General features: G+C 35.0%; 2 protein-coding genes across 2 annotated transcripts; one reads left to right on the top strand and one right to left on the bottom strand.

Moving 5' to 3' along the window:
* Positions 1 to 6484: 6484 nt before the first annotated feature.
* LOC121245785 (MYB-like transcription factor EOBI) lies at positions 6485 to 8016 on the top strand. Its single transcript, XM_041143649.1, has 3 exons — positions 6485 to 6742; positions 7118 to 7247; positions 7355 to 8016. Exons 1-3 carry the CDS (start codon positions 6601 to 6603, stop codon positions 7854 to 7856), a joined length of 774 nt encoding a protein of 257 aa, XP_040999583.1. The 5' UTR covers positions 6485 to 6600; the 3' UTR covers positions 7857 to 8016.
* A 20287-nt stretch (positions 8017 to 28303) lies between these two features.
* Positions 28304 to 28801, bottom strand: LOC121247414 (TIR-only protein-like). The gene is made up of 2 exons (XM_041145768.1): positions 28504 to 28801; positions 28304 to 28368 (listed from the first exon to the last, which is right to left on the bottom strand). Exons 1-2 carry the CDS (start codon positions 28799 to 28801, stop codon positions 28304 to 28306), a joined length of 363 nt encoding a protein of 120 aa, XP_041001702.1.
* Between the last annotated feature and the right edge of the window lie 24812 nt (positions 28802 to 53613).

The raw sequence follows: 53613 nt of genomic DNA, 5'->3' as shown, positions 1-53613 counted from the left end.
GAAGGTTTCTTGTGTTTATTTTAGAGGGCTTCGTGGGATTTTATCGACGATGGGGAAAAGGGAGGAGTTAATGATAGAATTTTAGAGTTGGTTTCCCATTAGGATTTGGATTTACCAATTAGGAGATAAGGATTAGTATGAGATTAGAGCTATAAAATCAAGAGATGAGGTTAACGGGTGGAGATAGGAAGAAATAAGATGTAAATTCAAACCAAAACTCTAAAATCTGATATAGAATATTTATAGTTATATGAAAAATACATAAAACTTATCTTAGATCCTAATCTTAAGATCGGGTTGTTACTCTCTCTCTCTCATCGCACGCAACGGCAGGGCCATCTCCGTCGCCATCAAAGACGTCGACGAACTGATCATGGTTATGTCGAGACTGATGTCAATAGTTTTCTCCCCCTTCATCGGCTGGTTTTAGTTGAGATTGACATCATTTTAAAGAATCGGTGCGGTTTCAGTTTTGGACCAAAACCACACCGATACCTTCGATTTTCACCCCTAGTTTTTATCTCTCTTAATATAATAAAAAAAAATTAGGTTAAAAGATTGGAAGAAATCTCATTCCCTTCAATCAACATATGGAAAGAATTTCTAATTCAAGAAAGACCATAACATAATTGGAAAACTAAATAGACAAGTTCTATGTAGGCCCTTTATAAAAAGATGTGTTCCTCTAAAAAAGAATAATTTTTTTCACACTTTTTTAAAATGAAGTCTACTTTTTAAAAAAACCTACACGAGACTTGTTAATTTAGAATTTATACAAATCATTTTTCTTAAAATAAATAGTAACCTACACACATTAATTGACTAACACGAAAGGGAGGGTGGTATATAGGTGAGAAAAACTCTACTCAGCCTCCGGTTCTTGGATCGCACTCCACACTCCTAATGTGGAGAACCTAGTTCCTTACCGGTTTATTGATTTCTTTAGGATTTTGACTTCTCTCCCTCTACTCACACTTCTCCCCTTCTCCCCCTCTCCATCACTCCGAAAATGAGCACCCCAGCCACTTCTCCCTACTATTCTCCCATTCTCCATCACCCCGAAAACGAGCCCTACCTTCACCCCAGCCAGCGATGCCCCTTAGCATGCCAACGCCACTCACCCCAGCCAACGAAGTTCCTCAGCAGGCTGACGCCCCTCACCCTAGCTACAGTTGTCTCTCCCTCAACCCAGATCTACCTCCAAAAGTTGCGGGCCAAGATAGATCTCTCGCATGGACACCAAGTCACCAACCCAGATCGCATGGTAATACCATTTTTTTGAAAATGTTGATTTTTGGTAGATCTCGTGTAATTTTTTTGCATGTACGAAGGTGCAAAAGCTGTAAGGAAGCCTTGGAGGTGTTCATGTAAGGAAGCCTCCTTTTTTTTTAGGTGGGGGCCAAAAGCAAGAGGAAGTCATTCTTGAAGTAGAGTCCTGATGGTGGTCTTGGAAAAAAAGATGATTTCTGATTGAGGATTTACAAAGGAGGCGACAATGGATCCACATCTTAGGGGGTTTTTGGGTTCCACTGATGCAATCCAATTGGGCAATCAACTTTTTAGGTTCTTTCTAATCTAAACCCTGTTTCTGGACCCAGATTCATCCGCAACAATTTCTAGTATTAAATTGTTCCACAAACTGAAGAACAAAGGATTTATCTGTTTATAAGCCAGCAATTAGAAAGAACAAAGGATTACAATTTCTAGAAATTGCGACTGGTTGTGTTGATTTATCTAGTTGATTTTTTTTTGTGATTTCTTGTATACAATTGATTTGCAAAAAGAATTACACGAGACCAAAAAAAATCTGCACGTCCCAATCCAACGGGAGCTGGCTAAATCCCATCCAAATTCAATTTACCTACCTATTTTTCTTCTACTTATTTGCTTTCGTTGGTAGTTGTCAAATCTTGAGTTTTTCAGTATTTTCTCTCTAAGATTTCTAAAGAAGTGAAGAAGAACATGCCGTCCGCCCGGCGCTAGGAGGGGGGGAGGGGGGATGAACCTTCTAGACCAAGGACCAAAACGTATGTTTACTTTTTTTTTTTAAAAAAAGAAGAAAGAAAATCACGTAGGCTAGAGTGTGGATGTTGTGTGAATAGTAGGCAGTTGTGTAACAAAACTCTGTTTGTGGTTGAGTCCTAATGCATGCTGCATGCAAGTTTGAATTTCGATATGGATATGGGTATATTTCCGATCGAGACCATCGTCAACTTTTGCACTCCTGGCCTCAACAATCAATTTTCTAACAAAATTAGGTCCCAACAATAAGCACCATTAACCGGAATTTTTTGTGGCATCGGGAAAAAAATTACAATTACAGGTACGGTAAAAAAAAACTGACCCATTATGGCTAAAAAGTCTTATTTAAATTCAGGATATTTTCTATATATATATATATATATATATATATCTTTAATGATTGAGAATAGTATTTTGTGCTTTTAGCCAGCCGTGATAGCTATGATCAACGCCAAAAGAATTTCGAGTCAAAGTTGCAGTTCAAAAGGGAATTGACCATGATCACGAGATCACTAATCCAAATCCAGCTTACCTACCTTCAACAATATCTCAGTTCTATAGTTTGCTGTTTAAATGCCAGGTTGTAGTTTCTGTCGTATCGTGTATAACTGCTGTGCTCAGTAATAATCTCACCTTTGTGACTGGTTATATAGAATTAGGATTAACCTTATGCGGTGTGATCCTTTTACCTACGTTTAGATATTGAGATAAGTTATGAATAATAATATTATATGAATCTCATTAAGATGTCTTTAACTTTTTCAGATTGAAATGAATTTAACTTTTTAAATTAAAATGTATGAAATAGATTGAAATGAATCTAATTTTTTATGCGAAGTTAAAAAAATAGTAGATTCTATCAATGATTAGTTTGAAATGAGTTGAGATGCGTCGAGTTTAATTCATCAACCAAACACAACTTATCTTATTGGCGTAATTCATTTTAAGTGATTTTATATATCAATCAAGTACTTAAATGACATATTTAAAATGTATATATATCAAGTGTGATTGAAGATGAAAAAAATTAATATGAAGAAAACACTATTTCCCTTTATTTCCTGCAAAAGTTGTAGAGATTGGGATTATTATACCCTCTTTTGGAGTCAAAGGTTCCCTAGATGATCAGCTTAGTGTATAGTTGTTGGTATGGTTAGGAATGACGAGAAAAAAAAGTAAATTTACGTGATTCGGTAACGGGTCTAGTTCTACATAACTGTAAAATATTTTATTTCAAATGATAGTCGAATAAAGAGTGCGGTCATTTATAAATAGTGCATATATATGGCAAATCGCAATTGGCGGCCATATAATACAATATATAATAAACTCTAATTAGTAGGCTGGGTCAGGTTAAGGCCTAGTTTGGGTATATTATCATAATACCCCTATATTATTTATTATTTTATTATTATTTTTATCTATTTTTTCTTACTATTTACTATTATTTAATATTTTATCATTATTTTTTCATTATTTTTTATTACTATTCGCTGAATATCTAAAAATACCTCACTATCCAAAGACAACCTAAGAAAAAAAAATAAGTCCAAAAAATCACAAATAAACAATAACGAATTCTTGCCGGATCATCAAATCGGGCCACTGCAAAACAAAACCAAAACTATACGCAAAAAGCCTAATAGGTATTATATTAAATATAGATTTGGATCCCTTACTCTTAAGATGGAGAGTGCAATAAAAATAGATATATAAAGTGAATCACATAATATATATTAGAGAAATGATATTGTCAGTCGTAGAGTGCGCAATACCGCATGAGAAAAATGAGTATGAGATTCACATAAAAAAATTAATTTTTTTAATGATAGATCCCATTCTTTTTCAAAAAGAGTGCGCGTGCTTGTACAACCAATAACTGTATCTATCATTACTCTTATTACTAATCTTTTGAATACCCTAAACAACATTAATGATCAATAAATGTTTTGAGATTCATTTTATATGTATATATCTCTAACCACAAAATCTCTAAAAAAGCATGGATCCATCATATTATATACTACACACACAGACAAACACACTGATTCACACCAAAAGCTCTCCAAATCTTTGTTGAATCGTATATAATCAGGAAAGATAAGGTTATTAATTAGATCAAATCTCACTCAAATAAATCCGGGTACGATCAAAAATTAAAAGTAGAAACAAAAAACTTTCATGGATTCCATATCGATTATTAATCTTGTTACAAGGATCCAAATTCACCATTTTCCAATAAAACAGATCTTAAATGTGGATCTAATCCGATAACTAAGATCCTGCAAATCATGCTCATTCTAGCAAAATTTCTAAATTTCATCCCTATAAACAACAAAAAGTAGAACGCAAGCAATTGGCTTTTCACCCAAGTGACAATCTGACTCAACATATATATCTAAGAAAAAAACATATCTTTATTTTCCAAGTCCTGAGCTGATCGAGCTTCTAGAAACCAGAGGCAAGAAACAACACTTAGAATATCCGATTGCAGTTAATATAAAAATAAAAGAGAAATTAATTAATTAGTTAACAAGTAAATACCGATTCTAACCCCACAACAATCCCACAAACACCTTCCAAAATCTACCCTGAAAAGACTCCCATACATAAGAAAACAAAATAAAGTTGTTGGAGCAAGGAATATGAAAATCTTATGGCGTGTGTGCCTTTAAGCGCACACATGGTAGCTGTTAGACAGATTTGCTTTGCACAAGTATTTTATTACCTATATAGGGTTTTGATTTTTTTGATAATCCCTATTAAACACGGATCATGAGTAGTGTCTAGAGCACTAACTAATAATAACTAGAGAGATTTCCAGATGATGCAGTAGTGACTTGAGAGCACAACACATATCTTCTTTGCAGTATTTGCAGTAATGCTAATACTCATCAGAATATATACGTTAAGTAGGTTTTCAGGTGACAGAACATTTGCAAGTGTATATATATATAGAGAGAGAAATGGACAAATGGCCCCAGAATCAATACCTCTTCCTGATTTTATGGTTTTTTTCCTAATTAATTACTATTTAAAATCGAAAACATGGCTGTTCATGTGGCAATGCTATATACAGTCCTAATTGGAATGTGTAGTCTCCGTACTTCATTTGATAAAAAAAGTGAACGCCATCGTTAAAAAAATTAATATTTTATGTGAATTTTAAATTTATTTATAAAAAAAGAGTATATAGAGACTATACACTTCAGGATTGTAAATATTATTTATTCTCTTCAAGTTACTTAGATATCTCGACTCTCGAGGCATCATATTATTTCAAGTTACAAGAATTTGAAAATTTTAAGAGTACTGTTATGGGTCCCGAATTCGGGACTCAAAAAGTATTCCGAATAGTATAATTTTTTTTTTCTTTTTTTCATATATTTTTTAATCATTATAAATATTTTTTTAAAAAAATAAAAAATTTACAATATTATTAAAAAATATTTTCTTAATCATTCAGTAAAAAAAAAAAATCTCATTCGAAATATTTTTTGGGTCCCGAATTCGGACCAAAGCATTTCTCAAATTTTAATGTTGATCATCTGATAGAGTACATCTTTTAGCATGAACCCAAAAAGCCACCAAGTTTTCAGTCTGAGTTTGCTTGGCTCTTCACATTATCTCCGTCTTATTCCCTAATCAGTTCAATAGATTAACAATATGTTTATCGATTTCTGACAGAGCATGTGGCGTGGCTCCTCAATCTCAAGATCAGCAAGGAAAATCCAGACACCTGTGGCAGCAGAAACAGTACCTCTCATTTCCAGAACTGTTACCCAAAAACACCACCTGTCCCATGGTGACCTGCCAAAGCCAGCAATACCCTCAATATTTAATAAGTAATCCAACAGATGGTAAAAACCCATTGGTCTTCTTATTTTTTTTAAGTTAAGAAAATTACACCCAGCATGCTTGTAGCTAATGTCACATCTCTTAGCTTGTAGCCTTGTATATGCTAACAGCTATTAATTTTTATATTGTCTAGATGCATAAGGACTACTAACACGTGTCCTCGGGCCATGAGAGTCCAATTTCTCTTTTATATCACTTCAGCATTAACCTATTTAATTCTATGGTATTGATTTTGGACCCTTATCATATCATAGTATTCCACCCAATCCCTGAGCAGATCTTTAGATTCCTCAAATGACCTTGTATTCACGAAATAATTGACATCAATATGCCCACTTCTAACCGCTTGATCAAAGCATTATAGCTGCTTGATTGTTATGATAACTTTGGATTACTACTCATAGAGTTAGGACCACACATAAACAGTGAGGATTTGTTCATAACTTCGAACTATTCAGTTTTAAATCCAAGCCCATGACACCAAAGAAAGGAGGGGTAATTTGGTAATTTTAGTAGGAGATGGGATTCCTTGAGATCATCCGTACCCTAAAACGGTAGTTGAAAAGGACTTCCAATTGATTAATGAAATGAAGCAAGGGGCTTTGGGGGCATATATAAACATGTCACAAGCACAAACTCAAGGTACCATAGAATTTTGCAGACCAAAATCACCTGAGAAGTCATTCAGAGCTTTTGCTTTTTGCACGAGTTGGGTTGGTCATGGCAGACCATTTGGGTTGGGGTATAATAGAAGAAGAGGGCTGGAGGAAGGGACCTTGGACTGCTGAGGAAGATAGATTGCTTGTTGAGTATGTCAGGCTGCATGGTGAAGGACGATGGAACTCTGTTGCTAATATTGTAGGTAACAACTCAGCTCCATTGATATAGTTAAAATTATAACATTATCATTTCTATCTAGCTGCATAATGCATGGGAATGGGAAAATGGTGGAGGGATCTGAACTTTGGAGCCTGTGAATTTTGTTTGTCAAAAATTCTTTCAAGGTCAGTAATCAGCTTAATTATAGCAGACTTGCAGTGCAATGAGAGGAACACTCTTCCTTTTATACCTTTATGCAGGTGGCTACTCTTGCATACAAGTGCTTTTCTTGAGTTGGCAGATTATAGTTTCATTCCTTCTTGTTTTTTTGTTGGTGTCATCCTGATGCCTAATTGTTGCCTATTTTCCTCGTTTTTGGCTTTAGGGATGACATTTTTCTCTGTTTTTGCCTGATTAGGGTTGAAAAGGAATGGGAAGAGCTGCAGATTGAGGTGGGTGAATTATTTGAGGCCAGACCTCAAGAGGGGGCAGATAACCCCTCATGAAGAGAGCATAATTCTAGAGCTGCATGCTAGGTGGGGGAACAGGTCAGTTTTTTTTTTTTTTTTTGAACTAATTAAGATTTCATGGTCTTGAAATTAGTGAGCTTACAAAGTTTGATACTGAGAGTTCTACTACTGGATCAAAAACTTAGATGGTCAGCAATTGCTCGAAGCTTGCCAGGAAGAACAGACAATGAGATCAAGAACTACTGGAGGACCCATTTCAAGAAAAAAGCTAAAGTCCCTTCTGATGCTTCTAAAAAGGCAAAAACTCGACTCCTAAGGAGGCAGCAATTTCATCAGCAGCAGCAGCAGCAGCAGCAACAACAACAATGTCAACAAATACAGCAACAACAGTTGCAGCTGAATCAAGTGGACATGGAAAGGATCATGGCCCTGCTCGATGAAAACGAGCATAGAGCAACATCTCAACCTCAGGTGAAGAATGAAATGACCACCATTCACCCAAACACCACCGAGGAGCAGAACTATTTTTCTTCCTTGTTCCATAGCAACTTGCCTGTGCCTGAGGCCTCAAACGAGGATATAATATGGGATGGATTGTGGATGGATGATGTCCATGGCAACTTCAATATTGCAGCAAGTGTGACAAGCAGAGCTTCTCTGCATAATCTAGTCACTCCCTTTTGTTAAAGTTTGACAAGTCTCTGTTTTCTTAGCTTACTAGTGGCTTCAAACTGCTGCACATATTCAGAACATTTGGGCTTTTCATGATGCAATCTGGGCAAACTACCATGTATTTTGACAATAAAGTGGTCCAAAAAATGACGTGTGTGGCACGTAACATGAAAAAGGTTATTTTAGTTGGAAAAAAGATATTTGTGAATTGTACAATTATTACGTAATCGTTTTAAAAAAATGAATAATACATAAGATTTATATAAAAAAATTAATTTTTTAATAATAGATTCTACTCTTTTTTTAAATAATTAGGTGACGTTTACGCACTTCATGATTGTATATAAAATTACTCTTTTAATTGTTGTACTCAAATTATTAAACCAGCCATTGGGGAGGTTTTTATATCATGTTTCAGGCTTTCAGCTAGCAGTATCGTGCTGCAATTATTCATAGGGGCCTTGTGTTGATTCCCGGAAAGTACAAAGATCAATATAAAGAAAAGAAAAGGGGCTTACACTTTTTGAGAACCAGATGGAAGTAGAAGTATGACTCAAAAGGGAAACGAATTTTACAATATAAAGCACCAAAGGAATCAAGGAATCGGTGCCCTTTGATGAAAGTCATTTCTTTAACACAACAAGCCGCGCACCATTTGCTTTAAAATTATTTCCCCAAATGATTACTGTGTACTAACAACTAGTACAACTCTCATCATCGTCTTCGTCTTCATGGAGAAGGAATTGATAGCAATGGTAACGTCCTTCCATTCTGACGACAATTCTCCAGTCCATTGTAGCGTGACGTTGCTGGGTCGCAATGATGATGTTGAAAGAGTCTCCTCCAAATATATATGATATATATTATCCATGTCATGGGCTTGGGCTTCTATAATAATGAGTCGGAGGCTTATTCCATCTGGTTCACATTTTGCAGTCCATTCGTGCATAGGAATTCTAACAGAATTATGATTTACGATGAAGAAAAATTACACTATCATCTCTACATCATTTATTATATATGATTTTTTTTATTAAATATGTGATGTTTAGAGGATAAGTAGAAGAATTCATTTAATTTAGTGAGAATAAAATAAAAATCAAAATCAAAATCAAAATCAACATAAAAAATTAAAAATTAAATGTAGTGTATAGTATAAAGATGATAAGTAGAAGAGCTCTACGAGAAATGACTAATGTCATATAAAGTTGGCATGCGTGATTAGTACAAACTCTCATTAGAACATTAATAAAGAAAGGGAGAAAATAAAGCAATAGGGATGACTCCGACTCAGGGCCGGCTCAATGGCAAGGCCATTTAGGTCATTGCCTAAGGCCCCCACTCTATGTAAGGCTTCCAAAAATTAAAAATGAAGTATTTTTTTTAAATGTTTAAGAAAAATAAAATAAAAACCATTTTATTAAATAAACTTTTAAATAATTTTTCTATTTTTTAATGTGCAAGACCTCATAATACTAAATCTAATATTTAATACAATGAATTATTTATATTTTAAATATTTTTTTTAAGATCTTGCTAAATTGAGGTATAAAATTTGCATTGAGACCTCATTTTATGTTGTTGTATTAAATATAAATTCAAAAAATAATTTATTTAAAGATTTTAAATAAAATCTTATTTTATTGAGAATTTTGAAAATTATTCCATATAATAATTTATATTTTTATGAATGGGTTACTTAAATTTCCCCTTAGGCCTCAATTTGTATTCAGCCGCCCTTGCTCTGACTTTGACTTTATCGGAGCTTGAATCCGATCTCCGACTCTAACTCCAACTCCGATTTGCATAGCTTCCGATCCGACTCCGACTCTGACTTGTCGGAGCGAAGTCGGATTTAGGCTTTTTTATTAGGCTTTCTTTCTTAACCCATTTGAAATTTTAATTTAACAATCTTGGGCTTTTATTAATCGGATTTGGGCTTTTAGATTTCAATTTTTTTAAAAAGATTTTTTCAATTTCAATTTTATTAAAACCTAATCAAAATTGAAAAAATAAATCATTGTACAAATTAAAGTTATTATATATTAGTATTATATGTTATTATATGTTAATGTTTATATATTAGTATTACATGTTATTATAAATTTATATATTTGTGTTTATACATAATACATTAAAATTAAATGTTACTATACATTAGTTATTATATAATTAGTATTACATGTTATTATACATTAGTGTCTATACATTAGTTGTTATTATTCATTAGTGTTATATGGTAGTAATAGTTAATAGTATGGTGTTTATATATACTAAACTATTATTAGTCAATTTTTTCTATTTATATTATATTATAAGCATATTATTTTATAATAATTTTCTCATATTAGTATATTATTGAATTTAAGTAACAATATAACTTATAGTTATATAAAATATATATGATTAACATATAAAAAATATATATATTTTTATAAAATATGTACAATATCGAAGTCGGATAATTAGAGTCGAAGTCGGTGTGGATTTGGAGGCAGAGTCGGATTGTCGAATTTTTGCTCAGTCCTAATTTCTTATATATATAAATAACAAAGGAAGTTTTACACCACATACCTCCACCTAACTAACATGTGATTTATCATTTTTTTTTTATTTCTATCTTAATGCTTAAACACGTGTGTATTTAAATAGAAGGGCAAAAATAAAAAATCACTTGTTCGTTAAGTAAATGTGTGTAGAGTAAGACTTCCACATAGAATTTTTCATAAATATATATTGAGCTTTCAAGTCATGTTGAGCTCTCAAATATCCTAATCTTCTTATTCTTTATGAAAGGTCTTGATCAGTTGATCTTCTAAATGAATGAACTAATGCTATCTTATTTATTGTTCAATCGAGTCATTAATCTCATGTCAATATTAGAATTAGATCCTCTGAGTTATTAACACTTCATATCGTAACTTCTTCAATTAGTATCTTGATCATATTTTAATTCTCGTTGATTTAAATTTCTAAGTCCTTTGAACATGAAAAATAGTTTCACGATTTCATGGTCACATCACAACAAAAATTATATAACAAAGTATAATAGGAGAAATTATCGTGATTATTTGGCTCGGTTTCAATTCCAATAAATATCGGATTATAAGAAAAGAAAAACTCTGGGGAGAAGCTACTGTAGTGGGAGCAGCCACTACACACCCTACGTGGCATAAGTAAAATACGAAAAACACCTTATAACATTCATCTTCTAAATTTGAAATTATGGACTGAGAGAGCTGATGAGAGAGAGAGGGGATATGAGAGAGAGCCCGAGATGTGAGAGAGAGAGAGTCGAGGAGAGAGAGACCGAGATGTGAGAGAGCTCGAGATGAGAGAGAGAGACGAGGAGAGAGAGACCGAGATGTGAGAGAGCTCGAGATGAAAGAGAGAGCGGAGATGAGAGAGAGAGAGTCGAGGAGAGAGAGACCGAGATGAGAGAGAGAGCTCGAGATGAGAGAGAGAGAGCAGAGATGAGAGAGAGAGAGTCGAGGAAAGAGAGACCGAAATGAGAGAGAGAGCGAAGATGAGAGAGAGAGTCGAGGAGAGAGAGACGATGAGAGAGAGAGAGTCGAGATGAGAGAGACGAGAGAAGTCGTCTGGTAAAAAAAAAAAAATACATGGATCAAAAATATCTACGTAGTAAGTGCATTATGTGCATTCACTACAATAAATACTATGTAGCATCTCTCATAAGAAAAACATGTCCCACGTCCATTGGATGTAAGTCCTCTTAATTTTTGTAATGCGTTGAAAAATGTTACTGATCGTACTATCACCTTAATCTTGTCTTACTATGATTTGATTAGATAGCATCACTCGTCAACTTTCGATTTTTATTTTTTAAATATAAAAAAGAGGATGTAATAATAGTAATGGAAAGTGACATTTAATAAAAGAAACATTGAAAACTTTTGAACCTACGTAACCATTTTAAAAAAGGGTAGTGCTACTAATGTGCTTCTTAATTTGTTGACTTGATGTGTCTTTGGTGTAAATTATATTTATTTTTTATTTTTTATTTTAAACATTACTTTTAAAAAAATATAAATACATTAATAATCATTTCTTTAATCAATAAGTAAATTTTTTAAAAAAATTAAATATATAAGCGATTAAAATGAAAGAGCATACTAATATTATTCTTTAAAAAAAATAAATTTGCACGTTTGAGACATTACTATACAAAAGCTCATTTCACTTTATTGCCATGAAAATATTAAAATATTTCAATTACAAGAAGATTATATAAAAAATAAATTATTGACATGATTTAATTTAATATATCAGATTAGAAAATTATTTTTATTATAAATTAGGCCTATAAAATTTCACGCAGTTAAGTTAATTTGTGTGTAAAATTTTTCGGATAATAGCTTCCAGCCTTCCATTAACGTTGCTCAGAACTTGAAGGCCCACTCTCGATCTCGTCGTAGTTCACGCCATGCTTAAAAGCAGCCCATTCTGGAAGCGAGAAATTGCTTTACCCTCACAAGTCATTAACATTGCTTCTACCACTTGCTGTACTCCACCAGCTTCCTAGTCTCCTCCATTCTCTTCGGTTTGCCATAGTCCGCCAATCTCTAAGCCTCAGCCAGCAATGGCACGCTCTCATCCTCTCACACGGGCGGGGAGGGACAGAGGCTCAGAGCCCTTTCCTCGCCATCAAACAAATGTCTGCGTACGCTATATGTGGAAAGCCCAAATCGGGGCCCAGTTCATTTTTACTCGGTTGAGGTCGAGAATGCATACCTATGATTATATGAAACTTGTTAATTAATGGGTATTTGAAAAATCGTGCATATAATGAGGCTCTTGATTCGCTCAACGGAATGTCCTCTAGTGATGAAACGCCGGAAGATTATGTGCTCACTACACTTGCGAAAGTATGTGGGCAGTCTGGTAGATTGGAGTTTACCAACTGGGTTTGTTTCGGATAGGGTTGTTGCCAATTTGTTGATACTCATGTATTCTAAATGCGGTCGAATGTAGTGAACCCGCAAGTTGTTTGATGAAATGTTGGAAGGAAATTCACGTTCTTGGAATGCAATAATAGCGGGCTATGCTAGTGGTTGCTGGGATCTCAGTTTTGATAAGGAAATTGTGAGTAATGTAAAGTCGTCGTTATATCTACAGAGATGGACTGAAGTCTTTGTGGGCTTTGGTTTGGGACAGTAAAGAATCAGAGGGTTGGGCTCAAAGGCTTCTATGGGCTTGGATAGCTAATGTCTTTTGCTTAGTTTTGTTGTATTTTTTAATATGGGCTAGGATAGTGTTTATTAAGCCCAATTGCTTATATCCCCACTTATCTTTAATTGTTGTTAGTGGGACTTAAAAGGCCCATGGCCTCTTCTTGGCTTTCCGTAAAGTCTTTGTGATAGTATATATACTCAGCTGGATAGTGTAAGGAATTAATCTCAAATGATATAGAAATTTATTGGTTTTTCTCCAATTTTCTCTCCCATGTATTTGGAGGAGCTCTTCTCCTCGAAGAGAGCAAATCAATGTTATTTTATTTTAATCCGTGAGGTGTGTTACAGATTTACGATTTTGAGTTTGCTGCCTCTTTTTGGTAGTGATGGTGGGAATTGGGATTAGTACGGGAGGGATGATCAGCTTCATTCTCATATTGGGAAGAATGAATGGATCGAATATTCGTGTTTGGAACTCGACGTTTGCAATAATAAAGTTATTGTGTGTATTTGACAGAATGAGATGTAGAAATAAAGTTGATGTTTGGACGGCAATGATGACTGCATGTGCAGATCAATGATGCCTTGGCTGAGGTATTGTTTCTTGTTCAGGTGAAAGATGCAATAGAGCTCAACCGAGTGTCACTCGCCAGCGAGCATCCTCCTGCTTGTAGCTCACTTTCCTACTAAGGATTTTCTTGATTGTAACGCTCGCGTGCGTATTTCTTTATCTTATTTGAGTTATTCATAGCCAGCCCGACCAGGAAGGGTCCTGAGATAGGCTATAACCTATAGCTAGGTGTGCGCTAAGAGTAATTCTAGAGAAACAATAGAGCTTAATTAGAGCACGGGTATTGATTAGCCAAATGCCAATCAAGTATAAATTTTGATTAAATTTTCTCAAAATCAAAGTGCATTAATTGGACTAGCCAAATCACTTCAAGTCAAGTAATAAGAATATAAATGAAAAACTAAAGTCGTGAGTTACTGTTTACCAACTAAAAGAATATTTTATTAAAAAATATTCTCACTTTTCAATAAGTTCTCTTCCTTCATTTTCTATTTGTTTCTTCTTCATTTCTCTTCATTTCTTCTGAAATAATAGTAGCATGAAAACTGTTGGATAAGAGTACAAAAAAGCTCAATTCTTCCGTGGCCCCTTACTAGTAGAACAGAACAAACAAAATTTCATCATCGAAAGAAAGAAAACAGGACATGAGAGAGTGAAATAGTTATCGTGTTAAATAATTTGTTTGGACAGTAAATATTAAATTATTAATTAATATATAGAGTATATTTATAAATATAAAATAATAAAATATTATTAAAATATATAATATTATATTATTATTTTGATTTTAAAATGACTAGTTTAACGTGAATTGACCTCTCTAAAAGTTTTGACTTTAGATAAAATCTCAAATTTTAATCAAAATTTAGACTTGATAATGGCAATTGCCAATGCTTAGGGGTGATGCTACATGCACAGAGCTTCTACCGATTTTTTATTTTTTAATCGAACTATAAGTTTTTTTTAAAGTATTTTTTAAAAATCAAAAAATAATTAAAAAAAATACTTTCTTACTCATTAATTATTAAGAAAAAGAAATACGGTATAAAATATGTGTACAAAATTTCGGTGGCTCTATCAGTATTGTTCATACACAAATTTGAGATTTGAAATCACAACTTATAATGTACATGTGTTTTTCAGAGACTGTGAATAGTCAATGTGATCGTAGTATTGGTTCATACAAAGTATTCATCCTTTTAAAAAAATTTATTTGATTTGGATTCTAAATTTTACATAATACTCTCTATTTAAAATAGAGTTGTAAAAGATATATATATATATATATATATATATTTATAATTACTACTCTTAAAATGTTGGGATATATAGAGTTGGTTACTAACTTACTGTATGTGTGTGTGGTGACAATGTTACGTACATAGCTAGGCTTGTTATGTAATAATTGTATCAAAATTGTATTTCTAACAATTATTTTTTATCACATAATCAAGCCTCTTTTTCCCTATAGCACTTTGTTTTAAAAACAAAAAAGTACAAGAATGAAGAGGCCCAAGAGGGATCATATAGCCTTGTTTATTTTTACAGTTCATTTTAATTCATATCATCTCATCTAATTATTACAAATTTCTTAAATTTTCATACAAAATATAATAAATAATTTAACTTTTTCAAATCTCAATTCAACTTTTTCAAATCTAAAAAAATAATATTAAAAAATATATTTTAATAATATTTTATTCAACTTTCAGATCAACTCATCTCATATCATCTCATATCAAAAAATATATGCTAATAATATTTTATTTTATAGATAGAAAATGATATAAAAAATTATTTCACAAGTTTTACACAACTCGTTAATCAAATATTATTTGCTTTAATTAATTCCAATACATGATGGAAGTACTTAAACACAATCTAAATGAATTTTTAAAAAAACTATTATTTTTTACATAATTATGAAATATTATGGAATTGTAGTCTATATATTTTGTTCATCGCTTAGGGAGAAGAAAATCTGTTTATTAATTATAAACAGAATATTCTTGATCTCTTCCCGAATAGAAGACACAAATTCAAATCCCAATTTCCTTAGCATTGCATGAAAGGATAATTAAAAAAAAAGGGGACATGTGTTCGTTCGAATTCCAAACTGGGCACTCGAGTATACCCGACTGGAAACTCGGGTTTCAAATCTAGGTCGGGAGATTATGACTCGGGGTGAAACTCGGATGAAACTAGATTTTTTTTTTTTAACAAAATCCTATGGTTAAATTTTTTTTTAAAAAAGTATTTATTTATTTATTTTTATCTAAAAGCCTATATTTCAAGAAATCATGTTGAAAAGCATAATAGCATTGAACATTGTCCATAGTAATAAAAATATATCAAAATAGAAAATTAAATTTTATGTAAAAAATAAGTAAAGTTAGAAACTAATTACCTTTTTAACTAAATGCATGTAAAAGAAAATATATACAATATTTATCACGTAAAATGCATGCAACATGCAATGCAATTCATTATATATTACATTATTTGATATTTATATATTATATTACAAAACACAAAATTATAATATATGAATTACGAAACACAACTTTGGAAGAAGATTATTAGATAGATGTAAGAGAAACACATTATTTAACGAAGATTGATGAATCTGATCTATCCCCTCTTCTTCAAATATCATCCCGGCATTGTTGTTGTGGTTAATTTGCAAGACATTGATGGAGATGAACATCTGCAGACATGTGGTAAGCTGTCAAATTATACCAAGTCAGAACAGAAAGCTGTCAAGGAGAGAGATTTTTATATGCAAGGGAAAAACTGAAATTTTCAACTGGAAAAACCATCCTATATATACTCTGATAACAGTGCCCATAACATAACCAATATTGTAAGGCATCAGTGGCAGACTTTCCATTTTTATGTCCGATTAGTGTGGGGTTATACTATGGTAACTTTTCTTGTTCAACAGAACCAATTAAGTGCATTTGGGCAGGGCAAGCCAGGTTGAGATGATTCTGGAGCCTGCTTACTGCTTATAGGAAGGCAATGTGAATTGGAACCCTCTTCCGGCAGTTGGGCAAGAGCCGTTTTCATAACTATAAGATGGTATTGTAATAAGAGAAATGATTGGTACAAGTCTCAAATAGACAAATCCCATACAAGCTTTTGTAAAAAAGTGGACCTTATTTTAAAAAAGTGTAACAAAAACTATTATTTATTAGTGAGACCTATTGTTTTATAAAAGGCTTGTATGAAACTTGTCTATTTGGAGTTTGTATCTAGCATTACTCTTAATATATGATGTATACGCGGAATTATTATTATTATTATTTTTTTGATAAACATACATTTTTTTGTATATTTTTCTTATAATTATATATGTTTTAAATCGAGTTCTGATCTATTTAAAACATAATTAATGTAAAGAAGGACTGTTTTTATCATTACTCACATACGACGTAGAAATTATGACTATTTTTTTTTTTGAAGATAAAATTATGGCTGTATTAGTTAGTTAATGTAACATTTGTATTAGACAGTACTAGTAGTTATATATTTATATTAGGCCTTACATGACTTACAGACCGAGTCATTAGGTAATTAAGTACTGATCACTCCTCTTAATTACCATGTAATGTCGTGTATTTAATCGAGAAAAATTAGCTAGATTTGTAATAAATAAATAAAAAAAAATTCTCTTAAAGAACTGAATCGGATCACACACATAAACTCTAGTCATAAAAGAATTACATAAAAATAAATTGACAAACTAACATAATTTAATATGGTATATTAAATTGTAAATTTATCTAATAGATCACATAAAGTTATGTCAATCTGTGAATTTATTTTTTATAAAATATTTTATTATCTATAGGACCTCTCTTATGTATGTGTGCGTGTATATACATTTATATATATATATATATATATATATGTATATATTATACCTACATGTATATATATACACACACATACGTGTATATATATATTATGTACATGTAGCTTAGTGGCTAAATTCTTCCTTACACGGAGATGATTTCTTTAAAGAAAGTTATGAGCGATCAAAAAGTTATCTTGGCCACTTTATTCTCGATTAATATTTGTTATTTAATTTAAAGCTACGGAGCTTTCTACTCCTTCCCTCTTACTCTAGTAAAAAATTAAGGATTTCAGATCTGATTTTTGTCCAAAGAGACTAGAAGGCTTCATCTTCCTCTTCCTTCTCATTTCTTTTTTTCTCCATCCACCCACCTTGTATATCAAGGTAGTTCTTTTCATGCTTAGTTTTATTTTGCTTGTTTTAAAGTTGGAAAAGATAAATCTACAACTAGCTTTTCAAAAACTCTTGAGAGACGTGTGACACAAACAGACTCTTAGGCTTCAAAACGTTCAGAGGAAAGTGACGATTTTGCAAAAATCAACATATGTGGTCCTCATGAGTTGCCCACATCTATGCATGGTCTCAAGCGCCACCCTTTTTAGTAGCTATTCTCGCCACACGAGTCAGATCACTAGAATCGCCACAACTAAATTTTTCAGATCTGACCTTTGTAGTCGAAAAGAGATAAATGTGTTGCCTTCATGTGCCGTCATAGATTCTAAAATCTACCGAAGTTAGTCCAAACTGTAATCCTTCCTTTTTCGCATCTATCCTACTGCTTTCCTTTTTGGTTTCCTTATTGTTACTTAAAATAAAAAAAAGAGTTCGCCTCTTGAATTTTTTTTTTGTAGAGGTTGAGTCATTTTCTTCTATAAAGGATAAGGTTGAGTCTCTGTTTAGGTAGAGAGTGTTATTTCTTGAATGTTTGTTTGTAGAGAGTATCAGCACTAGTGAACACCAAATCAGTCACAAAAAGAAATAGTATATTGGTGGAGCTCCAAATGCTAATTTTTGATGAATAAGTCTAAAAGTTATTTTCTTTTTGATTTATGATGTCATGTTTGATATGAGGACATCCTAGAATGTATCTGGTTATAAATATAAGTTTTTTGATGAATGAATGATGACAGTTTTCTTTAAAAAAGAAAAGAAAATTAAAGCTAACACAAGCTTCCACATTTGGCAAGAATTAAATAGGTATCTTAATGTATTATGCATGCATGACCTCGATTATGAAATCAAAAAGTACAATAGGCGGGTGGGAGAACATCCAAAATAAATACCCAAATAAGTACCCGGGAGAATATCCAAAATAAATACCCAAATAAGTAACTGTTTTAAAATTTAAGAATCGATACTGGACTGATTCATTATCGAAATCAGAACTTTCAGTTTTTCATTTCCAATTTTAGTCTGATCCGGTCTAGCTTTTCCGATTTTACGGATTATATATGTTACTAATAATAAGATGTTTACATATATTAAACTATTAGTCTATTTATATTATAGTATAAGTACATTATTTTATAATAATTAATACATACTAGTATAATATTGAATTTAACTATAGTTTATATAAGTTTTAGACTTTTTATATGAGTATATATGATCAAATGTATAAAAATATATTTACAAAAAGAATATAGATGTATAAATATTGAAATTTCTTATGCCAAAAATATATTAATCGTTGGTATATCAAAAGTAAGTATATATTAATAACTTAAAATTGATAGGGCGGTTCACCTTGCACCTTTTTCTCTAGCTTCTCTCTAGGGCTCTCGATTTTGCCCCGCATGGAACCACCCCTAGCCCCGTCAACTTTAGTGGCAGGGTCCTCCCGCACTTTTACCGAGCTCCTCAAACCTCCGGCGCTGAGGATTTCCTCCATCGGAATACCCATGGTATCATCAATACAAATGATTGGTTCCCCTGTAGAGAGATCATCAAAAATACTGTAACAGGTCTGATCAGATTCACACACAAAATAGTAAACTCTCTTCGAGGGGAGTGCCTCCAGAAAGGGGAATGAGATTGAGAAGTAGAGAGGAGAAAGGAAACTTAGGATTTTTTCATTACTTTTTCGATGCCTTCCACTTTTACGTTCTGTGTACATATACTTAGAGAAAATAAAAAGGGCCCGTGGCCTACTAATGGACTCACTTGAAGAAACATAAATAAAACAAGTAAATAAAATAGCGAGGCAATTGGATAACAGCCCATGTTACTGCCACGGCCCATTACTCTAACTTTAGCTATTGAACCTTACAAACAGATCATGGGCTCTTAACAATAACCCAGCCCCTTAACTCACGACACCCGCTTCAGCTTTTGACTTCACTTCAGTTAAACACTCCACTTTTGACTTCTCACCCACGTGCATTCCAGATTAGGGCTCGATCTCTTCTTCCTTAGACTCTCCAACGCCGTGTGAGTTCCCTTCAGCCATGGTGTGTTACAAATACCTTGGTGTTAAAATTCTCTCGTGGCCGACCTTCCCTGGATAACATTAAGCTGCATGTGGTGAAACGGTGGTGCCTTGCTAGCATTCCCACGATTGGGATTTTTGACAACTGAAACATCATGTTGATGATGAAGAGTGAGGCTGATCTTGCAAAAGCTTGGGCAAGGGAAGCTAGAGAAATTGAAGGTTTCAATTACCGTGTATTCAAATGGTACCCATAGTTCAATGAACAGCTTTTGGCAGCCTGTGGTATATGAAAAAGTCCCTGCTTATTGCACCAAATGTAGGCAACAAGGATACTTGACTGGTGTTCGTCGAAATGGCTCTAAGAACAATCTTTTGGTTAGACAAAACAAATCAGTATAAAAAGCTCAGAACATGTTGTACGTTGTTAAAAATCAACAGGGCAACCAGAATGAAAACATTACACCTAATAGGACAACACCAGTTTGTTAGGCATGAGGTGATGATGTGAGTAAAAAAGGGTCTAGATGAGGAACTTGGAAGGACTACTAATAAAGCTTCAGATTCTAAGTCTAAGACACGCATTACGACAAAAGATCATGATGAGGCCCATGATAAAAACTCTAATACAGATGAGCATAGGCACTGTATTGAAAGAGTGGAAATTGAAGACATCACTAGTGAAGAGGAAAAAACAAATGGCCATGAGCTTGATGACAAGGCCAAAACGTGCATGAAATACCACTTAAAGACATTGAATGATAAGCTTGTAACGGCTACCAGCTGAATAAGTTTGCATCTTTAGGCTGACAACATGCGAGGGTCTAGCTCGGGAGATTCAGATACTCTAAAGGACCCTGATACTAAGGGTGAATCAGATTTAAAAGAGGGACTTGTGACTCCTCTTACAAACGTTTTCAATCCTCTCAAAGATCTAGATGATGAGGAAGGGTTGTTACAGGCCATAGTCAGTTCTCACAAAGGGGTACAAATCAGATTTTGAAAGACAAACCCAAGCTGCTAAAAAGAAGGGTAAAAAGAAGAAAATACTTATCCCTAGTTGACGGGACTGTATTCTTTGATTCTACATGCCCACAGTAGGAAAACTAAAGGAATTAGTTAGAAAGTTTCAGCCTAAAGTTCTTGCCATTCTTGAGCCTTTTATTGCTTTGAATAAGGTAAAAGCGATAACTAAGATATTGAATATGCAGTATTTTTTATCCAATGAAGAGCAACACAGTAAGATTTGGTTACCATTGGACGGAAGATATCATTATCACCTGTTTCGATTCATAAATAGGTCATTACGGGGATTATTACTGATGTTAAACTGTCTTACAGGGCCTCTTTTATTTATGCTAGCTGTGGTTATTTAGATAAAAGGAACCTTTGGGATGAATTACAAAGGGTCTCCATGCCGAGCATTAATTGGTTGATATGTGGTGATTCTAATATAATAAGAAGCAATATAAAAAAGATTGGAGGTAGAGAAAAATCGCAAGTGGTTATGGATGATTTTAACGACTTTATTTCTCATTGTATACTGTTGGAACATGTTGAAGGTTCCAAATATACATGGTGTAATGGGTGTGAGGGACACACGTATATGGGCCAAACTTGATAGAACTTCAGTTTTACACAGGTTGCTTGCAGATTTGGCAAAGACATGTTTAGATCACAATCCACTTCTTATTCAAGTCAAAGAGGCAGCTTCTCGATATGGTCCTCCAGTTTTCAGATACATGAGGATGTGGTGCACACACGAGATTTGATCAACTTATCTATCTCTTATAACTGGAACCAACCTATTTATTGGGGAGGTCTTATGGAGTTTGGTGCTAAAGTTAAAAGGTTGAAACCAACTCTTCGGACCTAGAACAAAGAGATTATCAGAAGGTTGAACATCATGTGTAGAATGCTGAAGGTGAAATCATGAATATTGAGGCTCAGTTAATGGCTAACTACAACCATTGTTCTTGAACTGCAACTGCATTCTAAGCAAACGGAGCTTGAACAGTTTTTGCTCCAAGAAGAAATTCTCCTTAAGTAGAAATCCCAAGTGAAATGGCTAAAAGAAGGGGATTCAAACTCCTAAATTTTCCATGCAGCTTTACAGATCAAAAGAAAAAGATGGTTGCTTCAGCATATGAAATTGGAAGATGGAACTCAACTTAATTCCCCTCAGAAGATTCATGCATATCGATACATGAAAGGATTTATTCCAAATAGTTATTACAGATGAGGATAATGATTCTCTTTGCCAAAGTCCTTCATTTGAGGAAATCAAAATAACTTTATTTAACCTTCCAAAAGATAGCAGTCCCAGACCTGACAGTTTTGGTTCTTGTTTCTTTATGAAATGCTAGGATATCATTAAGGAGGACCTTGTAGAAGCAGCCGTAGATTTCTTTAATGGTACTCCTCTTCCAAATTTTTATTCATTTACATTCATTGTTATTATTCCTAAAGAAGACAATCCTTCGAGCTTTGCTAAATGCAAACCTATTAGTCTGTGTACGGTGATTTATAAAGTTTTCTCCAAGATTCTGGTTAATAGGCTCAACCCTCTTCTCTCTAAGATTGTTTCGAAAGAACAAGGAATTTATTAGAGGCCAAAACATACATGAAAATATTACACTTGCCAGAAAATGTTGCATAACATAAATGCCAAGGTGCGAGGAGGCAATGTGATGATTAAGGTGGATATGATAAAAGCTTATGATCGACTCGAATGGAGTTTTATCTTGGAGGTTCTCCAAGTTTTGGGATTCTCTGCAAAGTGGAGACATCTGATATCAAATTGTATCACCACCCATTCTTTTTCTATTTTAATGAATGGTACTAGTAAAGGATATTTTCAATCATCACGTGGGTTGATATAAGGGGACCCACTATCCCCGTACTTATTCATTATTGCTGAAGAAGTGTCGAGCCAATTACTGAATACGAGTGCAATAGATGGTAAGATTCTTGACTACAAAACTCACAGAGGATGTCCTAGATTTTCTCATTTTTTTTTTTTGTATGCAAATGATCTAATGCTTTTTTTGAATGGATTAAAAAAAAATCTTTGAAGGCGTGCATGGATGCGTTACGGTTATATGAAAATATTTCTGGTCAGAAGGTGAAACATACCAAATATGCGATGTATTTTGCTAAGCACACTTCCACTTCTCGAAAGACAATTGGGCTTCAAACAACAGGGTTTCATGAAGGTTCTTTCTCCTGCTTATATTTGGGTGCACCAATATGCACAGGTAGTATACGAGCTACTCAGCTTGAGCCATTAATCCAAAAAGTGCAAAAGAAATTAGCCTCATGGAAATGAGCTTAACTCTCTAAAGGGGGTAGACTAGTGTTATTAAAGCATGTGTTGTTTAGTATTCCTACTCATCTCTTAATATGCCTTGTAGTGTGCTGCGTAAGCTTAACTAGATTCTTGCAGGCTTCTTGTGTGGTAGCCAGGATGACAAGAAGAAAAAGAATGGGTGACATGGGAAAAAAATTGCACGGCTATGGAAGAAGGTGGGTTCGTGATACGGAAGTTAGAAGACATGGAGAAAGCCTTACATATGAAATTTGTTTGGCAGTTCTTGTATGGAAACTCTCTTTGGGCTAGCTTTTTCTGAGCCAAATTTAGAAATCAACACCACCATTTCCTCCTTGATCAATTCTCCTATGAATCACATTTTTGGAAGGCCTTAAAACCGTTGATAAAATTGGTTATAAGGAGATCTGGATGAATTGTTAATGAAGTTAAGATATCTTTTTGGTTTGAAAACTGGTTGTCCTTGGGAATACTTGGCGAATTCTAGGATATTACAAATCTCTCTTTGAAAGTGGCAGATGTATACTCTAAGACAAGAAGAATCTGGGAGAAACTTCAGGAGCTAGTGGGGAGTACCATCTATGAAGAACTAAAGCTACAAAATGTTAAGATTGCCTCAGGTCCTGATATTCCTACACGGAGAGCTGTATAAGACGAGAACTTTTCCACCCTTTCAGCTAGGCAATACACTTATGAACGCAAAGATAAATTGGCGTGGGCTAAATGGATCTGGCATAGTTTACTGCCTAAAAAAACTTCTACTTTTATGTGGAGATGTATGTATAAAGGCGTTTCTTTTAACTAGAATACTATGAAGTTGAATATCTCTATGGCCTCTAAATGTGAATATTGTAAAGTGGTTGCTTGTAATTCTTTGGATCACTCGCTTCTAATGGGAGAGATCCCTCATTTTGTCTAGACTTTCTTTTAATCAGCTTTGGGTTTGAAACTTGGGCCTACTTGTACATGGGGGGAATACAATAGTGGTTGTCGAAGGCTATAATGGTATCTCATATCAATGTTGTGTTTGGAATTCTCCCTTCTATTATCAGCTAGTTTCTGTGTCTTTTATAGATGTAAAGCCTGAATGTAGGGGGTTGTTGAAACATCAAGTGTGCTATAAGATCAAAATTTTTTTAGCTCAAATTATACATACCAAAACAACTAAACCATTAATAAGTGATCTAATAGTGTAGTTTTAAAGCAACTCAGCTTATTGACAATGCTTATTAAGAATAAGCAAATTCAGATTTTGAAATGGATGCGCTTGGCACGAGATTTTGCTAAGCTTAATGTGAGTGGAAGTAGCATTGACAACCCTGGAAGAAGCAGTCGTGGAGGAATCCTTAGAGATGTGAAGGGTCACATTATATTTGCTTTTGTCAAATATTATGATATCAATCTTAACAGTATTGCTGAGATCCGAGTCCTCTCGTATGGTTTGAATATCTGTGCACAGATGAATATAACCCATATTGAAGTAGAAATTGATTTTAAACTTGTGGTAAATTGGTGGGAAAAGGGTGGGCTTGTCCTTTGGAGGAGTCAGAAGTACTGGAGTGAAGCTAAATTGAAGGCGCGCTTGATGGTGGTACAACTCCTCCACTCTTTTAGAGAAACAAACCATGTTGCAGACAGATTAGCCAGATTGGGCTCTAGTGGTAAAAAGAAGTTCTTTAAGAACAATAGCAATCTTTCAAACGACATTATGGGAGCTATTCGAATGGATCGAGCTGGTTTACACATAATTCGACACGAATAATAGGTTTGTATGCATGTTTGTAACCCCCAGGTGTCCTGATGTAACCATGGTATTCCTCCACCATAAGTGAGGACTATCAATAAAATTGGAGTATCGTTCTCTTCTCAAAATAATAATAATAATAATAATAACTTAATATTAATGTTTATGTTTAAGATTAAAATTTTATGTGCTTATCAAATGTTATATTAAAAATTATAAGATTAATTTTATGTTATATGACATGATGTTATATTAATTTATATTATAAAATTAATGGGCTTGAATAATAAAATTAGAATTTCTTGTTATATGAATTAAAAATTTAACATATAACATATATAATATAATATAGAGAATTATGAATATATATCGGTCCGGTTTAGTTTAAACCGATTTAATATGAAAATCACTATTGCATCGATTTAAGACCAGTTTTGATTCTTAGGAATTACTACCGTACCAGACCACTTATAAATTGGACCTCGTCTGATCCGGTTTAAACGGTTGTTAGTTTTTTTTTTAATACCCCTAAACCGACATATCTTCAGATCATACGTGGTTTTACGCTTTCGGCCTTCTTTAAGAATGTCCAAAACAAGCAGCTTGTGGCGTCACATATATACTGAAAACAAAATTGGAATAGATTATAACAGATTGAACCGACATGGAAGGTCCTATTTTCTCCAAATAGGGTAAAGAAGCACGCACAGTACGTTACTATCGAGTTGAAAATCACATTTCTACCTCGCCAAAAAAACAAGTTATATATGACTCTGATACCATGAAAGAATGCGAAACTGCTCTGGTTTTTCACACCCGAAACTGTGTATGCATTATCATATATACACAAAACTGTTACAAACGTATGAGAGGATTAACATCATGTCTCTTACATGTAATACCTCGTATTTTAGTGTATTTTTACTGAAGGAATTATTTTTATGTAATCAAAATTTATTCTCTTATTTTAAAATTGGTTGGATTTTTAGTGAGTTTATTTCTATGATTTTAATTTGGTGAAAATTATTTTTATGTGCTTTCTTAATATTTATTTATTGTTATGCATTTAAATTACTTTTAATATTTAAATTAATTACCGTGGGATTTAATTATTTCAATTTGAATTTACCATTACGTTTAAATTATTTTATTTAACTTGTGGTTTTAAAATCATCTCCGTTGGATCATTTTTGTGACCCAAGTTATGAGGATTGGACCTCATTTCTTTTCCCTCCATTTTTCTTCCTCTCCTTTTCTTTTCTTTTCTTTCTTTTCTTTTTTCTTCTTCCTTATTTCTCCCCTCCCCCGTGCGTGCGATCTCTCTCTTTCTCTCTCCCCGCGTCTGTTTCTTCTCCACCAACCAGCGCCGCCGTGCATCGGCGGTGGTCGACACCGCCCAGCCCGCTAGCTTCCCCAGCCGCCGGCGACCTCGCCCCACCAATATCACCTCTGTTCGTGCCGCCGTTAGCCCCCATGAAGCCGCGGCACTCTTTCCGCCGTTGCGCCGCCGTCGCACCACCATTGGCCACCATCTTCCTACCACTTCATCCCCGACCTCTTAGCAACCCATTGGACCCAACCCCAGCTCCGATCCGTCACCGGTGAAGCCCCACCAAGCCCATTTTCGATTTGTGCATTTTTGGCCTAAAACCACCCCTTGCGCCGCCACCCACGGCAAACCACCACCACCATTGGCTTCACCGACCTCCCTAGGCCCTACCCTACCATTTTTGGGTCTTCGTTTGTCCTCGTTGAAAAGTGGGTATCTGTGACCCACGGCCACAGTGTATTTTACACTGTGGTGTTGCTCAGACATCACCACTTGCAGCTTCGTGATCCTCCGGAAATTATTATATTGCACTGTAAGTATTTCTCCAAAGAACTTTCGTAATTTAAATGTATTTTTGCACTAACCCATTTTACTGTATTTTTTGACATGCCGGACTGAGTCCGAGGAGTTCGGGGGTCGGATGGATTTGTGATTGGAGTTGTTTGGTTGGATTTGATTGGATTGGTAATTGTTGGTTTGGATATTGTGTTGGTACATGTGCATTTCATTATTTCATGCATGATCATGTTTGTAAAAGAAAACTGGATTTTCGTGTATTGCATTCATGTTCATGTGTTTATGAAAACTGGGTTTTCATGTGAGAATGGATTTTTGGTGCGTGTGTATCACGACCCCAAGCCGGGATGGGGTATTAACTCGGTGGAGCTCCTCTGGTTACTCGGGAGCGGAATATACTGAGTAACGTCCCCTGGATTGTCGCCGGGCGACAATGGGATCGGACGAGATGGTCTCGTGCCGACTCCGTAGTCCTTCTGCTGGCGGGGACTAGAGGATGTCTGGCCACGTACGCGCTGGGCGCGGAACTGGGCATCGCTCGTTGCGTTGTGTGGGTGCTTGGCCATGTACGCGCTGGGTGCGGAACTGAGCACCGCTACGAAGCCAGGACGTGCGGATGGTCCATAGGGGAGGCCATGGTGCATATGGAAATAATGCATGGTGCGTTTGGAATTAATGCATTATTTTCTAGGAAAATAGTGCGAGTTGAATTTTGGGTAAATCATTTTCTAGGAAAATGTTTTACGAATATTTTGGGCCAAAATGGGATTTTGGCGTGTGTTGGAAAATTGTCATTTTCGGAGAAAATGATCTTGTGTGGAAAAATGCATATTTTTCATGTGCATGCATGTTAGTTGCATTTAATGCATTTTATATTACGTTGTTGTTTTGGGTTATACTTACCTGCGATACCATTTTGTGGTAATGCAGATTTTGATGCAGATGAGGAGGAGGACGGCGAGCCTGAGGAGACGGCTCCGCCTGAGGAGTGATCTGGGATCACTCGTTTGTTTATCTGAAACTATTGTAATATATTTTATGAATTACTGTATAACTGTTATTTAAATCTTTACTGATGTTTGATTGTAAATAAATTCTGGTACTTAGTTGACTATCCGCTGCACTATTTTATTTGTACACTGTTGCATATACACACACTGGCACTTCGTTGGAATGTGTGACCGTGTTATCACCATCCTGATATCTCAATTCCTGTGTATTTATATAAGGGAGATTGGGGGCGCCACATTACAAGAGATAAACTATAAGAGATAAGCTAACCAACGTATAGATTATAAGAAGATAACAGCTGTTATATAAATCAAATACAAGTACTAAGCCGTGATGAACTAGAAGACTGGGGATTGAACAGCTTAAGCTTTATCCTTAACCGAATGATCATCTTTATCCTTAACATTGGGATGCTAGAAGGGAGTCGATCGTACGTACGTACGTATTTTCCAATGTTGGTCGTTTTCTTGGGAAGAAAGTGTTTCAGGAACTCTGAGCAATCTGCTCTGTAATGTCTTGCAAGCACTTTGTAGGACTCTGACCAATATCTGAAAACCAGGAAAAAAAATATAGATCAGAAAAACATTATAACTTATACATATGAACTATTTGTTCAGTCATTAAAAAGACCATTCGAAATAAGAAAAAGGGTGATGATCAAGAAAATAGAAAATTAAAGTAACCTCTCGACGAATCAAAGCGAAATCCAAGGGTATCTTTAGCCTCTTCAAGTGCTCTTCTGAATCTCTCAAGCTTTTCCTCTGGAACATAAGTTCCATCGTATTTGTTCCCAACTCGAAGCTGGGCCGGTTTGACATTATAAAAGATGGGTATAACTCTTTTCTGGCATTCTGTTGAAAGAGCCAATTCATGGAGACAATACAAAGACTCACAATATCTGGGAGAGAGCACTACAACACCAACTTTACAATCTCGAATGGCGGTATCAATCTTTTCGTACAATTTATCACCAGCTTTCATGTTTCGGTAGTCCAGGAAGGGCCTAAGCCCAAGCCGGAGAAGGTTGTCGTAGAGTAACACACACCCCCCCCCCCAAAAGCTAATTTTAAGATTCCAAACTTCAAACTTATCAAACATTCCTAAAGTTACAAATTAAACAATAACACGTCTACGGGTACAGAAGTCAACGGCGTTCAAGACTGAGGCCAAAATCGATGGGCAGATTATGGTGGTAATAGAAGATTCGATAACAGAGCCCTTCAAAGGGAAGTGTTGCGCAAATAATTTCTTCAAATAAATGCCCATAGAACAACGTTTAAGGGTACCAGACATAGATTAAACCATCATGAATATGCTAAGGGGATCAGTTCACCGGAGTATATCGATCGAAGATCAAAACAAAAAAAACCGATGGGTGGCACTGCTCCTTTCGGAAAGGGGAAATGGAAACGGGAGGGTGTACAGCAGTTCTGCTTGTGGGAATTTAGGGGAAATGGTATCGAACACTAGATGAAATAAAAACCAGCTTTTACGGCAGTTTTACTTTATTTCGCCGTAAAAAACATTAGTCGGTCCGATAGTTAGAACCTTTTGCGTCGAATAATTTTGGCGTAATAGGACAAAACTCAATGCAATATCGTAATCCACTGTTCATTCGCGCACTTCTTCAAATTCCGCGCTACAATTCAACGGCGATACAGAAGTCGTCATAAATACGTGTTATTCCTGATGACTTCTTTTGCGACGTAACAAAAATTGCTGGTAAAAGAAGATTTCCTTGTAGTGACTAATATTGCCCAAATCCAAAGAGGATTAAGCTTTCCTTACTATATTTGCGCAGATTCACATTCTTATGATAATTCAGCGCATTCAACGTAGAATCTGGATACTCCATATATATGTTTCTTATAGAAGTTATGGCATAGTAGAGTTGCTGTAGATGAAAGGTTGCAACAATGTGGTGTCTAAATGTAGCTGCTCCAATAATGGTTTCACGGAAAGAATTAACCATGTTTTTTCATGCATGCTCTTTGAGTGCGGAGGCCATAGGTATGTAATTGCTTACCTTGATTATATTTTTAGATTCCCTCAAAGAAAGTAATAACATTAATGTTTTTTCATGGATGCTCTTTGATTGTGGAGATCTGTAATTGCTTACTTTGATTATATTTTTGGATTCCCTCAAAGTTTCTTTCAATTGTTTGAAAGATAAAACTACATTGTAGTGGTTTTTTTATTGACCGCAATGGTCACATATGTTAGATTGCTCATGTATTGGTTCCAGCTCTTATCTACTTGGAGATTTGGCTTGAATGCACGTCATTAATCATCCAGCTAGGTTTGAGGGTTTATCCAGGTCTAAAGATTATGTTATGAAAAAGGTTGCAAGAACTAAATTTGTTACTCGAGTTTAAAAAGTTGGTCACTAATAATTAACTAATATACTACACACATATATATATATATACCCATTTTTAAAGGGATGGCCCTAGCTAGAAGATCACCTTTTTTTTGTTTAATGGTTGCCACCCGTTGTTGATTATCTCAAAACTGAACATTGATATTGGTGCATCAAATTAAGGAAACATTGATATTCCTGCTGATTGTGGAGAAGTTTTTAGGTCGTCTTGATCTTATTCTGTTATTTTTGGTTTTTCCTCATGTTCTTAAAGGCTCTAGAACAAATTAATATTCTTGGTGAACTTTCAATTACAATTCCAAATTTGTTTTGCTCATTTCTTACGAATTCAGCATTCCAAAGTAAATTGTGGGGCGTATTACAAGAAAAATGACATTTAATTTCCGACGAGAAGAAATAGTCGCAGGAAAAAATCATACATTCGCTGCAACGTCGCCTCAATATAAGTTGAGTCAAGAAAACGAATTTCCGGCACGTAGATGGAAAAGATTAAACCTAGCTAGCTCGTAGAAATTAGGGTGCATGCATGGACGGTTGTCCGATCGAGCTCCATGCAGTACTTCACAGATGGGTTGCTCGGAGACCGATGGGTCTCCAATAGAAATTATAAATTTCTAAGCACATGCTGCGGCGCCAGCCATTCTATGATGGAATGTCAGAGTCACATATAGATCTATTGTGTGACATTCCAATTAGACCTGATCAGATGATAGCGATAGTATTACGACGACAACGGGCCAGATGTAGTGAAAGGACCGCGATTCTTGACAAGAACAAATTGAGTTGTGTACCTCATTTATATATATATATTATTAGATAGGATTTAGATGGCACCTTCAATTTCGCTCGCTATATTTTAATCACAGTGCTACAGGTAAATATTATATATATTAAGTAACAATACTTCCATTTAAGCAATATTTTATTTTTTAATTTAAATTTTGACTTATATATATGTCCGTAGAATTATGTAAATAAAGTCGTAAATATACACTACAACATAATTATTTTTTAGTGATGATTGAGAAATTGTGACAGTTCCCAAACCGCCACAATAGATATATGAGATTTTTTTTTACGTTCAAATGTAAGGAAAATTTACGTTCGAACGTCACATATACGTTCGAACATTGTGACTACTTACGTGCGAACATGAAATATTTTGGCACCAACGTTCGAATGTTAGTAATTAACGTTCGAACGTTAATTGTAAATTTAAATTAAATATGACTCTAATTTAAAAATTATGTAATTTTTATAATGCATAATTTGTGAACAAGTCTAAAAAATTGATTTGTATATATTTATATATACATAATTTGTAAAATATAATTATCTATTTATATATATATATAAATATATTTATGTTTATATATATTTGAAGTGTAGTGATTTAGTATTAAAGTTGATAAATCTAACATTAAAGAAGATTGAGAATTGAACTTAAAAAATAATAACATATTAAATAATATTGTTCCTTACATATATTAAAAGCAAAATACAAAATATGATAGAATTTCGTAAACAACACTCAGACGAACGCGTTGTTCATGAAATTCATACTATGTATCTCCTCAGTCAAGCTATCAACTTTCTCTTTGAGGATACCAACACGATAGGCTATCTCAGTGACAGACTCCTCTACAGCCACGATATGTCAATCGATATGAGCAGTCAGCTGTGAGATCACCTCATCAACCCAAGCAGGCCACGCATATCCTGCAGATGTACTCGTCGGCTGCTGACTACTACTCCCAACACCGGGCTTGAGCTGCATCAGAGGAACTAGATCTGCTATAGGGGTGGCTGACGTCTAGGATACCCCCTCGCCTGTCCAATGCTACGTCGATGCGTGCTCATGTTGAGGGGGCTCATCTGATCTGTGACCTGCTCCTCCCGCTGGATTGGCACTCTCTGAGCAAGTAATAACCGGCTAATGATGACACCGTATGGGAGGTTGTCCGTGGAGACAATGCTCGTCTCGTAATGGATCATCTCAAAGATGTGCAGTGGCAAATCGAAGGGATCTCCACGTGCCACTCGTATAAAAAACTATGCCTGAATCCAATTAAATGTTGTCTTATGTGCCACAGGATCTAGGTTTGTTACAACAATAAGCTGCAACATGCGGAAGAAATGTAGCAGATGTATTTGGTTGAAGGCGTTCTTCCTCTCGATCTGCATGTGGTCTTTCCTGGTGAGGATGTAGAAATCCTAGTCTTGGTCATCATCCCGAGCCTTATGGTCTGTACTCTTGGCATCTGACCGGTCTGCATCTTTGGCTGATGATGGCTCAACTGGGCCAGTAGATGATGCAGAAGTGCCTACATCTGCATCGAGTGTGCCGTGTGCAGATGTAGATGTGCGAACCAAGGCTAAAGAGTCAGATGTAGTCGATGTCTCAACTCCTTGAAGAATCTCGAGGAGTTCAGCGATGACATCCGGTGAAATCTCAAACGAATCACCGTGTAGAATCATGGTGTGAGAGAATGCGTCCTGAGGCATGGAGCACATCCCCATATAGAACTCTCGAACCATTAAGGGGTATACCTTCCCCTTCAATGTACAGATATTTCCCTAGCTTCTACTAATGAAGACATCTCTGAGGTTCGTCTGCTCCCATCTGAGCTCTTAGAACTCATTGATCATGACCTCTCGCTCCACCATAATAGTATGAGTCTTGATCCGAGCAGTCTCCTGAGTGGCTCATTCCCTCCTCTGTTTCCTAGTATGCAAAGAATGAGCCATATCCTGAAAATAAAAAGGGAAAAAAAGTTATTAGTACTATTGATGCATCTTTCGTATTAATTTTAAACTGCTCTGTATTAGCGTTCGAACATAGTAAAACATGTGTTCGAACGTTCAGATAAAACGTTTGCAGGTATATGTTTAACGGTCAAACATAATAATTAACGTTTGAACGTATAATATCCACGTTCGAACGTTAAGGCATAATGACTAAGAATTTTGAAATGTGGTACGTTCGAATGTCATGACTTATGCCTTACACGTTCGAAGGTGGATATTATACGTTTGACTGTATGTGTTTTATATTCGCACTTATACGTGACATGTTTGAACGTATGTGTTTTATGTTCGAACGTAAAATAAACACATTCGAACGTAAAAGGCATAACGACGAATAAATAAAAAAGTTGTACATAAACGTAAATCCTACAAAAAGTAATGTTCGAATGTAAAAAATAAACGTTTGAACGTGGGCATAACGACTAAGTAATTGAAACGTCGTACGTTTGAACATTCTGTCAAAATATTCGAACGTTACGACATAGAATGACTAAGTCGACTTAATCATTCTCAAAAATCTTGAAAATCACATACCACGGTTCTAAGTGGCGAAAATGAAGTGCCACCATTGAAATGAAGTATACACTTCAATAAATTTTTCTACGGTGACCATTTGGCTAATGGCAACTTGTGGTGATCAGAAAATGGAGTTGAAAATCCAGCGACTACTAACTTCGTTTTGGAACAACTTCCTCCTAAATCTTAAATAAAAAACATGTAAGAGAAAAAAAAGGGATATCTACCTTTTTGTGACGGTTGTGGCAGGGTTTGTCGGCTGCGGTGATGGTTTAGTGGCGGCGTGCAAAAGGTGGAAAAAGAAGAACGGTGAAAATGATGTTTCTCCGTTCTGTTTTGGGCATATATACACGAAACGTTTGAACGTCATTCTGAGTAACGTTCCAACGTGGAAAGAAACGTTGGAACATGAGAAAATAATACATTCAAACGTTTCTCGATTGAATTTCTGAAAATATATTAATAATATATTATAATATTAATATATGTTATATATTATAATGTATACATGTATACCATAACATATACCATACTATATCTAATATTATATTATAATATATCTATTACTATACTATATATTTATACTATATACTAGTAATATATAGTAATACTACGATATACTATATGTAGTATATTGTTGTTGTTAGTTTTATTATTTATAGCCAAATGTCTATGTTATATATTAATTTATTCCTCGTTAATTAATATTATAATGTTTTGTTTCTAAATGTGTACATCATATTAGTAATTTTAAATAAAACAATTTATTAATAATTTTAAAACTTATGGAATAGTGTTAATAATGTTGAATAAATTATTAAAGTATAAAGTAATGGAATCTAATATACTATATTAGATTCCACTACTATGTATATTATAAGTATATAACATATACTATTAAACTAATACTATATATTTATATACCAATACTATGTATACTAATACTATACTAACTAATACTTATCCTAATACTATTAGATATATAATAGTACTATACACTAATAGACTACCATTCGAATGTTTTCAAAAATTGAATTGGGTTTCAACACAAAAAAATTGAATAATGTTTTCAAAAATAAATAGAGAAAATCAATAACTATTTAAGAAAATATTTAATTAATAGTTATAATACGTATACTAATTAGTACTTATCCTAATACTATTAGATATATACTAATACTATACACTAATAGACTACTGTTTGAATGTTTTCAAAAATTGAATTGGGTTTCAACACAAAGAAATTGAATAATATTTTCAAAAATAAATCGAGAAAATCAATAACTACTAAAAAAAATATTTAATAGTTATAATATTAGTTATAACATATTATATTAATATATTATATATTAGTTATAATATAGTGTATATAATATATAATATAATATAATATATTACGTTGTGTTATATAATATATATATGTATACCGTAGTATATATATATATAAAACTAGAATATTAATAAATACTAACTATTAAATAATGTCCTCCCTTCACGTTTGAATGTACATTATTTACGTTCGAACGTGAAAAAATTTGGGCGGAAAATTTTCCGCTCGATTTCCTTTCTCTGTGATGAGCTGAAACGTTCGAACGTTATAATTTAAATTGTTATTATATAATTTAAATTGTTACTATTCCTAAATTATCACTTTAATTCTTATTATATATCTTTGTTACTTATTAATTGATACCTATTTAATTTTAGTATTTATTATATAATTGTTATTATAATTGATACTTATTTATTTCTTAATATTTATATTATAACTTAGTATAAGTTGATTTATTTTAATTGCTTACAAAAATAAGCACATATTAGTTATAATTAGTTATTATGTCTAAAATGTTTACTAATATTTATATACTTAATTGAGAAAGTTATTTATTTATATAGACAATAGGTATAAAATTTCTAATTAAGCATTTATTTGATCCTTATTTATTTACTATCTATTTTATTTTAAATAAGTATATCTATTTATTCCAATTCTCTACTTATTTGGCGGGTTCAAGACTTCTTTCTTGAAGAGTATTTTACTTTATTTATTTATATATATTTAATAATATAATGATTTGGAACCTCGGATTTTATATATATATATTTTTATATATATGTTTAATACTATCTTGGATTATTATTATTATTATAAAAAAATAATAACAATCCTAGATCAATCATTATTATTTTTTTATAAATTAACAATGTCAAAGAAATAGTAGTGTTACATTGTTAAACTAGATAAAGATAGAAGAATATGCTCACAAACTTCCTATCTTGTAGACAATGTGGGAGAATTCTCTTGAAGAAATATCTGTCAAATTGCTTGACTATCAAAGTCTCACCGTCCTTAAGAGTTGTCAAGGCTGGAGAGTTTGTGACAGTTAAATAATTAGACTAAAATTTAGATATTTCTTCAAGATCATTCTCATTCGTTGTGAATATACTCTTCCATCTCTATCTAGTTTAACAATATAACACTACTATTTCTTTGACACTGTCAATTCAAACAACATGAAAATATTATTTCATGTGTTTTTTTTATAGATATTGTGTGACATTACATAAATAAGCTTAGACCCGTTTAGGAATTAGTATACATTTAGGTATCCACTAATTCTTGAATTGTATAGTGTGGACAATTTGAGATTACATTATCTATATTGTACATTCTTGCTACTTCTACTGAACACGTTTAGTATGAAGTTTCAGTGTTTTCCTCTACTGTTCTTCGAGTATACTATTCGTGGGGTCACAATCTCTCTATGTGAACATGTATACTTGGAGAACTATTAGGAGGTGCTGCCAAAATTTCTAGTGACGTGGAAAGTAGTAGAGTGATGAAATACGTGCAATATGAATAATATAATCTCGAATGGGATAAGGCCAACTAACTACCTTATAAAAAGAGTAGTGAGAATTGGAGCATGACATGCATGTGAATTTTCTATGTACGTGACACTAATATATAGATATTTTTAAAACTGAACAAAAGTTGGATGCATCTAGGCGATATACTTGGAAATGATTACGCACCCTATGCGCATAAAGTAAGAACCTTCATTGATTTTGCTCGGGCCTCTGCTGATAGTCATGGTTAAATTAAGTGTCTATGTCGAGAGTGTAAAAAGTTGTGTGCAATAGGGTTGTCTGAAGTTGAAAGTCATATATTTGTGAACGGTATGGATCTGGGATATACCCGATGGGTATTGAATGGTGAGCCGTATGCACAGTCAGCGGATGCATTGTTCGGTCATCCGAATTATTTGCTGCACATGGATGATGATTATGAGCGGGATGAGATGGAGGAGGTGTTGGGTGACATTGGAGCTGTGATGTTTATGGATGAGGTTGATGACAATGCCTCAAGTGGCCGAGGGATTGATTCTGAAAATTTCGCTGCAATGTGGGAAGATGCAAAGTGTGAGCTTTATCCAGGCTATACAAAACATTCTAAAATGTTGTTTATTGTGCAGTTGCTTCACATTAAGTCATTGTGTGGGATGTCGACAAAAGCAATAAACATGATATTAGACGTATTTAACGAGGTGTTTCCCGAAGGGTCTGCATTGTCAAAGAAATTTTATGAAGCGAAACAGTTGAGAAAATGGATTAGGGTTTGAGTACAAGTCCATACATGCATGCAAGAATGATTGTGTTTTTTTCTGGTAGGAGAACGAAGAGAAACAAACATGTCCTATATGTGGAGAGTCGATGTGGAAGGGTAAGAAAAACATGCCGGTTGAGGTGTTGCGATATTTTCCCTTGAGACCTAGGTTGCAAAGACTATATATGTTTAAAAAAATAGCTGCTAATATGATGTGGCACGAGGACAAAAGAGTTAAGGATAACGCATATATGAGGCACCTAGTAGACTCACTTGTGCAACAATCATTCGATGATCAATACCCAGAGTTTGGGATAGAAGCTCGGAACGTGCGCTTGTGACTCACAACCGATGGATTCAAGCCTATTGGGAATATGAGTATAAGTTATAGCACTTGGCCCGTAGTGTTGATTCTGTACAATCTTCCACAATGGAAGTGCATGAAGGCGCTCAACTGTTTGTTAACTTTACTTATCCCAGGCCTAAGATCATCTGTGAATGACATTGACCTATTCATGTAGGCGTTGATTGAAGAGCTGAAAGAGTTATGGGAAGCAGGCATCAGAACTTATGATACATCCACGTCGACATCTTTTCAGATGTATGCTGCGATAATGTGGATGATAAATGACTTTTTGGCATATGAGAATCTTTTCGGTTAGAGTACTAAAGGGAAGTTAGCGTGTCTGACGTGTAATAAAGAAACTGCTAGTGAATGGTTAAAATATTCTCAGAAGTTGTGTTTCATGGGTCATCGACGTTATCTACCAGCCAATCATGCATGTAGAAGAGAATGCGCTAAGTTTGATGGGAGAGTAGAGGACATAATTACACCAAATGAGTTGTCTAGAGCAGAGATAGTGGAACAACTAGTACATGTTAGAGTGAACAATTTTGGCAAAGGTCGAGGAAAGAACAAGAGAAATCGAGGCGCAATAGAATTGAATTAGACAAAGCGTAGTATTTTTTTTGACTTGCCGTATTGATCGTCTTGCATGTTGCGACATAGTTTAGATATAGTGTACATAGAAAAGAATATCTGTGATAATATACTGGGTACATTAATGAGCATTAACAAAAAGATGAATAACACAATTAAGATGATGAAAGATCTTGAGAGAATGAGAATTAAACATAATCTATATTTGCGGATGGAAGGCAACAGGGTGGTCATGCAATATGCATATTTTACAATGACGAGGGAGGAGAGGATGGACTTCTGCAAATGATTACAAAGTGAGAAGTTGTCAAATGGTTATGCTTCAAATATAGGTTGATGCATGAGCCCTGATGACAAGAAAATTAGTGGAGTGAAAAGTTATAACTGTCACGTATTTTTACAGAAGTTATTACTGGTGGGAATTCGTAGGAAGCAGACATCTAATGTACGTGTTTCTATATCCGAACTCTTTATGTTTTTTAAGGATTTGTGCGCTCGGGTAGTAAATCGAGATATGTTGCGGAAGATGGAAGAAGACATTACTACTATATTATGTAAATTTGAGCAGATATTTCCACCATCATTTTTTTTATGTTATGGTCCATTTAGTAATACATTTATCCCGGGAGGTACTGTTGGGTAGATCGGTGCAGTTCCGTTGGATGTATCAGTTGAAAGATATTTGGGTCGACTTAAGCTCACAGTTGGAAATAAAGTCAGAGATGAGGGTTCAATAACAGAGGCCTGTATACACGATGAATGGTTAACATTTTGCTCTCTATATCTTTGCTGTTTTGAGACACGATCTAATCGTCAAGAGAGAAATGCTGATCTTGCTGCTCTGCCTCCTCGTGAGCTATCATCGATCTTTTCCCAGAATGTACGACCCTTGGGTGCACAAACGGGTTAAGATTTAATTGATAGAGAGTTGGGTAAAGTTCGGTGATATGTGCTAAATAATTATTGGGAGATTGATGATTATCTCAGATATGTCGTTGCATGCTTTGAATAATTTTAGTTAAAAAAGTTTAACTATAACTTTTGTACTCAAAATAATATTCTTTTGCATTTATATATAGTGAGCACATGGATAAACTTAGGACGAAAAGTGTAGAGAATATAGAGGCAATACACGAGGAAGAATTTTTCGAATGGTTTGAATGTGTATGAATTAAAATTACATATATGTTAGATTTTGAAACTTCTAACTCTGGGTAACTTTTAATAAGTATATACTATTTCAATTGATAGATTTTGGAACAACGTGCTCGTGATCCCGGATCAGTTTCTCCTGAATTGTATGCATTGACCTATGATCTCTCAAATAAAGCACTTCAATATACTGTATGCACAGTTTGAGGTTATAGATTTCATACTCTGGACTGTGAACATAATAGAAAGACTCAAAACTGTGATGTGTTGGTCGATGGGAGTCATGGAGCAGATGATATTGACTATTACGGTATCATATGTGATATTATAGGATTGAAATATCTGGGTGGGTCTGTAACATATATCTTTAAATGTGATTGGTGGGATTTAGGCGATGGTCGGGTTTCGATACTTCCTCTTTAAACAGCTAGAGTAACATATTGACAGCCTTAATATATATTTGGCACATGGATTTTATATGAAGTAGTCTAACTGTAAATGACAACTTACTATGCCTTCTACACCTTGGATATAACTCACGTTATGAATCATACCACAAATGGGTAAAAGTGTTATGGCACGGATCATTTGAATATGATGGATCTGTATCACCTTCATCCATAAACATTCCTGCATCAATGTTGGCCAGTATTTGCTCCATATCCTCTTCGGGATCGTCACCAACAACCTTAGGATGTACATCTTCATCGATATCTTTTTCTTCATCTCGAAGTTTGAATACGGTTGGATACGGTTCTTTATGTAAGACCCAATTGGTATAACCTTGGTCAATATCTTTGACAAACAGATGCTCTCTCACCAACTTTATCTTATGAGAATGCAAATTCTTGCAAAGTCGCCATAGACATCTAATACGACCGTCACTGTCAATTGTACAGGATGCGAACTCAAAAAATTTCTTAACTCCTTCAACATATATATTGTAATCCTCACTTAACCGATCTCTGACTCGCATCTAACTCTTATCCATGTCTAATATTCTATTGCGAACAATCACGTGCATCAACAAACAATCAATTATCTAATATATTGTGCAATATCTTCATTGCACCGGGTAATTGGTCTTATTTCATTCAGGATTGTAAGATCATAACCGCCAACCTACCAACTATTATCTGTCATGTCCAACAAAATTTCAACAACATCTCTCCATAATTTTTCAAATATACTCGTTTGGTCATGCACACCGACAAGTAATACATCAATGCACCATCACCGAAACTGCATATCCAGAGAACAATAAGGGATGACTCTACCAAAATCATAATATTGGATGCAATATATGTAGTTTGATAGTTTGCGAGAATGATCTTATAATCTTAAACTGTCCACTCTGGACAATTCAAGAGTTATCAATCAACCGTTCAACATGATTGATAACTCTCGAACGGGTCTAATGTTTATTTCAATGGAAAGTAGAAGATATAATATTAAAACACAACAATAATAAAAAATACTAGAATAGAAGATACGAGAATCCCCAAATCTTAATTATGTATTTTAATTATTATGTATTTTAAGTATCTATATATATCATGGGTATTTTAAGTATCCTAAATATTTAGTGTATTTATATACCATCGAGGACTATGAATACCAAATCGCAACCTCGACTCGCACCCGCACCCCCTGGGTCAAAGCTCAACCCGAAGGAAATCAATCGCACCCCCTTCGTTGAAGCTCAACCCGAGATTGCGGGTTTGCAATGGTTTCACTGTGATTTTGAGCTTATTCTCTATACTTGATGATCTGAGATTGCAGGTTTGAGATGGTTTTCACTGTGATTTTGAATAGATTATGGTTTGATTATAGGTTGATTTTGGTTTGATTGGGTTTTGATGGAGAGAAGATGGAGATGATCGACAAAAATGGGATAGATTGGCGATAGAGATGCGTCGAACTGAGATGGTTGAGTCAGCGTCGGCGTAGAACTGAGGCAGTGCACAGAGAGCAGAGACAAAGAGAAGGGCAGAGGACGGTGCAAATGAGAAACGGGCTAGCACATACGAATTGATTCTCCGTGGTGGTGTGTATTTCTCTTAGAATGTTTTTTCTTACGTGGTCTGAGATGAATGGAGGGCTGCTTTTGTGGGATTTGCAACCCGACTGTTGTGAAGCGCTTCTCTTTATAAAATTTGAAGGAAATAATTTAATATAGTCCATCCAATAGATTTATATGTATTTTATAAGAGTTAGTCTATACACAGTCTCCAAATGGGGACTGCTTATGCAAGCCCATACAGTTAAATTTAAAAAAAAATTAAAATTACAATAATATTATTTTTAAAATGATGTTTTTCTCCTTTTATCTCTATTCATCAATGGAACTGTACATGCAGCAAATAGAATTTCTCATTTTATAACTAATATCTAGTTTTCTACTATACCATCTCTACATTTATGGAACACTATTCACACTTGTATAAATATTTAATTCATTTCTCTCTCCACTTTTTACTTTTTATTCATTTTTTTATCTACTTTCTACTTTTTACTTTATTTGAAATGAATAAAATATATTAAAAAGTATAATATTTAGATAATATAAAGAAAAAATAGATAAGTTAATGTATGATATATTGTAAAAGTCAGTATGCAAAATAGAAAAGTAGGTTTTGGTGATATATTTTAAAGGATAAGATGAAGAATTCATTGGGAGTGCTCTAAGTTCGGTTAATTTTTTTTTTCAAAATATAGATAAATTTAGGATTTATATTAAAAAATTATTTTTTTAATAAGGGATCCTACTTTTTTAAAAGAATCACTCTCTAAAATTATATCTAGTATTTTTTTTATATAATAAAATATAACGGCCACAAATCTTCTTAATCTTAAATATTTATGTGAAAGAAAATGATAGATATTTAATATTTTTTAAACTTTTTATACAATTATATTTTAAATGAGCGACAATTTTATAAAATAATTTATAAAAATAATATCACTTTATATCAATATTATATTTTAAAATATGACTACATAAATGATAAAAAGCATCCTTACTCTTGTGTGAATGTCAAGGAGAAAGGTATTAAAAACTCAAAATTAATGTACCATGCACGCATCAAGACCAGCGCACCATTGGTGACCTTCCATGCATTTCCAAAAAATGCTATTGTATAACCGTTGTTGTCAAGTTATCCCACAGAAATCAGGCTTTATTTCAGATTTGGAACGTATCTGACTTGCTATAAAGTTCACATGCTTCTGTTCGGGAGTGCAATGCGCATATCGCCCACTCCGACTACATCTAGTGTCACTCTATCAACGGTATATATCTTCCCAAAATCACCAATGATATTGTTCTGCATGATTTCATGATATGAGGTGCTATGAAACGAAGCCCCTGAGTCTAATGCCCAATAGTCAACTTGAATGTGCACTGTATGAAATAGAGCGACATGTAATTTCTTTAGCCACTACATTCACAACGTCATCCTTAGTACTTTTCTTATTAGGGCAGTCTCTTTTGATGTGACCCGGCTTACCACAATTCTAGCAAGTGATTGGCTTCTCAGATCATGACTTGCTTTTGCCCCTGTTCCTGGATCTTTCATGTCGCTGGCCCTAATCATCAATACTCAAGGCTAAACTTGAGCCAATAAACTCACCAGAGTCTTTTTGTATACCTCGTCAGCAAGAATCATGTCACGAACATTATCCTAATTCAATTTCATTTTGCAAGCAGAATTACTCACCGCCATTCTCATGGCTTCCCAACTAGTTGGAACAATTCCAACAAAATCAACACTCTAATCTCATCATCAAACTCAATCTCAATCAATGACAATTGATTTGTGATTGTTCGGCAAGAGACGTAACTTTTGTCATCCTAAAATTGAACAATTTCTTCATCAGATACACATTGTTATTCATTGATGACTTTCCATACATACCTGACAAAACTACCATGAGATCAGTGATGGTTCTTTCCTTTATAATGTTGTGTGCCACTGATCTTGATAGGGTGAACAAAATAGCCCCTAGAACCTGCCGATTCAACAGATTTCAATCAGCATCATCCATGCTTTGTGGCATTTTTCATAATAGAGGAAGGTAGAGCCTTTTCCCATAGAGATGAACCTCGGATTGCATTCTCCAATACCCGACATTTGTGCTGTCGAACTTCTCGATTTCAACATTCATTTCTTTTCCAGACATCGTTCTTTTTCAAATCCAAAATATTGGGCTTTTAATACCAGTTGTTGTCAAAAATACCCCACCCATACATAACGATATCGAGACAAACAGTGAAAACAAATACGGAAACTCATAAAATAAGCACGCACACACACACAAAACACATATAATTTATGTAGTTCGGCGATGTGCCTACGTTCACAAAGCTGCAGGGGATCTTATTCCAAAGGAGATTATAACGCATAGTGAGTTACAAGAGCTTTCCTCTATTCACAAGTCTCAACTCTCTCTAGGGCTTCTCTCTCTCACAATATGCTCTACACATCTGCTCACTCTGTTGCCTCAATTTAATAGATTTCGAACAAATAACATAACATATATATAAAGTGCATGGCATCAGAAACCCTAAGGCGGCAAACAAGGTTATTTACTTGAGCGGAGTGTCAAACACGCATTGAGCGAATAACCTATCCAACATTGGTTTGAGCCAACCATCGAGCGCACCTCGAGCAAACACTAGGGTTAATGTGCTTCACTCAAGCCTACCATCGCACGCGCCTCGAACAAACAATTTGTTCGAACTTCGCTCAAGCCAATTGTCAAGCGCACCTTGAGTGAACTATTTTTTTGAGCTTCGCTCGAGCGAGAGTTGATTAGACTCTCAGCTTGATGTCTTCTTAACTCAAAACCAGGCTCTGTAACCCAACACTCTTAGCAATATCTAAAAACCCGGAAAAAAGACACAATTAGGGCTGTAAGTCTATTGGTCCGGACTAGAAAAACCGACCGGACAGATTGTCTTATTGGTTGGTCTCGAGGTGTGGTTTTTTTTATAGGACCAGACTGAGACTGACTAAATAAATATATATTTTTAAATATTATATATATATAATATTACTTTTAAGTTTCGGTAGTCGATGAAAGGTCTATGCCCCCGCCTGAGAAGGTGGTCATGGAGTAAACCAGCAATATTTCCTCTGGTATCAGGCCCCCGGTGGCTTATGAAGACGTCGTGTGGGGCATGGTTCCTGCAGTAAGGTCGAGCAAAGCACTTGGGGCAAAGCTTGTAACCTCGACTTGGCTGCTTTAACCGCTACTTTGCGATTAGCATTAGTCTTAATTACATTAATAACCTAATTAGTAGCAGTTATGCAAGAGTAATGCTGCCTGTTGGTACGCGTTCAAATTAAAACGCGACCTTCCATGCATGCACGAGTACTAGTGCAATGCGTGGAAAGTTAAAATTAGAAATAAAATTTTAAGCGAACATTGAAAACAAACTTTCGACACCGAACAAAAAGCTGGTGGTAAGCTGTAATTGTAAGTACCATCGGCTTCGATCGGATTTATATTGTGGTTTCAGACTGCGACTCTTAACGCACGCACGCATTGCTTTCAAACTCTTTTTTTCTTTTTTATGCTGCTGCATGAATGGCGTTGAATCTCGTATATTTTGGTGGATGGCATTGAAACTCCTTCAATAACGAAACCACCTGTCGTATTCATGGGACAGTCGTAAATTTATTTCTTGGCAAAAGAAAGAGATTTGGGGTTGATTAATGAATTTGATTCTCACTGCCATCTCCCAGCTGGGAATGTATATACAAGATTGACAGCTCGCTAATTAACTATTATTTTACTATTATATTTTCAAAACTTTTGCTCTTTCTTCCTAAAATACACCGGAGTTGTTCCCACAAATTGACAATTAGCTTTTTCACTTCAGACCAGAGATGGTGGAGGGCAAGTGACCGGGGCTTACGGGATCAAGAAGAACAAGTTGATAGATAATATATACATATATGTATATATATATATATACATATATGTGTGTGTGTGTGTGTGTGTGTGTGTGTGTGTGTGTGTGTACTGTAATGTCCGAGGGCTGGTTTGCTGTTGAATTTAAGTAGTAATAGTGGTTAAGATTAATTTTTCATGAATTGCTAGCTGCTACAATTTGAAGGCTAGCTTGGTTATCATGGGTTTTATTGACATAATCATCTCTTCTCATAATTATGGATTGCACAAAATTAGAGATTTCTTATTTTTAGGCATCTGTTACAATAACACCTTTTTGTGAATTTCTATAATTAGTTTCATTGTACACTTATATATTTTGTAAAGCTGAATACCAAAACAATATACAGAATTATTCAAACATGTCTCCCTTCTCTCTTAACATGGTATCAGGCTAGAACAAGGTCTTGCAACTCCATGGCTGAATCATCCAACCCAACCCTCCCTTCCCTTTATCTTCTTCATCCCTCAAATTCACCAAGCTTAACCCTTGTCAATAGACTTCTAACCGGCGACAACTATCCCAAATGGCAAAAAGCCATGACCCGAGCCCTCAATGCAAAAAACAAACTTAGTTTTGTTGATGGTACCCTCAAACCTCTTGAACCTAACACACCCGAATACACCCAATAGAACCAAACGAGGATATGGTTCTTACCTGGATCCTCAATTCTATCAGCCCCTCTCTTGCCAATTCTCTTGAATATTATACCAACCCACGTGATGTTTGGGTTGATCTTTCCTCTCGATTTTGTCATGGCAATAATGCCAGAATTTACCAACTCAAACAAACTCTCTCTTCTCTACACCATACCACAAATTCAGTCCATGATTACTACAACCAAATCAAACAAATTTGAGATGAACTTAGTCATCTCCAATAGAGCACTGACCTCAAAGCTTTATAGCAGCAAGCCGGTGATGAACATGTGTTTCAGTTCCTCCTCGGCCTCAACAATTCTTTCGCCTCCCTCCGTACTCAAATCTTGGCCATGGATCCACTCCCACCCATAAGCAAAGTCTTCTCTATTTTGTTTCAAGAAGAGCAACAAAGGCTGCTCAACATTCGACCATCTTCATCGGAAACCATGGCCATGGCAGTCCGATCTAGTGGGCGCCCAAAACCCCCCATTCAAGTGCACGGCTTGCAACAAAGACGGACAAACTCGAGATCGTTGTTGGACCCTCGTGGGTTATCTCCCTGGCCACAAGCTGAGACCCAAGACCCAGCCCTCCATCCTATGTCAGCCCCCATCCAGCAAAAACCAGACCACCGTTGCTCCGTCAACCTTAAGTCTAATTCTTGGCATGTCACTAGAGTTCTACCAGAAGCTTATTGGCTTGCTCGCGCCATCTTCCTCTCCGATTGAGTACTCTGTCAACTTCATTGGTAATCTCTTCTCCCCTCAACTCAATTTTCCTCTTAATTGGCGCCTCCATTGGGTGGTAGACAATGGCGCTAGCCACCATATCTGCCACCACAAGGATGCTTTCACCGATCTTCAACCTCTAGGAACCCCCCACTCCATTCGGCTTCCCACGGGTCAGGATATTCCTGTCGAGGGTCTCGGCACATGTGTTCTATCTCAATTTCTAACCCTAACTCAAGTTTATTTTGTTCCTCTTTTAACCTTTAATTTATTATCTGTTTCCCAAATTGCCCTTCACCATTCTTGCATTATTACTTTCTCTTCTAATAATTACCTATTTCAGGACCCACAGCCTATGAAGCTGATTGGAGCGGGTGAACTATGCAATGGGTTTTACTTGTACTGTCCCGACCCCCTATGGTTTTTGCTGCTCAATCCAATACTAATTAGACTATATGGCATCAACATCTAGGTCATCCCTCCAGTTTTATTATTCCTAATATTTTAGATTCCCCTTGTATTCTTTCTGATTGTGATTTTTGTGCTCGTTCTAAGCACACAAGATTATCTTTTCCAACTTTTGCTACTAAAAGTGTTTTTGCTTTTAATCGAATTTTTTGTGATATTTGGGGTGGATATCATACTTCTTCCTTATCTACATCACATTATTTTCTTACAATAGTGGATGATTTTTTTCGCACTACTTGGATATATTTAATGCGTTTTAAATCTGAAACTTACACTCATTTAACGCATTTTTTTGCTCTTGTCAAATCATTAGAGCTGATAATGCACAAGAATTTCTCTCTCATCAATTTCAAACTTATCTTCTTGACCACAACATTATTCACGAACTTACCTGTGTTGAAACTTCTCAACAAAATGGTGTTGTAGAGCGTAAACACCAGCACCTTCTTAATGTTGCTCACAGTCTATGTTTTCTAGCACACTTACCCCTTCCTTTTTGGGGTGATTGTGTTCTCACTGCTGCATACCTCATCAATCGCACTCTCAATCGTACTCTTCAAAATAAATCACCCTTTGAGGTTCTCTTCAACAAAATACCCAACTACGATCACCTTCGTGTGTTTGTATGCCTCTGTTATGCACAAACTCTTCGTGCTCACCGTGAAAAATTTTCTCCTCGTACTACTAAATTTGTCTTTCTCGGCTACCCCAGCACTCACGAAGTATACAAACTCTACAATCTTGATGCACGGTCCATTTTCTATTCTCGTGATATCACATTCCATGAACAACAATTCCCTTTTCAGGATATTTCATACACCCCCCCTCCCTTTCTTCATCTCCAATCATTCCTCTCCCCATCCTTGAACCCATTTTACCTACTTCTCAAACACTTCTAAACCTTCCTCAAACTCCACACTCCTCATCTTTACCTCCACCTATCTTTCATCCTCGCCGTCACACTACACGGCCTCCCTATCTCCATGACTACATATGCTCCACCTTACATACAGAGCCCACGGCGGCTTCACCTGCTACAACGGCTTCAGGTACTGCTCATCCTTTATCTACTTTTCTTTCCTATTCTCACTTTTCTCCATCACATATTACTTAGTTAAATGCTCTCACCTCTCGTGTTGAACCCTTATGCTATTCTGATGCCCTCAAACATCCTCATTGGTGCGAGACAATGTCCATTGAGCTCCAGGCTCTCGAAACTAACTCCACTTGGACTCTTGAACCCCTTCCACCTGGTAAGAAATCCATTTGCTGTAAATGGGTTTTCAAAACCGAACTCAAAGCTTATGGATCCATTGAGAGATATGAAGCCCGACTGGTTGCCAAAGGTTACACTCAAGTTGAAGGGCTTGACTATCATGAGACTTTTGCTCCGGTAACCAAAATGACCATTGTCCGCTGCTTATTGGCCGTTGCTGCTACAAAAAATTGGATAATTCATCAGCTCGATGTCAACAATGCCTTCTTGCACGGCAATCTTGATGAAGAAGTCTACATGAACCCACCTCCCGACTATTGCACTAAGGGGGAGACCCGTGTTTGTCGACTCAGAAAATCCCTATATGGTCTCAAGCAAGCCTCCTGCAACTGGTTTTTCAAACTCACTAATGTGCTTCTTGATGCAAGTTTTCGTCAATCTTAGGCTAATCACTCCTTATTCACTCTTGTCACTCACACAAACATCATTATTGTTCTTGTATATGTTGACGACATCTTAGTTGCTGGCAATGTTCTTCTCCAAATTGAGTATTTCAAGAATCTTCTCTCCACTCACTTCAAAACCAAGGATCTTGGCTCTCTAAAGTTCTTTCTTGGTCTCAAAGTTGCACATTCTTCTGCAGATATTTTTCTGAATTAGCGAAAATATGCTCTTGTTATCCTTTCTGACAGTGTTTAACTTGGTGCCCGGACTGCCTATTTTCCGATGGAACAACATCTGAAGCTTTCCAATGAAGATGGATCTCTACTTCCTGATCTTAGCCTTTATCATCGTCTAGTTAGTCGTCTCATTTACTTGACCATCACTCAATCTGACATTGTTTATGACGTCAACATTCTTAGTCAGTTCATGCATGCCCCTCGTGTTCCTTATATGACTGTTGCTACGCGTGTTCTCGTTACATCAAAGGGAGCCTCAGCCAAGACATTTTTTTCTCTTCTTCCAGCACCACTAAGGTTACAACTTGTACTGATTCTGATTGGGCCAACTGCCCCATCACCCGTCGTTCCACCACAGGTTACTTCATCCAGCTCGGTATTGGTTCGATCTCGTGGCGTATAAAAAAACAGACTATCGTTGCTCGTTCTTCCGCTGAAGCTGAATACCGCACCATGGCTGTCACCACCTGTGAGCTCACCTGGCTAAAGCAACTTCTCACTGATCTTGGCATCCCTCATCCTGAGCCTTTCCATCTCTACTGTGACAATCAGTCTGCACTTCACATTACTCACAATCTAGTATTTCATGAACATATTAAACACATTGAGATCGATTGCCACATCATTCGCGACAAAATTCGCTCCAGCCTCCTCAAAGCAATTCACACTCGTTCACATGAGCAAATTACAGATATCTTCACCAAAGCTTTAGGCCATGACATTTTTCTTCATTACTCCTACAAGTTGGACATTACGGATCTTCATGTGCCAACTTGAGGGGGAGAATTAACAGAATCATCTCTTTCCATAATTATGAATTGCACAAAATCAGGGATTTCTTATTTTTAGGCATATGTTACAATAGTTTTAGGCATCTATTACAATAGAACCTTTCCTTATATGTAAATTTCCATAATTAGTTTCATTGTATACTTATATATTTTGTAAAGCTGAATACCAAAACAATATACAGAATTATTCAAACACGTCTCCCTTCTCTCTTAACATGTTTGATTTCTTGTGGCTGTTTGATGTTGGTTTGAAGGGTTGATGGGGGAATAAAGGATAATATTTATTTTGGTCATTGATCTAGCACTGTGCATGCATGGCAGCGGTAAGCTGTGATTATTCATTATTCTATCATGGGTCAATTTTTATTTTATTACAAAGCAATTTGATTGTTGTGACGTACTTAGGTGATCGAATGCATGTTGCACTTGTTTAAGATCATTGGACGTTGTTTGTTTCATTTGAATGGATTCGTGGCTAATTAATTTTGTTGAGAACCTGCCGGTGTTTTTGACTTTTTACTACTGTTTAATTTACCATATTTTGACCTAGCTACATTCTCAAATATTCTTTACATATATATATATATATATATATTGTTTATTCTACCATTAATTGATAATATAACGTGCATATCACTCCCTGGATTAATTGTCAAAAAATTTTAAATTACAATAAATGTTCAAAATACGGCCAACGAATTAGCTAGATAGTTGATAGAAAATCCAAATAAAATCGAATAAGACACTACAATAAATTTGAGCCTTTGGGACGAAATTATTTAAGGACAAATAAAATTTCGTCCCTATAAGTCATTTTTTGGGACGAAATATAAATTTTATCCCAAAAAATTGATGACTTTACAAAATTGTTCGAACGGTAAAATAACTGTTTGAACAGTATTTTCTGTGAAGAATTAAATTGTCTCAAAAAGTTTTTTTCCGTTCGAACGGAAAAAAATACGTTCGAATAGTAAATCTTGGCGGAGAAGTAATTGATTATGGCGGGAAAAGTTCACAACCGTTTGAACGATAATTTTGTGTTCGAACGGAAAATATTTGGTGGCAAAACCTGATGGGAAGGTTTCTAAACCGCTCAAACAGAATATATTTAGTTTTAACATATTTAAGCACCACATTTATATATTCAAAGGTATAATATTAATCTCGGTACGAAACTCAAAATATAAAAAATATATATCATATATACAAATTCATTAATTAATTTTATGTAATTAATTTAAAAATATTTTAATGATTTATTTTATGTTAAATAAAATTTTTAGTTAAATAAATATTATCAACCATATATCACATAATATAAATCAATAATTACTCCAGAAAAGATAAAATATTTAATTTACAACTAAATCAAATTATCAAAACACTATATATACTGTCTATAACTATAACAAAAAAAAATATAAATAAAAAATAGAAATTACTGTGTTGAGAGGTATCTACACACATTCTTGACTGCAGCTAATTATCTCTCTACATATGCCAGTCGAGTACTGAGCGTGACCTGAATTGCATTATTGGCATTAATCTCTGTACGTAATTCATTAACCTCTATACGTAACCCAGAGAAGCTAGCCATGATCTCTGTACGCAACTCAGACATGGCAGTATGCACTGTATCGATCACTGCTGATGTGTGTATGCCGATCTCAGCACACAGTATGTCGGCCATCTCCTCGGGAGTAGATGTGTGTGATGCCTCGACCTGTGTAGATGTCTCACCAGCCGATACTCCAGTATCTCCCAACTGTGCATCTCTCTGAATATTTTTGAAATATAAATATCTATTTGGTTTTAAATTAGTATTGTCCAAGAAAATAATAACTGTTCGAACTCTCATCAATATAAAAATCGGACACAACCGTTCGAACATCGCAAGTTAGAGTTCGAACGGTAAAAAATTGCGCTTGCGTTCGAACATGCAATTCACTATTTGTGTTCGATCATTAATTTTTTGGTTCGAACGTTTCTTCATGTGTATTTGGTTGAATGGACTGGTATCGATTGATTGGCCATAAAATACTCGTTCGAACAGTTCCTCATTATTCAAATGTTATTTATGACGTTTGAACAAATTTTTTAGATGAATTTAAATCATTCTAGGAAAAAAAAATCCATTCGAATACGATTGAACAGTCCAGCTTAATTTCATCCCAAAATACCTTTTGGGACAGTTTTATAGGGACGAACTTGGGATAGTTTTTTTTCGTCTCAAAATATAATTTGGGATGAAATGCCAGTCTTTTGGGACAAAAATTTTCGTTCCAAAAGACCTTATTTGTTGTAGTGAGAAAAAAGAATCCATCTATAAATAATTAAAGATGTGAAACCTATGTATTTAGTATGTTGCTTACTTGTCAATGGTATATATGTATTTATCTATTTATGTATGTTGTTTACAACATACAAACATTGGAATTGCTTAATTAGCACACATATATTAGAGTATGAAAATGATAGTAAGACTATACCAAATATGCTTATCACATGTGCACATTCATATATTTTTTATTTTTTGTAATGGTTAAAGAAGTGATTATTAGTAAATTTATATATTTTTAAATTTTTTTTTGTTAATGATTAAAGATGTTTAAAAGATGATTAAAGAAAAAAAAAAAAACTCATTTATACTGGTGGGTATTTTGGTAGGCACATTTTATAGTTAGCCTATCATTGTCCATTAGAGTACGTAACTTCCCATCCCATGCATTTACTATACATGATCAATTTCTTGAATTTGAAAATCAACTGATCAATTAGATTATTTTTTTAGAAGGGTTATTCATCATCCTTTATACGTACATCATCTTCAAACCATTCTTTAACGTGACATAATCAAATGATTGAAAAATTATTTCTTACCTTTTACTTATGTTCTAATTATTTAATGCTACATAAAACTGTACGATGAGAAGATAATGATAAAAAAAATGAAAAGTAGCATTTTTTTTGCATTTTAATTTAATAATTAGTAGATGATACTCAATTAGTAGGGAAATGCTCCGAGTCGGTCGGGTGTGTAATCCTTTTTAACACCTGCAAATGTGGAATTGCCATATAGGAGTTGCAGCAAAATAAACTTTACACTCGCATGCAGGTGATTAAAGTTTTCTTTTTTCCTGTGATCTCCTCTCTCTCTCTCTCTCCAAACAAACCGAAAGATAGATCTTCAAGATCTCGAGAGTTATGTTTTATGTTGGAAAATCGTTTACTTAGTTAAGATTGTCTCAAAACAATGGCTTGAAATCATATCTTCTTCTTTCATTCGAGATCACGACACCAAGAATCTCCCCTCGTATTCCTTCTAAGTGAAAGTGCAGTTGTACAGCCCATCCAACGGCTTGATACTCTATCATTGATTCCTCCAATGGTTTGATACTCTACCAGTACTCCACTGACAATGATCCTTTCAAACCAAAAGCAGAAAAGTTCAAAAGCTTCTTCTTTCTGCAATGACCCTCTCGGAGTACTCTAGCCCCCTTCGATCAGATTTGGACCAACTGAAGAAGCCATGGGTTTCGCCTTTGATCATTCATCAACCCTTCCATCTGATTGTAATGGAAATCTTTAGGATGCGCAGAAATATTTTACAAGGAATCTCCTACTGTCTTATACTCGACGGTGGGATTTTAAAGTCTAATAGTTGGCGCTGATGAGAGAAAGAAAGGGAAAGAGAGGAGAGGAGAAAAAGAAGGGAGAGGAGCTAGAGAGGAGAGTGCACGGGAGAAAGGAGAGAAATGAAGAGGGTTGATTCAATATACTAGCCCACATTATAAACCACATAAGTCTCATATTTGTGGAGATGTTATTGGCTGGTGTAAAAAAGTAAAGGACACCCGACCTGTTATGAGCTTTTCTTTATTAGGAAATCTATTCTTTGTCTTCCTTT

Source organism: Juglans microcarpa x Juglans regia, chromosome 1S, assembly GCF_004785595.1.
Source record: "Juglans microcarpa x Juglans regia isolate MS1-56 chromosome 1S, Jm3101_v1.0, whole genome shotgun sequence".
Taxonomy (NCBI): Eukaryota; Viridiplantae; Streptophyta; class Magnoliopsida; order Fagales; family Juglandaceae; genus Juglans; species Juglans microcarpa x Juglans regia.
This window is presented reverse-complemented; position numbering and strand designations above follow the sequence as displayed.

Excerpts from the sequence above, each read along its gene's own strand:
- LOC121245785 (XM_041143649.1), top strand. The coding sequence starts at position 6,601 with ATGGCAGACCATTTGGGTTGGGGTATAATAGAAGAAGAGGGCTGGAGG. Across the intron at positions 6,743-7,117 it reads CTCTGTTGCTAATATTGTAG|GGTTGAAAAGGAATGGGAAG; the intron begins GTAACAACTCAG and ends TTGCCTGATTAG. Across the intron at positions 7,248-7,354 it reads CATGCTAGGTGGGGGAACAG|ATGGTCAGCAATTGCTCGAA; the intron begins GTCAGTTTTTTT and ends TCAAAAACTTAG.
- LOC121247414 (XM_041145768.1), bottom strand. The coding sequence starts at position 28,801 with ATGAAAGCTGGTGATAAATTGTACGAAAAGATTGATACCGCCATTCGA. Across the intron at positions 28,369-28,503 it reads TCGCTTTGATTCGTCGAGAG|ATATTGGTCAGAGTCCTACA; the intron begins GTTACTTTAATT and ends CCTGGTTTTCAG.